This window comes from Salvia miltiorrhiza, chromosome 4, assembly GCF_028751815.1.
Source record: "Salvia miltiorrhiza cultivar Shanhuang (shh) chromosome 4, IMPLAD_Smil_shh, whole genome shotgun sequence".
NCBI lineage: Eukaryota > Viridiplantae > Streptophyta > Magnoliopsida > Lamiales > Lamiaceae > Salvia > Salvia miltiorrhiza.
In genome coordinates, this window is record NC_080390.1 from 14,785,243 (window position 1) to 14,857,331 (window position 72,089).

General features: G+C 41.0%; 2 protein-coding genes and 2 long non-coding RNA genes across 4 annotated transcripts; 2 read left to right on the forward strand and 2 right to left on the reverse strand.

The window, feature by feature from the left end:
* Positions 1-26,117: 26,117 nt before the first annotated feature.
* Positions 26,118-27,376, reverse strand: LOC131019780 (uncharacterized). The gene is made up of 2 exons (XR_009100453.1): positions 26,852-27,376; positions 26,118-26,344 (listed from the first exon to the last, which is right to left on the reverse strand). It is a non-coding gene; the product is annotated as an uncharacterized LOC131019780 (long non-coding RNA).
* An 8,751-nt stretch (positions 27,377-36,127) lies between these two features.
* On the reverse strand, positions 36,128-39,203 carry LOC131019775 (uncharacterized). The gene is made up of 3 exons (XR_009100448.1): positions 37,941-39,203; positions 36,631-37,433; positions 36,128-36,555 (listed from the first exon to the last, which is right to left on the reverse strand). It is a non-coding gene; the product is annotated as an uncharacterized LOC131019775 (long non-coding RNA).
* Positions 39,204-56,276: 17,073 nt separating this feature from the next.
* LOC131023047 (uncharacterized) lies at positions 56,277-57,376 on the forward strand. Its single transcript, XM_057952589.1, has 2 exons — positions 56,277-57,212; positions 57,317-57,376. The coding sequence occupies exons 1-2, from the start codon at positions 56,277-56,279 to the stop codon at positions 57,374-57,376; spliced, it is 996 nt and encodes a 331-aa protein (XP_057808572.1).
* Positions 57,377-57,864: 488 nt separating this feature from the next.
* LOC131019752 (non-specific lipid-transfer protein 2-like) lies at positions 57,865-58,591 on the forward strand. The gene is made up of 2 exons (XM_057948338.1): positions 57,865-58,322; positions 58,410-58,591. Exons 1-2 carry the CDS (start codon positions 57,976-57,978, stop codon positions 58,417-58,419), a joined length of 357 nt encoding a protein of 118 aa, XP_057804321.1. The 5' UTR covers positions 57,865-57,975; the 3' UTR covers positions 58,420-58,591.
* Positions 58,592-72,089: the final 13,498 nt, after the last annotated feature.

The window sequence follows — 72,089 nt, forward strand, 5'->3', positions numbered from 1 at the left end:
TAATAAGAAGCCTGTTATTTCTAACTCTTCTATGCATATTTGTTCCCTTGTTGAGATTTCTGACCATAAGGAAGAAGTGGAAATTGTCAGTGCTAACAGTCTTTTGCCAGCTTTGCCTAGCACTCCAGCTCTGACCTTCGCACCAGCTTTGCAAAGCGCAATGCTGCTTAGTTCAGCCCTGACCCATCCGCCAGCTCTGAACAGCATATGCCAAGATTTTACTAAGGAGAAATTGATGAGCACCGGCCCGGAAGAAGAAAAGAAGACGCCGGTTCTCAGATCAGCAGAGCTGTCTCGGGAGAAAGAGGGTGTGTTGCTAAAGGATGTGTTTGACCCTGGTGAGAATGCTAAGAAGAATTCAAAAGTAGACGGTCACCGCATGAAACCCTTCTATGGGCATTTGAATACTTCGAAGGTGGTGGAGCTTCCAGCTCTGCACGATCCTCACTGATGATTCAAATCTGAAGTCGGGCTGGAGACTTTAACTCTAGCGCTTGGTGGGAGGCAACCCACCGTTGGTTTGTTTGTGTTTTTCTTATTTTCGTTTTTCTTGTTCTTTCCTTGATTTTAGTTGATTGCTTTGTGTTTGTCCTAAGTTCGGTTGCTATGCGGATACTATGATTCTGGAGGTGTTCATGTTTCTGTAGCTCTCTCATCTGCCTTGCCAGCGCCGCCACTCTCTCCTCTGCCCTGCCAGCGCCACCACTCTCTACTCTGCACAGACCACACACCCCACTCTTCACCGCCTCTCACGATGCTTCAGTTTTTCATTGCCAATACTCAGGATGTTTTCTAAACTCTCCTTATTTCTTTTATGCCCTGAGGACATGGCATGCTCTAAGTGTGGGGGGGGTGTTTTGTTGGGCTTATATTTTCAAGTGGGCGAGATCGGTCTTTCTATGCTTAGTTTTGGTATTTGTCTCGTGCAAATTTTCATATGAATCGGTGGAAGAAGAGATGGTTTTCGATGTGACTTTCGGGTATGTGAATGAATGGTAGTTATTCTTGTTTTACCTTCGATATATGTTTCTTGATTGTGCAAAGAATTATGAGTTTTGTTGCAACATTTTTGTAAGTTACTAAAACGTGATTTGTCCGGTAGATGCTAGAAGGAGTGTTGTCATTGTGATTGTCTACGATCGTATCTTAATTGTGAAAATGTTGGACGAATTGCCAACTTTGAAATTTCCAGCTCTGAAACATCTGGCCTGTTCTGAAAATATGATAGCTCTGAGTCTCTGCTCCTCTAGTCTAACTATGAGCATGGGAAACCACGTGAAAAGACTTTGGATTACATCCAAATGGTTTTATTTCATGAATTATGGCTCAACTGTCGAAAATCTTAAGCACAAAAAGTGTGAAAAATGGTTATATTGATTATAAAGGCGATCACATTAGGGAATTCACTTCTAGCGAAGAATTGGGTCTGATCGAATTACTTGCATTACTCTTTTGTTGCTTCTTAAACTTTGTGTTACTTGCATGATCGAGAGATGTGTGTTGATTGTAAAATCTTGAATTGACTTGTGAATGGGATTGGAAATTAGCATTGTTGAAATCAATCTCTTCCTAGGATTCATCTGGATTTTTGCTTGAGGACAAACAAAAGGCTAAGTGTGGGGGGGTTGATTTATGCTTAATTGTGCTAAATTTTGGGGTTTATATGAGCTTTATTTTAAGAGAATCTTCTAGAAAATGGTGCATTTTATGGCTTGTTTGATGCTTTGCAGGAGATTTAGGTTTTTAGATGGAAGAATACAATTTTGGAGATTTCGGGGCTAAAGAGGTGTTTTTAGCATAACTCTGTAGCCAGAGCAGAGCAGCATAGCTCTATCGCCAAAGCCCGTGCTCCAGACCAGACCAGAGAAGTCAGCCGAAGCCCCGAGTCAGAGAAACCAATCTCCAGAGCAGCGAAGCCCGCGCTGAAAGCGCCAGAGGAATCGAAGCGCCAGAGGAATCGAAGCGCCAGAGGAATCGAAACGCCAGAGGAATCAAAGTCCCAGCGGAATCAAAGTCCAGTGCAGCGGAACCGAAGTCCATTACAGCGGAATCGAGAAGCCAAAGAAATCACCATTCCTCTGGCGATAGCAGAGAAATTGACTCAACCTAGAACACCTCTAGTTTGACTTGCAATAGAACAAGGACATCCTAGTGATGGTAAGTTGACCCAGTGTCATCTCTCAAGGAAAGTCTTAAAGGGCTTTTAATTGTATCGCAGGAAAAACAGTAAAAGAAAGCAGTAAAGGTTTTGATTTAAAAACGTAACTTAAACTTAAATGTAAATTGAACTTAAACTTAACCTAGGCAATAATTTAAACAACTCGAATTAAACCTAACTTAAGAAATTAAATACTTGTAAATTTAAAGACTTCTAATCTAGGCATGAAACTAAAGTGCATAATTGAAATTGCATAATTGAAAAGAAAACATAAACAATAACGAAAAGCATAAACATGATTAAACGAAAATAACTTGAATTGAAATATGAAATACCGTAATTGTCTTGAACGTGTAATTGTGTCACTCAATCACAATCCAAGAAACTAAACTAAAACGAAATTGAAATCTAACTTAGAACAATAAAAACTCAAAACTATGAACAACTATGAAAGCAAGTAAATCCTAAGCTTCGGACGCCAACAGATTGCAAAGATGGCGTCTAAAACTAGGGCAAGAATTTGGATGATTTTTACAATGAAAACTATAGCCCTATTTATAGACTTCAACTCCTTCTGGATCACCATGGAAATTACCATGCAAAGCCGGACTCTAAAAGGAATAGAATCGTAGATGATAAGGTAACTCCAGCTATGACGCGCGCAACAAGTATTCTCCTCTCGGCGGAAATCGCAGCTCTCGCCAGAGGAATGGTTATCGCCAGAGGAACGGATGACTTCTCTGATATTGTCAGCGGAATGGGTTCCGCTCTGGTATTGATTCCTCTAGCGCTTTTCTCTCCTCTGGCGCTTTTCTCTCCTCTGGCGCCTTTCTCCTCTGGCTAAGCGAGTTTTCTGACTTAGCGAGTTCTCTGGCGGACTTCTCTGGCTTAGCGAGTTCTCTGACTTAGCGAGTTCTCTGGCGCTACTTCTCTGGCTTAGCGAGTTCTCTAGCGGACTTGTCTGCTTCGAGTCCTCTGCTCTGACTGCTAGGATTTCGCTTCTCTGGCGAATGACTTCTCTGGATCCGGAGCGCTTGGTTCCGCTGCTCTGGAGACTTGATTTCTCTGGTGGTTGATTTCTCTGGCCTATGATTCCTCTGGTCTGGTCTGGCGTAAAAACGCCATTTTTAGCCAAAAATCCCCAAAATTATACTCTTCCACCATTAAAACCTAAATCTCCTGAAAAGCATCAAATACACCATAAAACGCACCAATTTCCAGAAGATTTAACTTACAATGAGCACATTCAAACCCCTAAAATTAGAACAATTAAGCATAAATCAACCCCCCCACACTTAGCCTTTTGCTTGTCCTCAAGCAAAATCCATATGAATCTTAGGAAGAGATTGATTTCAACAATGCTAATTTCCATCCAATCATTCTCAAAGTCAATTCAAAATTTTACAATCAATATACCTCTCTCGATCATGCAATTAACTCAAAGTTTAAGAAGCAACAAAACAGTAATGTAAGCAATTCGATCAGACCCAATTCTCCGCTAGAAGTGAATTCCCTAATGTGATCGCCTTTATAATCAATATCACCATTTTTCACACTTTGTGTGCTTGAGATTTTCGACAGTTGAGCCATAATTCGCAAAATAAAAACCATTTGGATGTAATCCAAAGTCTTTTCACGTGGTTTCCCATGCTCATAGTTAGACTAGAGGAGCAGAGACTCAGAGCTGTCACGTTTTAGAACAGGCCAGATGTTTCAGAGCTGGCAATTTTGAGGTTGGCAATTCGTCCAACATTTTTCACATTTCACAGATAAGATACGATCGTAGGCAATCACAATGACAACACTCCTTCTAGCATCTACCGGACAAATCACGTTTTACTTACTTACAATCATGTTGCAACAAAACTCAAATTCTTTGCACAATCAAGAAACATATATCAAGAGTAAAACAAGAATAACCACCATTCATTCACAAACCCGAAACTCGCATCGAAAACCATCTACTCTTCCACAAATTCATATAAATTAGCAAGATTCGAGACCAACAACTAAGCATAGAAAAATCAATTTTTTGCCCAATTGACAATATAAACACAATAAAACACCCCCCCACACTTAAAGCATGCCATGTCCTCAGGGCACAAAAGAAATAAGAATAGAGGATACGTCCCTGATTATCGGCATGGAGACATTGAAGCAACGTGCGAGGTGGTGACGAGGGGAATTCACTGGCTATGGCAGAGTGGAGAAGGGCAGCGTGGAGAAGTGCATCGGTGGTGGCAGCAGCGCTGGCGGCTGTATGAGAGTTTCAGCGCTGAAAATAAGACATGCTCACCAAGCATCAAAGTGTCCGCAAAGCATCCAAAACTTAGGAAAGACACGAAACACACAACTAAAAAAAAACTAAGAAAAACAGAAACTAAAAACAAACCAACGGTGGGTTGCCTCCCACCAAGCGCTAGATTTAGAGTCTCCAGCCCGACTTCAGAGCTGAACTTCAGCTAGGGTTGTGCAGAGCTTGAGACTCCACCTCCAACGGCGAGCTCTGGTGCTCGTAGTACGGCTTCACTCGATGGCCATTCACTCGGAAACTCTCCTTTGTGTGCTCGTTCAATAGCTCGACCGCACCATGCTCGAACACTTCTTTGAGTAAAAATGGACCACTCCACCTAGATTTCAGCTTTCCCGGAAATAACTTAAGTCGAGAGTTGAACAAGAGCACCTTCATTCCAGGGCAAAGCTTCTTGTGACAAATGCGGCGATCGTGGAGTCGCTTCACTTTGTCATTGTAAATTCTTGCATTCTCATACGCCTCATTGCGTAGCTCATCTAACTCCTCCATTTGCAACATGCGCTGCTTCACGGCAGAGCCCAGGTCATAGTTGGCAGCCTTGATCGCCCAATAAGCTTTGTGCTCTATCTCCACCGGCAGATGACAAGCCTTGCCATATACTAGACGGTATGGACTCATCCCAAGCACTCCCTTGAAGGCAGTTCGGTATGCCCAGAGAGCGTCATTCAACTTTGCGGACCAGTCTTTGCGCGAGGGCTGCACCGTTTTCTCCAAAATTCCTTTGATCTGCCGATTGCTCGTCTCAGCTTGTCCAGAAGTCTGTGGATGGTATGGTGTTGCAACCTTGTGCGTGATCCCATTCTTCTTCATGAGCTTTGCAAACAACTTATTGCAGAAGTGCTTGCCTCCATCGCTAATGATAGCTCTAGGAAATCCGAATCTAGAAAGAATGTTTTCTTGCACAAACTTAAGCACCACATTAGCATCACATGTCCGCGTGGGAATAGCCTCAACCCATTTGGACACGTAATCTACAGCAAGTAAAATATATTGAAATCCATGCGAAGTAGGAAATGGTCCCATGAAATCAATGCCCCACACATCGAAGATCTCGACAATTAAAATGCTTTGGAGGGGCATCTCATTTCTGCGGCCAATATTTCCTACTCTCTGACACCGATCGCAAGCAAGAGTGAAAGTGTGTGCATCTTTGAAAATGGAAGGCCAAAACAAACCTGATTGAAGAATTTTGTGAGCTGTTTTCTGTCCCCCAAAGTGTCCACCACAATGATCCTCATGGCACATTTTCAACACTTGTTGTTGCTCCTCTGCCGGCACACACCGTCGAATGACATCATCCTTTCCAAGCTTGAAAAGGTGAGGAATCTCCCAATAATAGTGTCTGCATTGAGCTAAAAATCTCTTTCTTTCCTGCGATGTCAGCTCAGGCCGTAGAATACCACAAACTAAGTAATTGACAATATCTGCATACCAGGGCTCGGCACTCGCAGGGCTGCTCTGAACAGCGCTGAGTTCGGCAAGGCTGGTAGAGGTGATATCGGCAGAGCTGGTCAGAGCAGAGCTGGCTTCGATTCTGCGCTGGAGATGTCGGCTCCTCTGCTCTGGTACCGACTCCTTTGCTCTGGTATTCGACTCCTCTGCTCTGCTCGGGTAGTTCTCTGCTCTGGCATTCGACTCCTCTGCTCTGGCTTGGGCAGAGTGGATCTCGGCAGTGCTGCTCTTAGCAAGGGTTAATGCATATGTATGCTCAAAAGGAAAAGATTCAGGGATGCAATTGAAATTCGATTCTATCCGATTTTTATCCAATCGGGAAAGGTGGTCAGCTACGTGATTCTCGCTCCCTTTCCTATCCCTGATTTCTACATCAAACTCTTGCAACAGTAAGACCCAACGGATGAGACGAGCTTTAGCCTGAGGTTTAGTCATCAAGTATCGAAGTGCAGCATGGTCACTATGGACAATGACCTTAGACCCAATGATGTATGCTCGAAATTTATCTAAGGCAAAGACCACAGCAAGCATCTCTTTTTCAGTAGTGGTGTAATTTACTTGTGCACTATTCAGAGTTAAACTAGCATAGTAAATCACACGTAACATCTTATCCACACGCTGACCTAGCACCGCTCCTACAGCAGAGTTAGACGCATCACACATAATCTCAAAGGGCAATGACCAATCAGGCGCAATTACAACCGGGGCAGAGCTCAACTTAAGTTTCAATGTTTCAAAGGCATGCATGCAAGAGTCATCGAAATTAAAAGGAACATCCTGAGCAAGCAGTTTGCATAGAGGTTGGCTAATTTTAGAGAAATCTTTAATGAAACGTCGATAAAAACCGGCGTGACCTAAGAAACTCCTAATCCCTTTGACATCAATAGGGGGTGGCAACTTTTGGATTACCTCCACCTTAGCTCTGTCGACCTCTAGTCCATGCTTAGACACCACATGACCCAAGACAATCCCACGAGTAACCATGAAATGACTCTTTTCCCAACTCAAAGTTAGGCCACTTTCAATACACCTTTTCAACACAACATCAATCTTAGTTAAACAATCATGAAAAGACTTCCCAAAAACCGAAAAATCATCCATAAAAACCTCCACGCATTTACCAATCATATCAGAGAATATGGACATCATGCATCGTTGAAACGTCCCGGGCGCATTGCACAATCCGAACGGCATCCTCTTCCATGCAAATGTCCCAAAAGGCGTGGTGAATGCAGTCTTGACTTGATCTTCCGGTGCGATTGCGATTTGGTAGTATCCTGACAAACCATCTAGAAAACAATAAAAATCATGTCCTGCTAAACGGTCTAACATTTGATCAACAAAAGGAAGAGGAAAGTGATCCTTTTTGGTGACGGCATTGAGTTTCCTGTAGTCGACGCACATCCGCCATCCCGTGGTAGGACGTGTCGGCACCAACTCCATCTTTTCATTGCGCACAACTGTCATTCCTCCTTTCTTTGGCACGACATGCACCGGGCTCACCCACTCACTATCGGCGACAGAGTAGATAATCCCTTCGGCAAGAAGCTTTAGGATTTCCTTACGCACAACCTCCATTAGCATAGGGTTCAAGCGTCGCTGGGCATCTCGCTTTGGTGCAGCTCCTTCCTCTAAGTTGATCTTGTGCATGCATGTGGCTGGACTAATGCCACGTATGTCACCTAGGCTCCATCCTAGCGCTGCTTTGTTTCTCTTCAAAACTTCAAACAGCGCTGCCTCTTGCTCTATAGTCAGCGTAGATGAGATGATGACTGGCTTCTCCCTTCCTGCTTCTAAAAAGATGTACTTGAGGTTAGCAGGGAGTTCCTTTAGTTCCAGCGCTGGGCTCTTGGTTTCCATCTGATCATCGAGGGATAGTTCGGTATGGTTGGAAAGCACTGAGCTCGGCATGGCTGTCTGAGCAGAACCGCAAGGCAGAGGAATGGGGATTTCTCTGGCGGGTCCAAAGCCAAAGTCTTCAGCTTCCCGAGCTAACTCCTCTATATCGGCTGATCCAGCGCAAACTTCCACACGCTCCTGTTCCTGTATAAATACCTTCTCAACCAGGCCATTAATAGCATCTATATATGAACATTCATTTATGAAATTAGCAGAAGGCATAGCCCGATTTTCATGCACCGAGAAAGACACCGACTCCCCCAACACTGTCATTTTAATAGTTCCATTTTTGACATCAATCAACGTGTTAGTGGTCGCCATAAAGGGTCTTCCTAATAGCAGAGTGTGATCTCTACCATTCTCGTGCACATCCCCAATCTCAAGGACTACGAAGTCAACAGGCACAATCAAATCCCCGACTCGCACCAGAATATCCTCAACTATCCCACGGGGGTACCTAACGGACCTATCAGCGAGTTGTAGACACATGCGAGTGGATTTCAAATTACCTAACTCTAATTGTTTGAAAATAGAGTAAGGCATAAGGTTAATTCCAGCACCCAAATCTAACATTCCCGTAGCTTCCTTACCATTTCCTAAAGCAATATTAATCACAAAGCTACCTGGATCGCGCTGCTTTGGTGGTAAGGATTGCTGCATGATTGAGGTCGCTACTTCTGAGACTAGAATCTTCTCATTGTCCCCGAACTTCCGCTTGTTGGAGACCAATTCCTTGAAAAACTTCACATATGCTGGGACTTTTCTGATCACATCAAGGAGAGGAAGATTCACGTTCACCTTGGCAAGCATGTTGTAGAAGTCGGCGAACTGTTGGTCTTGCTTTCCGTTGCTCAATCTGCCCGGGAAGGGAATCGGTGGTCGATAAGGTGTAGAAGCTTTGTGGAGCTTGACCTCCTTCTCCTTCTCTTCTTCCTTTTGCTGGTCTCCCTTTTCTCCATCAGTCAAGTTGGGCAGATCTGAACTCGGCAGCTCTGGTCTGAACGGAGCAGAGTTCGGCAGCTCTGTTCTGATAAAGCCAGAGGGATCCGTTCTGCTCTGGCGGAACGGTTCCTCTGCTCTGACAAGGTCAGAGGAATCGGTTCTACTCTGACGGGACGGTTCTTCTGCTCTGGTTTGTGTTGGAACCTCCATTTTGTTATCCAGAATCTTACCACTGCGGAGAACAGTTACAGCAAGAGCTTGATGTGGCTGAGCAGGTTGGCCATGAAATTTCCCAGGCTGCTGTTGTTGTTGGATTTGATTCAAGGCACCGGAAAGTTGTCCAACCGTTGTCTCGAGCCTTTTGATTGTAGATGCTTGGGCCTCCATACTTTGTTTGCTGATCTCCATAAAGGTTTGCAGCGTTTCTTCGAGCGTGGATTTTTGTGGTGGAATCGGCTGTGCACTCTGTTGCGGAATGGATTGCTGCTGTTGGTATTGTGATCTGTACGGTTGGAACGAACCCTGCTGTTGTGGGAAATATTGTTGTTGTAGATAGCCCATTTGAGGTGGTCGACGGAATTGATTCCCCCCAAGATTTTGATTTCCCCATCCAGCATTCGGCTGACCTCTCCATCCGCCATTCACATTTTGTTGACCTTGATTCATGTTCTGCCCATAAGGTCTGCTTGGCCCTAGATTGTAGCCTTGAAATCCTTGTGCCGCATAGACCTCAGCTTGTCCTTCCGGAGTAAACTCTCCCATTCTATGGCACTCATTAGCTCCATGGCTGAAATCTCCACAAATACCACAGGGCTCAACGTACTGTAGGGCTGGGTTCGGCGGGGCTGGCGTCGGCAGAGCTGGAATTGGCTGAGTTGTCATCGGCGGTGCTGAGCTCTGAACTGGAGAATTTTCCATCTTTTCCATCTTGAGCTGTTGGACTTCTCGCATGATCGAGGCCAATTGTTGCTGCATCTCGAACTGATTTGTCACGGCACTAGCCTCTACTCTCCGTCCTCGGACTGACTTTTGTTGGGAGCTCTCGGCTAAAGTCTTGAAAATCTCTTTCAGATCTGCTGCAGTTTTCCGAGCTATGTTCCCTCCTGCCGTGCTATCTACCATAAATTGGGCAGTTTGCACTAACCCATCGTAGAAGAACTGCATCAACATAACATTAGTGAATTGATGTTGAGGGCATTGACGGAGGAGTTCTTCATATCTCTCCCAAGCTTCATGCAAAGGCTCGTCCGCTCCTTGGGTGAACTCCATTATTTTCGTTCTCAGCTCCTGTGTCTTGTGACTTGGGTAGTATTTCAGCATGAATTTTTCACAAGCATCTCCCCATGTAGTGATAGAGTTGGGCGGCAGAGATAGCATCCACGTCCTCGCCCGGTCTTTAAGTGCGTAGGGGAAGCACTTGAGCTTGAGTTGATCCTCCGTAAGAGTAAGTAGAGGGATTGTTTGCACTTGTGTGCAAAAATCCCGGATGAATTGCAGCGCATCCTCGCTTGGCATTCCGTGGAACACCGGCAGCAGATTCGAATCATTAGGTTTGAGATTGTAATTTCTCACAGCAGTGGGGAGCACGATTGCCGATGTGTTGGTATCTCCAATTACCGGCCTGGTGAAGTCTCCCATATATTCCGTGTTCTTGGCCATCTCCTTCTTTTCCTTGTTTAAATTCTGCTTGGTGCAAAAATTGGCAGAGCTGGCCTCTTCCTCCTTAGTGTGTTCTGCCGTGGCTGCGGTCTGCTCTGTATTGGTAGTGCTGGTGTCCTCCTTAGTCGCGTTATGCTTAGTACGGAAGTCGACAAAGCTGGCCTCTTCCTCCCTTGTCTCTATGGTATGCTCTGGAACTTCAGAGTCAGATTCAGAACCAGAGTAGAAATCGTCAGTTCTGTCACGTGCGTCTTCGTCCGAACTGGAGTTAGAACCGTCTGCTCCGTCGTCACCGAACACTCCCTTGCAACTATTCTTCCTGAAAATCCCTTCGCTCGTACTATGCAAAGGTGACACCAATTTGCCTTTAAGACTACGGCGTCCCTGCATGCACAACACTGAACAAACGGATTAAACGCACCGAGTGGAAGAAACGTAAAAACAAAAATTAAATAAAGCAAGTAAAAACGACACAACTAAAACGCCTAAAACTCTCCCCGGCAACGGCGCCAAAATTTGACTCAACCTAGAACACCTCTAGTTTGACTTGCAATAGAACAAGGACATCCTAGTGATGGTAAGTTGACCCAGTGTCATCTCTCAAGGAAAGTCTTAAAGGGCTTTTAATTGTATCGCAGGAAAAACAGTAAAAGAAAGCAGTAAAGGTTTTGATTTAAAAACGTAACTTAAACTTAAATGTAAATTGAACTTAAACTTAACCTAGGCAATAATTTAAACAACTCGAATTAAACCTAACTTAAGAAATTAAATACTTGTAAATTTAAAGACTTCTAATCTAGGCATGAAACTAAAGTGCATAATTGAAATTGCATAATTGAAAAGAAAACATAAACAATAACGAAAAGCATAAACATGATTAAACGAAAATAACTTGAATTGAAATATGAAATACCGTAATTGTCTTGAACGTGTAATTGTGTCACTCAATCACAATCCAAGAAACTAAACTAAAACGAAATTGAAATCTAACTTAGAACAATAAAAACTCAAAACTATGAACAACTATGAAAGCAAGTAAATCCTAAGCTTCGGACGCCAACAGATTGCAAAGATGGCGTCTAAAACTAGGGCAAGAATTTGGATGATTTTTACAATGAAAACTATAGCCCTATTTATAGACTTCAACTCCTTCTGGATCACCATGGAAATTACCATGCAAAGCCGGACTCTAAAAGGAATAGAATCGTAGATGATAAGGTAACTCCAGCTATGACGCGCGCAACAAGTATTCTCCTCTCGGCGGAAATCGCAGCTCTCGCCAGAGGAATGGTTATCGCCAGAGGAGCGGATGACTTCTCTGATATTGTCAGCGGAATGGGTTCCGCTCTGGTATTGATTCCTCTAGCGCTTTTCTCTCCTCTGGCGCTTTTCTCTCCTCTGGCGCCTTTCTCCTCTGGCTAAGCGAGTTTTCTGACTTAGCGAGTTCTCTGGCGGACTTCTCTGGCTTAGCGAGTTCTCTGACTTAGCGAGTTCTCTGGCGCTACTTCTCTGGCTTAGCGAGTTCTCTAGCGGACTTGTCTGCTTCGAGTCCTCTGCTCTGACTGCTAGGATTTCGCTTCTCTGGCGAATGACTTCTCTGGATCCGGAGCGCTTGGTTCCGCTGCTCTGGAGACTTGATTTCTCTGGTGGTTGATTTCTCTGGCCTATGATTCCTCTGGTCTGGTCTGGCGTAAAAACGCCATTTTTAGCCAAAAATCCCCAAAATTATACTCTTCCACCATTAAAACCTAAATCTCCTGAAAAGCATCAAATACACCATAAAACGCACCAATTTCCAGAAGATTTAACTTACAATGAGCACATTCAAACCCCTAAAATTAGAACAATTAAGCATAAATCAACCCCCCCACACTTAGCCTTTTGCTTGTCCTCAAGCAAAATCCATATGAATCTTAGGAAGAGATTGATTTCAACAATGCTAATTTCCATCCAATCATTCTCAAAGTCAATTCAAAATTTTACAATCAATATACCTCTCTCGATCATGCAATTAACTCAAAGTTTAAGAAGCAACAAAACAGTAATGTAAGCAATTCGATCAGACCCAATTCTCCGCTAGAAGTGAATTCCCTAATGTGATCGCCTTTATAATCAATATCACCATTTTTCACACTTTGTGTGCTTGAGATTTTCGACAGTTGAGCCATAATTCGCAAAATAAAAACCATTTGGATGTAATCCAAAGTCTTTTCACGTGGTTTCCCATGCTCATAGTTAGACTAGAGGAGCAGAGACTCAGAGCTGTCACGTTTTAGAACAGGCCAGATGTTTCAGAGCTGGCAATTTTGAGGTTGGCAATTCGTCCAACATTTTTCACATTTCACAGATAAGATACGATCGTAGGCAATCACAATGACAACACTCCTTCTAGCATCTACCGGACAAATCACGTTTTACTTACTTACAATCATGTTGCAACAAAACTCAAATTCTTTGCACAATCAAGAAACATATATCAAGAGTAAAACAAGAATAACCACCATTCATTCACAAACCCGAAACTCGCATCGAAAACCATCTACTCTTCCACAAATTCATATAAATTAGCAAGATTCGAGACCAACAACTAAGCATAGAAAAATCAATTTTTTGCCCAATTGACAATATAAACACAATAAAACACCCCCCCACACTTAAAGCATGCCATGTCCTCAGGGCACAAAAGAAATAAGAATAGAGGATACGTCCCTGATTATCGGCATGGAGACATTGAAGCAACGTGCGAGGTGGTGACGAGGGGAATTCACTGGCTATGGCAGAGTGGAGAAGGGCAGCGTGGAGAAGTGCATCGGTGGTGGCAGCAGCGCTGGCGGCTGTATGAGAGTTTCAGCGCTGAAAATAAGACATGCTCACCAAGCATCAAAGTGTCCGCAAAGCATCCAAAACTTAGGAAAGACACGAAACACACAACTAAAAAAAAACTAAGAAAAACAGAAACTAAAAACAAACCAACGGTGGGTTGCCTCCCACCAAGCGCTAGATTTAGAGTCTCCAGCCCGACTTCAGAGCTGAACTTCAGCTAGGGTTGTGCAGAGCTTGAGACTCCACCTCCAACGGCGAGCTCTGGTGCTCGTAGTACGGCTTCACTCGATGGCCATTCACTCGGAAACTCTCCTTTGTGTGCTCGTTCAATAGCTCGACCGCACCATGCTCGAACACTTCTTTGAGTAAAAATGGACCACTCCACCTAGATTTCAGCTTTCCCGGAAATAACTTAAGTCGAGAGTTGAACAAGAGCACCTTCATTCCAGGGCAAAGCTTCTTGTGACAAATGCGGCGATCGTGGAGTCGCTTCACTTTGTCATTGTAAATTCTTGCATTCTCATACGCCTCATTGCGTAGCTCATCTAACTCCTCCATTTGCAACATGCGCTGCTTCACGGCAGAGCCCAGGTCATAGTTGGCAGCCTTGATCGCCCAATAAGCTTTGTGCTCTATCTCCACCGGCAGATGACAAGCCTTGCCATATACTAGACGGTATGGACTCATCCCAAGCACTCCCTTGAAGGCAGTTCGGTATGCCCAGAGAGCGTCATTCAACTTTGCGGACCAGTCTTTGCGCGAGGGCTGCACCGTTTTCTCCAAAATTCCTTTGATCTGCCGATTGCTCGTCTCAGCTTGTCCAGAAGTCTGTGGATGGTATGGTGTTGCAACCTTGTGCGTGATCCCATTCTTCTTCATGAGCTTTGCAAACAACTTATTGCGGAAGTGCTTGCCTCCATCGCTAATGATAGCTCTAGGAAATCCGAATCTAGAAAGAATGTTTTCTTGCACAAACTTAAGCACCACATTAGCATCACATGTCCGCGTGGGAATAGCCTCAACCCATTTGGACACGTAATCTACAGCAAGTAAAATATATTGAAATCCATGCGAAGTAGGAAATGGTCCCATGAAATCAATGCCCCACACATCGAAGATCTCGACAATTAAAATGCTTTGGAGGGGCATCTCATTTCTGCGGCCAATATTTCCTACTCTCTGACACCGATCGCAAGCAAGAGTGAAAGTGTGTGCATCTTTGAAAATGGAAGGCCAAAACAAACCTGATTGAAGAATTTTGTGAGCTGTTTTCTGTCCCCCAAAGTGTCCACCACAATGATCCTCATGGCACATTTTCAACACTTGTTGTTGCTCCTCTGCCGGCACACACCGTCGAATGACATCATCCTTTCCAAGCTTGAAAAGGTGAGGAATCTCCCAATAATAGTGTCTGCATTGAGCTAAAAATCTCTTTCTTTCCTGCGATGTCAGCTCAGGCCGTAGAATACCACAAACTAAGTAATTGACAATATCTGCATACCAGGGCTCGGCACTCGCAGGGCTGCTCTGAACAGCGCTGAGTTCGGCAAGGCTGGTAGAGGTGATATCGGCAGAGCTGGTCAGAGCAGAGCTGGCTTCGATTCTGCGCTGGAGATGTCGGCTCCTCTGCTCTGGTACCGACTCCTTTGCTCTGGTATTCGACTCCTCTGCTCTGCTCGGGTAGTTCTCTGCTCTGGCATTCGACTCCTCTGCTCTGGCTTGGGCAGAGTGGATCTCGGCAGTGCTGCTCTTAGCAAGGGTTAATGCATATGTATGCTCAAAAGGAAAAGATTCAGGGATGCAATTGAAATTCGATTCTATCCGATTTTTATCCAATCGGGAAAGGTGGTCAGCTACGTGATTCTCGCTCCCTTTCCTATCCCTGATTTCTACATCAAACTCTTGCAACAGTAAGACCCAACGGATGAGACGAGCTTTAGCCTGAGGTTTAGTCATCAAGTATCGAAGTGCAGCATGGTCACTATGGACAATGACCTTAGACCCAATGATGTATGCTCGAAATTTATCTAAGGCAAAGACCACAGCAAGCATCTCTTTTTCAGTAGTGGTGTAATTTACTTGTGCACTATTCAGAGTTAAACTAGCATAGTAAATCACACGTAACATCTTATCCACACGCTGACCTAGCACCGCTCCTACAGCAGAGTTAGACGCATCACACATAATCTCAAAGGGCAATGACCAATCAGGCGCAATTACAACCGGGGCAGAGCTCAACTTAAGTTTCAATGTTTCAAAGGCATGCATGCAAGAGTCATCGAAATTAAAAGGAACATCCTGAGCAAGCAGTTTGCATAGAGGTTGGCTAATTTTAGAGAAATCTTTAATGAAACGTCGATAAAAACCGGCGTGACCTAAGAAACTCCTAATCCCTTTGACATCAATAGGGGGTGGCAACTTTTGGATTACCTCCACCTTAGCTCTGTCGACCTCTAGTCCATGCTTAGACACCACATGACCCAAGACAATCCCACGAGTAACCATGAAATGACTCTTTTCCCAACTCAAAGTTAGGCCACTTTCAATACACCTTTTCAACACAACATCAATCTTAGTTAAACAATCATGAAAAGACTTCCCAAAAACCAAAAAATCATCCATAAAAACCTCCACGCATTTACCAATCATATCAGAGAATATGGACATCATGCATCGTTGAAACGTCCCGGGCGCATTGCACAATCCGAACGGCATCCTCTTCCATGCAAATGTCCCAAAAGGCGTGGTGAATGCAGTCTTGACTTGATCTTCCGGTGCGATTGCGATTTGGTAGTATCCTGACAAACCATCTAGAAAACAATAAAAATCATGTCCTGCTAAACGGTCTAACATTTGATCAACAAAAGGAAGAGGAAAGTGATCCTTTTTGGTGACGGCATTGAGTTTCCTGTAGTCGACGCACATCCGCCATCCCGTGGTAGGACGTGTCGGCACCAACTCCATCTTTTCATTGCGCACAACTGTCATTCCTCCTTTCTTTGGCACGACATGCACCGGGCTCACCCACTCACTATCGGCGACAGAGTAGATAATCCCTTCGGCAAGAAGCTTTAGGATTTCCTTACGCACAACCTCCATTAGCATAGGGTTCAAGCGTCGCTGGGCATCTCGCTTTGGTGCAGCTCCTTCCTCTAAGTTGATCTTGTGCATGCATGTGGCTGGACTAATGCCACGTATGTCACCTAGGCTCCATCCTAGCGCTGCTTTGTTTCTCTTCAAAACTTCAAGCAGCGCTGCCTCTTGCTCTATAGTCAGCGTAGATGAGATGATGACTGGCTTCTCCCTTCCTGCTTCTAAAAAGATGTACTTGAGGTTAGCAGGGAGTTCCTTTAGTTCCAGCGCTGGGCTCTTGGTTTCCATCTGATCATCGAGGGATAGTTCGGTATGGTTGGAAAGCACTGAGCTCGGCATGGCTGTCTGAGCAGAACCGCAAGGCAGAGGAATGGGGATTTCTCTGGCGGGTCCAAAGCCAAAGTCTTCAGCTTCCCGAGCTAACTCCTCTATATCGGCTGATCCAGCGCAAACTTCCACACGCTCCTGTTCCTGTATAAATACCTTCTCAACCAGGCCATTAATAGCATCTATATATGAACATTCATTTATGAAATTAGCAGAAGGCATAGCCCGATTTTCATGCACCGAGAAAGACACCGACTCCCCCAACACTGTCATTTTAATAGTTCCATTTTTGACATCAATCAACGTGTTAGTGGTCGCCATAAAGGGTCTTCCTAATAGCAGAGTGTGATCTCTACCATTCTCGTGCACATCCCCAATCTCAAGGACTACGAAGTCAACAGGCACAATCAAATCCCCGACTCGCACCAGAATATCCTCAACTATCCCACGGGGGTACCTAACGGACCTATCAGCGAGTTGTAGACACATGCGAGTGGATTTCAAATTACCTAACTCTAATTGTTTGAAAATAGAGTAAGGCATAAGGTTAATTCCAGCACCCAAATCTAACATTCCCGTAGCTTCCTTACCATTTCCTAAAGCAATATTAATCACAAAGCTACCTGGATCGCGCTGCTTTGGTGGTAAGGATTGCTGCATGATTGAGGTCGCTACTTCTGAGACTAGAATCTTCTCATTGTCCCCGAACTTCCGCTTGTTGGAGACCAATTCCTTGAAAAACTTCACATATGCTGGGACTTTTCTGATCACATCAAGGAGAGGAAGATTCACGTTCACCTTGGCAAGCATGTTGTAGAAGTCGGCGAACTGTTGGTCTTGCTTTCCGTTGCTCAATCTGCCCAGGAAGGGAATCGGTGGTCGATAAGGTGTAGAAGCTTTGTGGAGCTTGACCTCCTTCTCCTTCTCTTCTTCCTTTTGCTGGTCTCCCTTTTCTCCATCAGTCGAGTTGGGCAGATCTGAACTCGGCAGCTCTGGTCTGAACGGAGCAGAGTTCGGCAGCTCTGTTCTGATAAAGCCAGAGGGATCCGTTCTGCTCTGGCGGAACGGTTCCTCTGCTCTGACAAGGTCAGAGGAATCGGTTCTACTCTGACGGGACGGTTCTTCTGCTCTGGTTTGTGTTGGAACCTCCATTTTGTTATCCAGAATCTTACCACTGCGGAGAACAGTTACAGCAAGAGCTTGATGTGGCTGAGCAGGTTGGCCATGAAATTTCCCAGACTGCTGTTGTTGTTGGATTTGATTCAAGGCACCGGAAAGTTGTCCAACCGTTGTCTCGAGCCTTTTGATTGTAGATGCTTGGGCCTCCATACTTTGTTTGCTGATCTCCATAAAGGTTTGCAGCGTTTCTTCGAGCGTGGATTTTTGTGGTGGAATCGGCTGTGCACTCTGTTGCGGAATGGATTGCTGCTGTTGGTATTGTGATCTGTACGGTTGGAACGAACCCTGCTGTTGTGGGAAATATTGTTGTTGTAGATAGCCCATTTGAGGTGGTCGACGGAATTGATTCCCCCCAAGATTTTGATTTCCCCATCCAGCATTCGGCTGACCTCTCCATCCGCCATTCACATTTTGTTGACCTTGATTCATGTTCTGCCCATAAGGTCTGCTTGGCCCTAGATTGTAGCCTTGAAATCCTTGTGCCGCATAGACCTCAGCTTGTCCTTCCGGAGTAAACTCTCCCATTCTATGGCACTCATTAGCTCCATGGCTGAAATCTCCACAAATACCACAGGGCTCAACGTACTGTAGGGCTGGGTTCGGCGGGGCTGGCGTCGGCAGAGCTGGAATTGGCTGAGTTGTCATCGGCGGTGCTGAGCTCTGAACTGGAGAATTTTCCATCTTTTCCATCTTGAGCTGTTGGACTTCTCGCATGATCGAGGCCAATTGTTGCTGCATCTCGAACTGATTTGTCACGGCACTAGCCTCTACTCTCCGTCCTCGGACTGACTTTTGTTGGGAGCTCTCGGCTAAAGTCTTGAAAATCTCTTTCAGATCTGCTGCAGTTTTCCGAGCTATGTTCCCTCCTGCCGTGCTATCTACCATAAATTGGGCAGTTTGCACTAACCCATCGTAGAAGAACTGCATCAACATAACATTAGTGAATTGATGTTGAGGGCATTGACGGAGGAGTTCTTCATATCTCTCCCAAGCTTCATGCAAAGGCTCGTCCGCTCCTTGGGTGAACTCCATTATTTTCGTTCTCAGCTCCTGTGTCTTGTGACTTGGGTAGTATTTCAGCATGAATTTTTCACAAGCATCTCCCCATGTAGTGATAGAGTTGGGCGGCAGAGATAGCATCCACGTCCTCGCCCGGTCTTTAAGTGCGTAGGGGAAGCACTTGAGCTTGAGTTGATCCTCCGTAAGAGTAAGTAGAGGGATTGTTTGCACTTGTGTGCAAAAATCCCGGATGAATTGCAGCGCATCCTCGCTTGGCATTCCGTGGAACACCGGCAGCAGATTCGAATCATTAGGTTTGAGATTGTAATTTCTCACAGCAGTGGGGAGCACGATTGCCGACGTGTTGGTATCTCCAATTACCGGCCTGGTGAAGTCTCCCATATATTCCGTGTTCTTGGCCATCTCCTTCTTTTCCTTGTTTAAATTCTGCTTGGTGCAAAAATTGGCAGAGCTGGCCTCTTCCTCCTTAGTGTGTTCTGCCGTGGCTGCGGTCTGCTCTGTATTGGTAGCGCTGGTGTCCTCCTTAGTCGCGTTATGCTTAGTACGGAAGTCGACAAAGCTGGCCTCTTCCTCCCTTGTCTCTATGGTATGCTCTGGAACTTCAGAGTCAGATTCAGAACCAGAGTAGAAATCGTCAGTTCTGTCACGTGCGTCTTCGTCCGAACTGGAGTTAGAACCGTCTGCTCCGTCGTCACCGAACACTCCCTTGCAACTATTCTTCCTGAAAATCCCTTCGCTCGTACTATGCAAAGGTGACACCAATTTGCCTTTAAGACTACGGCGTCCCTGCATGCACAACACTGAACAAACGGATTAAACGCACCGAGTGGAAGAAACATAAAAACAAAAATTAAATAAAGCAAGTAAAAACGACACAACTAAAACGCCTAAAACTCTCCCCGGCAACGGCGCCAAAATTTGACTCAACCTAGAACACCTCTAGTTTGACTTGCAATAGAACAAGGACATCCTAGTGATGGTAAGTTGACCCAGTGTCATCTCTCAAGGAAAGTCTTAAAGGGCTTTTAATTGTATCGCAGGAAAAACAGTAAAAGAAAGCAGTAAAGGTTTTGATTTAAAAACGTAACTTAAACTTAAATGTAAATTGAACTTAAACTTAACCTAGGCAATAATTTAAACAACTCGAATTAAACCTAACTTAAGAAATTAAATACTTGTAAATTTAAAGACTTCTAATCTAGGCATGAAACTAAAGTGCATAATTGAAATTGCATAATTGAAAAGAAAACATAAACAATAACGAAAAGCATAAACATGATTAAACGAAAATAACTTGAATTGAAATATGAAATACCGTAATTGTCTTGAACGTGTAATTGTGTCACTCAATCACAATCCAAGAAACTAAACTAAAACGAAATTGAAATCTAACTTAGAACAATAAAAACTCAAAACTATGAACAACTATGAAAGCAAGTAAATCCTAAGCTTCGGACGCCAACAGATTGCAAAGATGGCGTCTAAAACTAGGGCAAGAATTTGGATGATTTTTACAATGAAAACTATAGCCCTATTTATAGACTTCAACTCCTTCTGGATCACCATGGAAATTACCATGCAAAGCCGGACTCTAAAAGGAATAGAATCGTAGATGATAAGGTAACTCCAGCTATGACGCGCGCAACAAGTATTCTCCTCTCGGCGGAAATCGCAGCTCTCGCCAGAGGAATGGTTATCGCCAGAGGAACGGATGACTTCTCTGATATTGTCAGCGGAATGGGTTCCGCTCTGGTATTGATTCCTCTAGCGCTTTTCTCTCCTCTGGCGCTTTTCTCTCCTCTGGCGCCTTTCTCCTCTGGCTAAGCGAGTTTTCTGACTTAGCGAGTTCTCTGGCGGACTTCTCTGGCTTAGCGAGTTCTCTGACTTAGCGAGTTCTCTGGCGCTACTTCTCTGGCTTAGCGAGTTCTCTAGCGGACTTGTCTGCTTCGAGTCCTCTGCTCTGACTGCTAGGATTTCGCTTCTCTGGCGAATGACTTCTCTGGATCCGGAGCGCTTGGTTCCGCTGCTCTGGAGACTTGATTTCTCTGGTGGTTGATTTCTCTGGCCTATGATTCCTCTGGTCTGGTCTGGCGTAAAAACGCCATTTTTAGCCAAAAATCCCCAAAATTATACACTTCCACCATTATCTCCTGAAAAGCATCAAATACACCATAAAACGCACCAATTTCCAGAAGATTTAACTTACAATGAGCACATTCAAACCCCTAAAATTAGAACAATTAAGCATAAATCAGAAATCACCATGCCGCTGGCAACCCATCCCGCTGGCGAGAGCCAGAGCGGAAGCTGTTCTGCTGGCGAGAGCCGCAATTTCCGCCATAGTGGAGATTATTTCCAGAGCGCGCGTCACAGCTGGACTTACCTTCCTTTGCACGATTCTATTCCTTTTAGAGTCCGGCTTTGCATGGCAACTTCCATAGTGATCAAGAAGGATTTGAAGTCTATAAATAGGGCCTAGTTTTTCTTTCAGATACAATTCCTTGCCCTAATTTTCGTCTTTTGGAGATCATCTTTCCCTTGGCAGCCGCAAACTTTAGATTTAAACAACTCAAATTAAACCTAACTTAAGAAATTAAATACTTGTAAATAAAAAACCAACTAATCTAGGCGTGAAACTAAAGTGCATAATTTAAATTGCATAATTAAAAAGAAAGCATAAATATGAACGAAAAGCATAAACATGATTAAACAAAATAAATTGAATTGAAATACGAAATACCGTAAACGTCTTGAACGTGTAATTGTGTCACTCAATCACAATCCAAGAATAAAAACTAAATAAAACTAAATTGAAACTAACTAAAAACAATGAAAATCGACAACTATGAAAGCACTAAGAAAACAAGTAAATCCTAAGCTTCGGATGCCATCGATGGCGTCTAAAACTAGGGCAAGGGATGATATTACAATGAAAAGTATGACCCTATTTATAGACTTCAAATCCCTATGGATCACCATGGAAGTTGCCATGCAAAGTAGAACTCTAAAGGCAATAAAATCGTGCAAGATAAGGCAACTTCTAGCTGTGACGCGCGTTGCAAGTCATCTCCACTCTGGCCGAATTCGCAGCTCTCGCCAGAGAAATGGCTTCCGCTCTGGCTTCTTGATTTCTCTGCTCTGGCATTCGGTTCCTCTGGCTTCTTGATTTCTCTGGCTTTGATTTCTCTAGCTTTGATTCCTCTGGCTTTGATTTCTCTGGCTTTGAATTCTCTGGCTTTGATTTCTCTGGCTTTGATTTCGCTGCGATGACTTTCTCCCCTCTGACTATTGATTTCGCTGCTCTGGCGTTCATTCCTCTGCTCTGATTCCTCTGGCAATTGGTTTCTCTGTTCTGGAGATGTCGGCTCTGCTTTGTCGAGCACCTCTGCTCTGCAGCGCGGGGCTTCTCAGCTCTGGCACACCAGAGTATGCACATAAACACGATTCTTAGCCCAAACTCTCCAAAATTTGCACTCTTTATCTCGAAAACCTAAATCTCCTGCAAAGCATAAAATACACCATAAAACGCACCAATTTCCAGAAGATTATCTTAAAATAAAGCTCATGCAAACCCCAAAATTTAGAACAATTAAGCATAAATCAGGTCTCATGAAAGAAGAACAATCTTTCGAGGAAGACGTCGAGAATGCTCGTAGACAATTTTATGGCGACAAGATAAGGCGAGGTGCAGCAAGGGATCATAAGGATATCGAGTTGAACAATATTTCATCAAGCCAAAAGAAACATAATCGTAACTCGTATCTCGAAGGGGAGTGGGATGATTGGAGCTATGAGAATCAGGGCAATTGGAAGCAGTATCAACCATTTTCTAGTGGTTCCTCGTTCAAAAGGAATCAATGGAAAAATGAGGCGCCGCTAAGTGATGACAAGAAGAAGTTCTTTAGGTCTCGAACAAAGGGTGTGAGTTCAGCAAATTGGGGCACTCTGATAGTTTCCGATGGTTGCAATCGAGATAAAAAGTGTTTCACGTATCAGGGATTCGGGCATAGTATGAGTGGGAGTTCGAACACACAAGTTATGATCATGAGATATGATCGGGAGGTGGTGCCTACTAGTGAAGAGACTGATCCCGACATGCCAACATTGACGAACAAGTGGCAGTTGTGGTGGATATCAACGATGAGGCATGTCTGAATTCAAATGAGAAGAAGGTTGAAGTGGAAGTCGTGATGGATATCAAGGATGAGGCATGTCTGCATCCAAAAGAATTGGTGGCAGTTGATGGAGAGGTTAATATTGACGTTGATGAGTCTAATCTTAAATTGCTAGAAATAAAGGATTCACGTGAGGAAGTGGTGCGTGAGGACTCTACTCCATCTATTTTGGAAGCAAGGCCTTTGACGCAAGCTAAGGGTGTTGAAAAGAAGCAGCACTGTGATGGTGCAAATAAGCTCGAAGTGATCTTGTTCAAGCAACCTAAGCTGCCATGGAAGATTGATATCGGAGATACCAAGCTGATGAAGTTGGTAAGGGTTCTGTTCCACATCGGCAAGTATGAAAGGGAAATCTTTTGTGATAAAGCGCCAATGCAAGAGCCGATGTAATTCGGAAGAGACGTGAAGCATGGCGGTACGCTGTTCGGAAGTGAAGTGCAGCATGGCGATCTTTTCAACAACAACTTCTTCCTGTTCAAAGTTCACGAAAAATCAGGGTTAGAGCCGAAGCATCTGGTTTTTGATCCCGGCAAGACGAATGATGGACACGAGAGAAAAGCTATGGTCCAGCTATCGTTTTTTGCAACAAACGAAGATTTGGTTTTTGATCCAGGCATCTGCATTGACGACTTAGATTTGAGGACAAATCCTCTTCAAGAAGAGGGGAATGATGCAGCCCGAACAGAGCCAAACTCGCACCAAAACAGAGCTAAACTCACCAGAGCTGAACGCGCCAGAACAGAGCTAATCTCGCCAGAGCTGAAGTCGTTGTGCCAGAGCAAAGCAAACAGGCCAGAGCAGAGCACACATGCCAAAGCAGAGCAGAGCCAACTTCCAGACTGCCAGAGCAGAGCAAACGGTCCAGAGCAGAGTGGACGTTCAGAGCAGAGCGTACTTACAGAGCAGAGCGGTGGTTCAGAGCAGAGCGGACTTACAGAGCAGAGCGTATTTCCATAGCAGAGCAGAGCTAAGTGTCAGAGCTGACTAAAGTCCAGAGCAGACCATGTTCCAGAGCTGGCGTTCCAGAGCATAGTTGACATTTTCCAGAGCTGGTGTTCTCGCCAAAGTTGTCAAAGCTTGCTGAACAAGTTTTCTTTTGTTTCCTTGTTTTTACGTTTATTTCCTTCATTAGATTAGGGTTTAGTTTGCCTATATATATAGCTGCATGCGAACGAACAACACATCTTATAACTTATCTTTTATCAATCAAATTTGTGAGTTTATTCTCTCTTGGGATCTTCGAATTCCTCTTGATTTCGCTAAAGGCAAATTTAACTTATCGATGTAACGGCGAGTTCACCAACCCTCGTCGCGTGTCATTCATTGTCCCCGAGTTGCTGCGTCAATCATACGTTGGGGTTTAGGGATTCTTTCGCCCAGATTACTTCGTAGATTAGATTCAGAGGTTTTGGGATTTCCATCTTTTACCTTTGTTACTTTGTTTATTTATCCAGTTCGTTGTTCATATCAAGCCTTCCGCGTGTGTTTGTTTGATCGGACCGGCAAATTCATATCCTTACCGGCGAGGATCACATCACCAGAAGAGATCAAGAAGTATCGAAGATGGTTTGAACTCCACTCAAAGGAGAACTTCATCGGAGAACCATCAGACGATGTGAAGACTCGAAGATCAATGTGCAACCTCGTCTTCGACATCAACCAGAACTGCATCAACGAAGATAAGAACTTCAGCTGTTTTTTATCAACTACAGAGCCCAAGGACATTGAAGAAGCTCTGAATTCCACACAATGGGTCATAGCAATGCAAGAAGAACTCAATGAATTCAACCGGAATTCATGTTGGGAACTTGTGGATCGACCAGACGATGCAAAAGTTATTAGTTTGAAATGGATTTTTAAAAACAAGAAAGACGAAGAAGGTCACGTGCTGAGAAACAAAGAAAGGCTAGTTGCAAAAGGGTACAGTCAAGAAGAAGGAATTGACTACGATGAAACCTTTGCCCCAATTTCCAGATTGGAAGTAGTCAGGCTCTTCTTTGCCTTTGCCGCTCACAAAGGATTCAAAGTACACCAAATGGATGTGAAGTGTGTGTTTCTCAATGGAGTGCTCACTGATGAAGTCTACGTGGAACAACCTCCAGGCTTTGAGGTTGCAGGACCAGAAAAGGTGTACAAGCTGAAGAAAGCGCTCTATGGATTGAAACAAGCTCCAAGGGCATGGTATGATACTCTTTCTGAGTATCTGGTTGAACAAGGGTTCAAGAAAGGATCAGTTGACAGAACCTTGTTCACTCTGAAAGAAGGAGACGATCTCCTACTTGTTCATATTTATGTCGATGACATAATTTTCGGATCCAAATCCGAACGCATGTGCAAGAAGTTTGCTGATATCATGACTAATAAGTTTCAGATGTCCATGATGGGAGAAATGAATTTCTTTCTTGGATTACTGGTCAAGCAAACCAGCGAAGGAATACTGATCAATCAGTCGAAGTATGCTAAGGAACTGATCGCCAAATTCGATATTCAGCACATGAAATCAGTCAAGATTCCAATGAACACAAACTAGAAGGTAGATCCAGGATCGGAAGGAAAATCTGTATCTACAACTAAATACAGAGAAATCATTGAGTTATTACTGTATTTGACTACCAGCAGACCAGATATAGCGTATGCAGTTGGGGTTTGTGCAAGATATCAGTCAGATCCAAAGGAAGCTAGCTCATATGGATGCAGCAAAACGAATTTTGTGATATCTCAAAGGCACACCCAATTTAGGGTTGTGGTACCCAGCTGACGATGATTTCAAGCTCACCAAATTTTCAGACTCAGATTTTGCAGGATGCAAAATTGATCGTAAATCAACTTTGGGAACTTGTCAATTCCTAGGCAACAAACTTATTGTCGCAGCCCGAAATCCCGACACTAGTAATAGTGGGGTACGAGTATCGATACGACTATTTTTAAAGAATAAAGGAATAGAAGAGTAGGTCGAACATCAAGCGGAAGCTCACATCAAAGCATGCTAAGGAAAATATCATTAATTGAACCCAAGGGTAAAATCGTCAACGTCGTTGTAACTTTTCAATTATCAGGAATTTCACGAACAAAAACAAAACAGGTATAGCTTATTTTTCATAAGGAAACATAATATGCAGAGTATCGCAGCAAAAGGCGAACCAGTTACATGTATGGAGACACATAACCGTGAGTATATTACTTGATTCATATTTAAAGTAACTTCACATCAAGACTTTATCGATAAAAAGGAAATACGATAAAGTAAATACGTCATCTAACGATCCCCCACCAGCACCAGACCAATCTCACTCCTTGCTTAGCCTGCACATTTAGAAATACATGCAGGGCGTGAGTACATAATACTCAGTGGGCAAATGCCAAAAAACAAGAAAGGTGCTCTTAGAGCTATAAGTTTGAAGCTTGCCACATCTCAGCAATACACAGAAATAAGTTAGTATCAATGAATCTGTGCATGCAGTTTTTATAATCAACTTCATAAATAAGTAACTGCGCAGTTTAAACATTCATCATGTATGTACCACATCCACTACTCATCATCAAAGGTACTGAGAAGTAGGCCTCCCTCTCAAGTACCGTGACCGGCCGACCCGAAGACGGCTCACAGTCACCTCTGTGCACAAAATCCCGCTTGTGGCAGGACCGAATTCGTCTCATCAGTAGAGGGTAACACACAAGCTCAACATCAAAAATTGGCAAGTCAAACAGTTCTCAAACATCATTTATCTCAAAACATTTGATAAGCTCATAACATCATGACATCATTTTAGAAAGCTCATATGATAAACATATACTCAAAATATTGCCCACCTGAAGACCTTACTCAAAAACTCCCGTCAAAGTGGAGTTACTTACTTCCTTGCTCTGCTCGTGTCTTCAGGGATCATCGTCATCATCGAAGGTTCATGTCATAAAATGAATCCCGATTAGAAACTCAACGACAAAAACTCATGCCTCAACTCATGCTCTATATTATATTCTATCTCTTAATCAACTCTACATAAACTCTTCACTCATTTCAAATCCTTAAGTCCAAGGATAGGGTTCAAGAAAATCATGGTTCTAAGTCTCGATTTATCTCTCATATAAGACTCGTCTAATCTCATTCAAACACTTAGGCAACATAAACACATAAGGCACATAAGAAAATACAAGCAAACATCAACAAAACATGCTCTGTTTTCCCACTGACTCAACTTCAAAATTTAACACGTTCTGACTCCGACATCTCCTGGACTCCAGACTCATACCAAACGAAAGGTATTTGAGTCTAGTTTCATTTAAAAAAAAGTAGAGTCAGAAACTCCAAGTGGTTTGGGAGATATGGCGTTTTTACCACGGTCTACCATATTCGGCAGTTTTGAGCAATCGAAAACATTGATTTTTGAAAAATAGTAAACGTTGTCAAACTGCACTCAAATTTGGTGGATATCTAGCCCATACAGTAAGGTTGATACCATAAACATTTGGAAATCTAATTCACACAGGAAGTCACTGAAATGAATGACTTTGTCCCCTGTTCTCTGAAATTCCCGGCAGAAATGTGCAGATTTGGTTTTGCATTTTATAAAAATAGTAAATCAAGTCCAAATGACTTGCAAATTTACAGAGGTGCTCAAGACTCATGTAGGGACATTCTGTAAAATTTTCAAAGCTTTTTGATATCGACAAACCGTCGATCACAGTAGGTCAGTAGCCTACGAAAAATCACCAAAAATTCATTCCCAACTCTTAAATGCTCAAATTAACATTCCTTCAAAGAAAGCCAATCAAAGTTCATTTTAAACATATATAACACTCAAAAACATTCAAAAACATTAAAATACTCATCATACTCAAATTAACTCTCCTCTTTTACATCTTAACTCAAATCTCAAGGAAAACGTTTCTACAACGTATCAAGTAAATCCTCTTCTCAATTTCATGCTTAAAACACTCAATCATTCAAAATGACCTCATACTTCATATAACTCATTTTTCACATATATTTCCCTTTTTATCATGTAAACTAACTCTAGTGAGAAACTCATATATCAACATAAAATTCTCAGCAAAAGCATGACATCTTTCACATAATGGTCATAGATCAAAATAGACCACATTTAAACAATCATCGACTTCTTAAAATATGAAAACTCAAAAATTCTCATAAACTAACTCAAGTCAAATTTTTACTTAGTTAACAATAGACTTAATCATACATAATTATACACTAACATCATGCTCAATTACACATATCTTAAGCTAAATCACTTAATAGACACATAGACAAGAAGATCCTAATTTTTATTAAACTAAACTCTAAGAAATTTTATAAACTCACATGGATCTTTAATCTCATCATATACCTATTAATCTTAACCCAATTAACTCACATATAAACCATCAATTCACCAATAAGGGCATATATACACATATCCCTAATTCTAGTAAACTAACTCACATCAAAACTCCAATTGACATCATATACTCAAATTACTCCATCAATCATCATCATATACACCTCATAGACTCATTTTCATCATCAATTCATCACCTTGATCATCAACTCAAAAATTCCCAAATTGGGGTAAACTAACTCAACCAAATTTTTACATCACAAAGCATAGCTTTTCAAAACACACACAAATCATTACCAAACATCACATAGATCATTTTTCTCACCTCAATTCAAGGAAAGAAAAAGAAAAATTTTTGAAGGGTAGAACACCCAAATTTTCGAAAATTATGAAGAAAAAGGGAGGGGGTGATTTCTTGCTCCAATCTTTCAAATATACTCATATATATCATCATACAAGTCTAATCTATAAATATAGAATTCACTTACCCAAGTTCTTCACCAAAACTCAAACTTTCTCTCACTATTCTTGAAACCACTCTTCAAGAATTCTCTTGAATTCAAGCTAATAGGATGTGTTTATGGGGGATTTAAGTAGTGATTTATGCGTTTGGCATACTTGGGTGAAGCTTCGAAGGTTTCATCAATGGCTAACAATGGAGGAAAGTAGAGAGATGAAGGGGGGGAGAGAGAGCTCGAAAATAGGTGGAGGGAGAGAGAGAATTATCTTGCAAGATTTGTGAGGATTTTGCCAATCTTGTAAAGATTTGTGAATCTTTAAAGGAGATTTTGATATCTTAGGGGATATTTGGCATTAATGGATGATCTCTCTCTCACTCTAATCTCTCTCTAATCTCTACACTCTCCCTCTCATACTCTCAATTCTCTACTCTCTCAATTCTATACTTAGCAAAATTTAGGCATATAACATATGGTATGGGTAATTAAATAAAGTGTGTGAAAGGTGATCAAATAAAATCACAAACTATGGTAAAGTCACTCATTAATAAAATACCACATCATAAATATTCATGTGACCAAAATAAATAATTATAGCACCTTAGATTAGTGCACTCACTCAATTATAATATTCCTCTTCGTAGGAAAAAATCATTTAAAAAAAATATTATGCTTGGAAAAAATTTTCCATAAACCGGCATCATTTGATTTCCCGGTAAAAATAAACCATACTTGCTTTGGAAACTTAAACAAAATTCCAAATGCTAAGGTCTCAAATAAAAATCATAATAATATGGTCATATTGACACACGTCACAAAATCACATAATTACTCAGTCACGTAAATTCACATAACATCCCATCAAAACAGTCGGCAGACTCAGATAAGCTAGACGTCTCTCTGACCGACTCTATTTATCAAGGTTTCTCACTCTTTCTTCCTCGACTCTATTTCCAACTCATTATTCCTATTTTTCTTAATAGGACAGTCAATCTCTAATAATTCGGTATCCGGTAATCTCTATTCCCGGTGGTTGGAAATAAAATAAAATCTCAGCTCAATTCAATCAGCATCTCTATCTCAACTCATTTCTCAAATCTCATCACTCTAATTCCATCATCGGTTTATTCACTCGTATCTCTATTTAAAAAACAATCTGTCTTATCTGCTCATAAAAAAAAGTAGTCTCGTAATTTGACATCTCAGTACTCTCAATAGTGTTTAGACACTTTCTCACAACATGAGGAAAAGTACGGGGTGTTACATCCTACCCCCCTTAAAAAAAATTTCGTCCCGAAATTTGAGTTATTCTTCTTCGGGAAAAAGCTCTGGGTACTTCTCTTTCATCTTCTCTTCAACTTCCCATGTTGATTCTTCTTGACTATAATATCTCCACTGGATTTTCATCAAAGGAATCGATTCGTCCCTCAATTATTGGATCTTCCAGTCCAGTATAGCATCAGGTCTATCTCTTCGTAGCTCAAAACTGGTTCCAGGGACACCTCTTCTTGATAGATGACGTGTTTTGGATTAAACACGAACTTTCTCAATTGAGAAACATGGAAAACGTCATGGACGTTCGCGAAGCTCAGAGGCAACGCTAGTTTATAGGCTACATGGCCTATTTACTCTAATACATATCATAAGGTCCTATATATCTCGGTTTGAGTTCTTGTTAACTCGAAAATAACATGCTCCCCGAGATAGGGAAAAACTCACATAATCATCGTTTCTATCATCAACAGAATCTATTCACAATTACTCAATTGTTGAGTTTTCTTTTCTCGATTTTGCTAATCGATGCCATAATTCATGGCTAAGTGGTCTCACTTCTATTGTGGAAGTCTCTAATAGGTATAATTGTATAAGGTTGCCAAAGTGGCGCCTTCACGTGTTAACACGTTAAACATCCTTCTACGAAAGATGCCCTTTCTCGCTTCTTATTCTCCTATCAAAGCGTCGTTTCAGTCTCGGCATATCTTTATACTGCCCACATGTGTGGTGTAAGGGTGTCATGAGCTTCGCTCATAATCTCATTCCTCAACTCTTCTTTATCGGGTATACACACTCTCTTTTTAAACAAAAAGGCATTATCTGACATCTCTCCATAATTCTCTACTTTTTCGGTTCGAAACTTTATTCGCAATCTTTCCATCTTCTCATCCACTCTCTATGCTGTGACCAGTCTCGATCGTAGGTCAGGGGTAACGTTCAGCGCAGAAATTATTATTTCTGTCGTTTGTGGTGGTATTACTACCTCCAAATTCATCTTCTCGAATTCCTCGACTAGGTTCTCTTCACGAGTAAGGAGAAATCCTAACTCTCCCTGATTCTTTCTGCTCAACGCGTCAATTACTACGTTAGCCTTCCCAGGGTGATAATTTATTCCACAATCGTAGTCCTTCATCAACTCTAGCCATCTTCTTCGTCGTATGTTCAGATCTTTTTGCTGAAAGAAATATTTGAGACTTTCATGATCGGTGTACATCTCACACCGTGCTCCATAGGAATGGTGTCTCCAGATCTTCAAAGCATGCACTACGGCTGCTAATTCTAAATCATGCGTCGGATAACTCATCTCGTGTGATCTCAGTTGTTGCTAAGCATACGCTATAACTCTTCACTCTTGCATCAGTGCACATCTTGGACCATTTCTCGATGCATCAATATAAACTGCATACTCTTGATCCCCTTCTGGAATAGCTAACACTGGGGCTATAGTGAGCCTCTTTTTCAGCTCTTGAAAACTTCTCTCACATTCGTCCGTCTGACGGACTTGACTTCTTTCTTTAGCAGGTGCGTCAATGGCTTGGCGATTTCTGAAAAGCCCTCAATAAAACGTTGATAATACCCTGCTAATCCCAGAAAACTGTGAATCTCGTGCGGTGTGGTTGGCGATCTCCGCTCCTGTACCGCTTGAACTTTTGCTAGGTCTACTTCAATTCCTCTCGCAGAAACAATATGGCCGAGAAAATTGACTTCTTCAGGCCCGAACTTTCATTTGCTAACCTCGCTTAAAGCTTTTCAGCTCGTAATTTTTGCAACACGATTCTCAAATGCTCTTCGTGTTCTCGTTTACTCTTCGAGTAAATCAGGATATCGTCAATAAAGACTATCACGAACTTGTCTAGGTATTTGCGAAAAATAAAAAAAAATGCAGTTCATGTGATTCATGAACACAGTTGGTGCATTTGTCAAACCGAAAGGCATCTCTTCCAAACATCTTTGAGTTTATAGTAACGCCATATTGCACACGCGATGCCATCTTCGGAAATATCTTCCGACCGTATTTTCAGCTGATAGTATCCCATCCTCAAGTCAATCTATAAAAAGGTGCTTGCTCTTCGTAGTTGATCGAACAGATCATCGATCCGGGGTAACGGATATTGATTCTTCAACGTTACTTTATTCAGCTCTCGATAATCGATACACAGTCTCAAGTTTCCATTCTTCTTTTTAACAAAAAGAACTGGTGCTCCCCATAGTGAAACACTGGGTCGAAAAGAAACCCATATCTAGAAGTTCTTATAGTTGCAGCTTTAACTCTTGCAACTCTGTGGGGGTCATTCTGTACGGCGCTTTTGACGTCGGTACGGCGCTAGGTTCTAACTCGATCGTAAACTCAAGCTGTCGATCTGGGGAAAACCCGGTAAAGTCTCAGGAAAACGTCTTTATACTCTCGCACATCTGGTACGTCGTCAACGTTTGCCTCAAATTCGTCTCTCTGGTTCAGATATACAACATACGCGGTTGTATCTTTTCTTTGCAAGGGATTTCTTGTTTACAGTGCCGAGATAATCAGCGTCTTCTTCCATTTTCTCTCAATACCAATGAAGGAAATTGGTTCTCGGCCAAATGGCTGAAAATATATTCATCTCTCCGTGCATTGTATCTTCGCACGATTTTCTTCTAACCAGTCCATTCCTCACATTTATATCCAAGTACCACATATGCATCAGTCTCAGATTTCTAATCTCGAGCTTAATCGATTCTAACTTAAATTCTAAGTTAGGGCATACGGATAAAACCGTAGTAATTCTGCCTATGGGTATGGCTACTCTTTAGAGGTTGTGGAGCAAGCTCTACGTTCAGTGTCGAACAAACATACTATGGGCACATCTTTCAACTCGCCTATATCTAACGAATTTCCTCTATTCTTGTCCGGTGCTTCCTACTCAAGCGCGAACAGTTTCTGGCGATGCGGTTGATACGCCCACGACGATGCAGTCGATTCGCCTGCGGGGCTGGTAGTTGCCTTCCTGACTGACGCGGTCGATAGGCTGGCTGTTGTTGCTGTGGTGGAAATAGCGGCAGATTCCCTCCATTGCTTTGAGTTGCGGTCGAAACTGAATCGGTCGTCTTTCGTTTTCACTTTGCTGACGATTCGGACACTGGTTCGAGTAGTGCCCGATCTTTCCGCAGGTGTAACAGCTATTCTGTCTCATCTTGCGTTATCTCCGACGTAATTTATTGCTCTTCGACAAAGCGATAACCCTCGCGGTCCTTGAAAAACTGCTGCTGGGGCAGCTAGGCCAATTAAAAGCCGTTCGTCTCGGTTCTGATATTGTGGTGGCGCATCATGACTCTGCCACGGCTTCTTGGGGTATTGACTTCGGTCGTCCCATTTTCTCTTTTCTTCTTGCCCGCATCCAGGAAAGGATGGATTGCACGTCTGAGTGCTCTAACTCGTTTGGGTGCTGAAGCTTAAATCACGTTCTCTGGCTGCATTGCCAGTCTTATATCAAATGCTCTATTTAATGCTTCAGTACACATAACCGCATTCTGACTCGTTAAATCGTCTCGTACTTCTTATCTCAAACCTGATCGAAACAATCCTGACATCTTCTCGTTCATATCTTCTTGATATGTGGCATACCGAACCAAGTCGTGAAACTGACGTTCGTATTCAGCTACGGTTTTATTGCCTTATCTCATATCATCAACTCTATTTCTTGCTTCGGTCGGTTTCTCTTTCTCGGTAAAAGTCTAAGGGAACATATATCAACCTTAGAACTAATTCTCATAACTCACGAATCATAAGACTCTTACTCAACATCATACTATTTTCTCAATTCTCATAACTCATCGTCAAAGACATATTTCATGTCTATCTATGCAACATCAGCTCAAAATTCTACTCAAGCATAGAGACTCTCTGGTCATCGTCATATAGACATATAAGAAAATTTTCTCTTTCGAGAACTCTTACTAATTGCGGGGCATAACGAAAATAAACATCCCCTAATACTACGACGATGCTACATCTATATTAGTCGTCATCTCAGTCTACTATCGTGGAAAACATTATCTGCTCTAACCCATCATCTCGATCTTCTTGAACCTGCTATTGCCTATTCTGGCTTAGCATCACTTCTTCTCGTCCTCGAATTTGTTAGCTTGTTGCATACTTGGCTAATATAAGAAAATCCATAATCGAAAAGTTGTGCTCGTCCCGTAATAATTATATTCTATGGCTGCTCCCATATATCGTGTTTCTTCCAAACACTCTTATTGTTATACCATCCTAGTTACCTAGACATTCCTAACTCTTGTCGGATGTGGTAGGAAATAGGATGTGATGAATAAAAATTCTTGATTTTGAACAAGACGAGCTCAAGTAATGGAATGATTCCATAATAGCCAGTGCTATTTCAAGGATAATGAAGAAGTTACAATCAAGGCAAGATCAAAAGCTAGAACAAAATCTAGAACAAAAACTGAGATATGATATGATAGAAATAAATCAATACTGGAGGTAGAAACAATCCACTAAGTGGAAAAATGAATAAATTGTCCACTGTTAAAGCAAGGGGTAAGGATTTCCAACACAAACGGGTCAGGCTCAAATACAGTGGATCTGGAAAAATTTTCTCAATAGTAAATAGTTCTTCTCCTGTGGGAGTTCAAATGGATGCAGAAAAAAATTTAAATACGACCAAGCGGGATAGGGACTCAATAAGTCTACTCTCATGACTACTCTAGCGATGAAACGCGCGGTCCCGGTGAAAGTACTTCTATTTCAAAGTACTATTGGTCAATAATATCTATGCATCCCATGAAGTCTCCATAACACGTTCGTCCTATTAGGGTCGTGTCCCTAAATCGCGATGAAAACTCTAACTCTCGTGGTATTATCTCAACGGTTGGTTTCTCTGTTCCTTTTCTTCATCTTCTTCATCTTCTTCTCGGTTTATGCTTGGTTCCCTCTTCTTTTCGGAGGTATACTACAAAAGGAAAAAGAGTTATATAACTATCGATCTCTAAACTAACCGTTCGTCTTTACAAAATACAAATCCTCGTTTCTCATTTCACTTCTATATCTCATTTGTGATCTCAAAGTTCTCAAAACTCTCATCCAGTCTATTTCTCGTCTATCATCGTTCGAAATTCTCATCAATCTCTATTTCTCATTTTTCATCATGCATCAGCATCATCATCATTCTCAAAGCTCTGCTAAAGATAGTGAAACTCACTAATCATAAACATCTCTTGTATATATATCTATATGGAAAATTGCCTCTTTCTCGAGGTCTTTTACAAAAGTAAAGTCTTATGCACAAAAGTCCTAACTCCAAAATGATGCTCTGGCTATACAAGCATCATACATACTAAGCATATATAGATCTAGGCTATACACACATACACACTATACTATGCTTCTCTACCTATATATATATATAACAACTATGCACCTATACATATATACGCGTCTACAAGACATACGTAATCACTAGGCATCATCTCTCGAGATCCAGCTCGTCGCCTCAATCAATACGGGCTGTCATAATCTGACTCATCCACTACCGGAGTATAGACAGGTGTCTCAGGAATAGGTATCCACGTATCAACTCCATCGGCCGTAGTCTGTCGCTGTAGTGGCTGGGTCCAACCATAGCCGACCGTCATCTCGGGAGTCTCCTCCTCGGGGTCCTCCTCATCACTATCGGAGCGTGCCGGCCGAGATCCTCCCTCCTGAGCGTCTCGGTACGGTGAATATAGAATCGGGTGCATGTACGTCTGGAAGGCCAAAGTGCCAAGCTCAGGCAGCGGGGCAACCCTCGGATATGGATCGGAAGGAACATGCTGCGTCTCAGACTCAGTAGAATCAATCGGCTATGTCGACTCAACAGGTGGCAATGGCAACGGTGTCGTCGCCGGTGTCAAATCCCAAGGCGGGAAATCAGCACTGGGAGAAGGAATAAGTGATACAAACGCAAACGGATCGCGCTCAATCCCAGGTGAGTACGGCTCGAAAACCATCGGCTCTAGATCATCAGACTCGAGAGAAACTGAAATCGGATCAGCTGGGGGTAGAGGTGCCATCAGAATCGGCTCCTCGAGAGGTGGAGGCACAACAACTAGCTCCCTTCCCTGGACTGGTCCCTCAAGCTCTCCATACGGCGGTGAAGGCGGATCGCCATAAGCAAAATAACGGTGGCTCAGCGTCGCGATGAAGCCACTAAGGTCTCCGTACCTGATGCCCTCCAACCAGGTAGTATCTACGTACTGGGGCACTAAAGATGTCGCCCAGTCTCGCCACAAAGGTGGCAGTAGTGGAATCAAAAGCGTAATGGCCTCCGCGCCATCGATCCCATAGGGAATAGCCCTCCTCCATCGTCGGTGATAGTGTGCTAGAAGTTCACCCAAGGTGTCATCCTCGTCCGGGATATACTCCCTGAACCATCGCTGCATCGCTGTCTCGATATGACTCGGCATCCTGTAATATGAAACACCATATCCATTAGAAAATGGATGACGAAACTTACTTGGTACATCTCAATCAACAACATACTCGTCCTTGTTTGGTACGGTGGGGCATCGGCTATACTAGCCTCAACATTCCTCCTCATATTCCACATCAACTGCCTCATATCAGATTCCATCATCTCAAATAATTCCGTCATCAAAACAATTCATAACTCATTAGTAACCCAAACTCAGCTTTTAACAGAAAAGCAATAAGAAACAACATCAACCTCTTACCTCGTTAAGCCGGAGGAGATGGGGTGCTGGGGTTTCGTTTCAAACTGACTCTCTCAAACTAGCCTAAGAATTCAAATTAGACTAGTACTCAATTTAAAAAGATACCAGTAATCAAAGATTCAACTCAGTCAAGCAATAGACTCAGAGCAGATGACCTGCTCTGATACCACCCTGTCGCAGCCCGAAATCCCGACACTAGTAATAGTGGGGTACGAGTATCGATACGACTATTTTTAAAGAATAAAGGAATAGAAGAGTAGGTCGAACATCAAGCGGAAGCTCACATCAAAGCATGCTAAGGAAAATATCATTAATTGAACCCAAGGGTAAAATCGTCAACGTCGTTGTAACTTTTCAATTATCAGGAATTTCACGAACAAAAACAAAACAGGTATAGCTTATTTTTCATAAGGAAACATAATATGCAGAGTATCGCAGCAAAAGGCGAACCAGTTACATGTATGGAGACACATAACCGTGAGTATATTACTTGATTCATATTTAAAGTAACTTCACATCAAGACTTTATCGATAAAAAGGAAATACGATAAAGTAAATACGTCATCTAACGATCCCCCACCAGCACCAGACCAATCTCACTCCTTGCTTAGCCTGCACATTTAGAAATACATGCAGGGCGTGAGTACATAATACTCAGTGGGCAAATGCCAAAAAACAAGAAAGGTGCTCTTAGAGCTATAAGTTTGAAGCTTGCCACATCTCAGCAATACACAGAAATAAGTTAGTATCAATGAATCTGTGCATGCAGTTTTTATAATCAACTTCATAAATAAGTAACTGCGCAGTTTAAACATTCATCATGTATGTACCACATCCACTACTCATCATCAAAGGTACTGAGAAGTAGGCCTCCCTCTCAAGTACCGTGACCGGCCGACCCGAAGACGGCTCACAGTCACCTCTGTGCACAAAATCCCGCTTGTGGCAGGACCGAATTCGTCTCATCAGTAGAGGGTAACACACAAGCTCAACATCAAAAATTGGCAAGTCAAACAGTTCTCAAACATCATTTATCTCAAAACATTTGATAAGCTCATAACATCATGACATCATTTTAGAAAGCTCATATGATAAACATATACTCAAAATATTGCCCACCTGAAGACCTTACTCAAAAACTCCCGTCAAAGTGGAGTTACTTACTTCCTTGCTCTGCTCGTGTCTTCAGGGATCATCGTCATCATCGAAGGTTCATGTCATAAAATGAATCCCGATTAGAAACTCAACGACAAAAACTCATGCCTCAACTCATGCTCTATATTATATTCTATCTCTTAATCAACTCTACATAAACTCTTCACTCATTTCAAATCCTTAAGTCCAAGGATAGGGTTCAAGAAAATCATGGTTCTAAGTCTCGATTTATCTCTCATATAAGACTCGTCTAATCTCATTCAAACACTTAGGCAACATAAACACATAAGGCACATAAGAAAATACAAGCAAACATCAACAAAACATGCTCTGTTTTCCCACTGACTCAACTTCAAAATTTAACACGTTCTGACTCCGACATCCCCTGGACTCCAGACTCATACCAAACGAAAGGTATTTGAGTCTAGTTTCATTTAAAAAAAAGTAGAGTCAGAAACTCCAAGTGGTTTGGGAGATATGGCGTTTTTACCACGGTCTACCATATTCGGCAGTTTTGAGCAATCGAAAACATTGATTTTTGAAAAATAGTAAACGTTGTCAAACTGCGCTCAAATTTGGTGGATATCTAGCCCATACAGTAAGGTTGATACCATAAACATTTGGAAATCTAATTCACACAGGAAGTCACTGAAATGAATGACTTTGTCCCCTGTTCTCTGAAATTCCCGGCAGAAATGTGCAGATTTGGTTTTGCATTTTATAAAAATAGTAAATCAAGTCCAAATGACTTGCAAATTTACAGAGGTGCTCAAGACTCATGTAGGGACATTCTGTAAAATTTTCAAAGCTTTTTGATATCGACAAACCGTCGATCACAGTAGGTCAGTAGCCTACGAAAAATCACCAAAAATTCATTCCCAACTCTTAAATGCTCAAATTAACATTCCTTCAAAGAAAGCCAATCAAAGTTCATTTTAAACATATATAACACTCAAAAACATTCAAAAACATTAAAATACTCATCATACTCAAATTAACTCTCCTCTTTTACATCTTAACTCAAATCTCAAGGAAAACGTTTCTACAACGTATCAAGTAAATCCTCTTCTCAATTTCATGCTTAAAACACTCAATCATTCAAAATGACCTCATACTTCATATAACTCATTTTTCACATATATTTCCCTTTTTATCATGTAAACTAACTCTAGTGAGAAACTCATATATCAACATAAAATTCTCAGCAAAAGCATGACATCTTTCACATAATGGTCATAGATCAAAATAGACCACATTTAAACAATCATCGACTTCTTAAAATATGAAAACTCAAAAATTCTCATAAACTAACTCAAGTCAAATTTTTACTTAGTTAACAATAGACTTAATCATACATAATTATACACTAACATCATGCTCAATTACACATATCTTAAGCTAAATCACTTAATAGACACATAGACAAGAAGATCCTAATTTTTATTAAACTAAACTCTAAGAAATTTTATAAACTCACATGGATCTTTAATCTCATCATATACCTATTAATCTTAACCCAATTAACTCACATATAAACCATCAATTCACCAATAAGGGCATATATACACATATCCCTAATTCTAGTAAACTAACTCACATCAAAACTCCAATTGACATCATATACTCAAATTACTCCATCAATCATCATCATATACACCTCATAGACTCATTTTCATCATCAATTCATCACCTTGATCATCAACTCAAAAATTCCCAAATTGGGGTAAACTAACTCAACCAAATTTTTACATCACAAAGCATAGCTTTTCAAAACACACACAAATCATTACCAAACATCACATAGATCATTTTTCTCACCTCAATTCAAGGAAAGAAAAAGAAAAATTTTTGAAGGGTAGAACACCCAAATTTTCGAAAATTATGAAGAAAAAGGGAGGGGGTGATTTCTTGCTCCAATCTTTCAAATATACTCATATATATCATCATACAAGTCTAATCTATAAATATAGAATTCACTTACCCAAGTTCTTCACCAAAACTCAAACTTTCTCTCACTATTCTTGAAACCACTCTTCAAGAATTCTCTTGAATTCAAGCTAATAGGATGTGTTTATGGGGGATTTAAGTAGTGATTTATGCGTTTGGCATACTTGGGTGAAGCTTCGAAGGTTTCATCAATGGCTAACAATGGAGGAAAGTAGAGAGATGAAGGGGGGGAGAGAGAGCTCGAAAATAGGTGGAGGGAGAGAGAGAATTATCTTGCAAGATTTGTGAGGATTTTGCCAATCTTGTAAAGATTTGTGAATCTTTAAAGGAGATTTTGATATCTTAGGGGATATTTGGCATTAATGGATGATCTCTCTCTCACTCTAATCTCTCTCTAATCTCTACACTCTCCCTCTCATACTCTCAATTCTCTACTCTCTCAATTCTATACTTAGCAAAATTTAGGCATATAACATATGGTATGGGTAATTAAATAAAGTGTGTGAAAGGTGATCAAATAAAATCACAAACTATGGTAAAGTCACTCATTAATAAAATACCACATCATAAATATTCATGTGACCAAAATAAATAATTATAGCACCTTAGATTAGTGCACTCACTCAATTATAATATTCCTCTTCGTAGGAAAAAATCATTTAAAAAAAATATTATGCTTGGAAAAAATTTTCCATAAACCGGCATCATTTGATTTCCCGGTAAAAATAAACCATACTTGCTTTGGAAACTTAAACAAAATTCCAAATGCTAAGGTCTCAAATAAAAATCATAATAATATGGTCATATTGACACACGTCACAAAATCACATAATTACTCAGTCACGTAAATTCACATAACATCCCATCAAAACAGTCGGCAGACTCAGATAAGCTAGACGTCTCTCTGACCGACTCTATTTATCAAGGTTTCTCACTCTTTCTTCCTCGACTCTATTTCCAACTCATTATTCCTATTTTTCTTAATAGGACAGTCAATCTCTAATAATTCGGTATCCGGTAATCTCTATTCCCGGTGGTTGGAAATAAAATAAAATCTCAGCTCAATTCAATCAGCATCTCTATCTCAACTCATTTCTCAAATCTCATCACTCTAATTCCATCATCGGTTTATTCACTCGTATCTCTATTTAAAAGACAATCTGTCTTATCTGCTCATAAAAAAAAGTAGTCTCGTAATTTGACATCTCAGTACTCTCAATAGTGTTTAGACACTTTCTCACAACATGAGGAAAAGTACGGGGTGTTACACTTATCTCGTGGTTTTCAAAGAGGCAGACTTCAGTCGCCACTTCCACAACTAAAGCTGAATATGTTGCTGCGGGAAGTTGTTGTTCACAACTCCTATGGCTAGTCCAACAACTGAAGGACTATGGGATCGAAGAAAAGGAAGTTCCAATCTATTGCGACAGCTCCAGTGCTATTGCAATCTCACAGAATCCAGTTCATCACACCAGAGTCAAGCATATTGCAATCAGACATCACTTCATACGTGATCACGTTGAAAAGAATAATATCTCTGTTGAATGGATTCCGACCACAGTTCAGAGAGTAGACTTGCTGATCAAAGCTCTTCCTAAAGAAAGGTTCAACAATCTTTGTGGAAGGATCGGCTTCATCAACCCAGAAGAGTGATGTTGTGTTTGAAGATCTCAATAACAGTCACGATGACTGTTGCTCAGCCAACTGGTGCTCTTCAACTGCTGACGTGGAAATCAATGAAGATGTGTCTTCATCTTAAGAGAACTTATTCTTATAAGTCAACCAGAAACAGTGGTATCGGCTGACTGCAATGAACAGTCGATCAGTAAGTATCTTCAACTTACCCTCTAAAATCAGTTATTTCAGTTATGAGTTTTTGTTTATCTTCAAAAATCATTTCTCTAACTGATCAGTTTGTTTCAAAATCTTTAACTGATTGTTGGAAAATGAAATATCCGTGAAGGACAAGTACTTTTAAGCAGATTTGAAATTTTGATTTAACTTGTCCTGATCTTTACTCAAAATATTTCCAACCTTTTGCCTCTGAAATGAAAATCTTGAGAATCTCATTGATTTGACAAAATGCAATGATCTTTCTCCCCTTTTGAAGCTTCCGTCCTCTGCAGTGACGGCGGACGTGAAATTTTTCTTCAAAAAGATTTTAGGCATAGTTTTCGAAAAACTTTTTCATCTTCTTTCTTGGTAATATGGTCTATATATGCCTCGATGTCTTCATTTATTTTCTGCATCAACTAACATCTCTCCACAGCCTTCTCTGTGAGAAACTCTCAATCTTTCAAAAGTTGCATAAAAAAAATTTGTTCCGACAAAGGAGAATTCAATGACTACGAAGTCATGGAGTGAGAGAATAACGCTGACACACTTGGTCTTCACCGGACCCTTCCACTAGATCTCAACATCTCTCCGACATCAAGCTTGTTTCTACCCTCAGTTATATCCAGCAATGCGAGTGTCTTCCATCCGCATGCCCGACGCCAAGAAGCCTTTTCGCTTCTCAAGGATAAGGTTTGAAGTACCTCTCTCCCAAGAGGACTTCACCTGGCCTTCAGGCTTCTCTCACAGCTTTTGTGAGCTTCCATGGCGTGCAACAGCAATGAGCAGTAGCTTGTTGTCAGCCGGTGCAACCCACTGCACATGGTCATCTCTTGATGAACCCAGTGCTGGGATATCGACAGTGCTAGTCTCACGACTATCCCTAATTCGATTTTTCCTTCTCACATCCCTTTCCCGTATGTATGACGAGCCCTCTTTTGCACTACTTCTTTCACCAAAGGCTCATCATGCATTTCTTTCATTTCCCTCATCACCTCAATCACTCCTCTTCCTTACCACTTCTTCTCTCTCCCCTTCTCCCTTTAAGGTCCGTGTGCATAGCCGCATCTCTTGAATTTCTCCAAGATGTTATGCATACTTTCCTTTCCTTCACACTGCTCTTCTCCATCTCTCCGTCTTCTTCACTTCTCCGTGTCCCTCATCATCTCCCTCTTCCCACTGGCGTCTTCCTCTTCTGCATCTCTAGACTCATCCTCTTCTCAAATCCTCTCACGAGCTTTTGAGACTAGGAGTTGGGTACCGTCTGATCATAGCTTCCATCATCAGCTCTCTTTTTGATATTGCCAAAAAGGGGGAAAGAAGAAGTCAAAGAAAAACCTTCTCGAAGGTAGTTCCCTGCATCTTCTCGAAAGACTGAAGATGGTAAAGCAAAAGGATCACCAGAAGTGTTAAGGATGACGTTTCAGTAAAGACCTCAAGTCAATGGAAAATAAGTGTGAAAGGAACAAGCTTAGGAATATGAAGACTGAAGATGAAGATCAAAAAGTTCAAGGCGCAGACAAGCAGACTGCTGGAGTCCATGGGTTTCCCATGTGTTTCCTTTTATGTTTTTGCTCCCTTGTATGTCTTGCTTTGTACCTCGACTGATTTCTTACCAGTTGTTTTAGATGAAAAGAACTTCTCTTTGATCTCAACCTGAAGACAATGACTTTTTGTCCAGGCACTAATTAATGTTTTTCAGTTTTGTCTTCGTTCAGTTTTGTTGAACTGTTTTGTTCCTTCTTTGAAGTACAAGTTTTAGGTTCTATTGTTATGGGGGAATAGTATTCACCCTGTTTAATAACTTGTGCTTTGAGTTCAGTCTCTTTCTTGCTTAGAACTGTTGTGTGGTTTTGGCATCATCAAAAAGGGGGAAATTGTTGGGAACTTAGTGAAATATCCTAACCCTTATTTTGATGATACCAAAATCAATAGGTTTCATTTATAATAGACTAGAACTGCTTGAACTCAAGTGTTAAAGTTCTTTTTCTAGTTTTGTTGTTGTTCTGAAGACCGAAGACTAAAGAACGAAGGACCAAAGACTGAAGACTGAAGTTGTCGACTAAAGCATCAGTCGAAGAATCAGTTTTGACTGATTACTTAATACGTGCCACGTGGAATCAGCGGACTGATACTAAAGTCAAGTATCAGTTTAACATTCTTCCTCGGACTGAACCTCCAACGTTCAAAAGAAGCCACGCACTCCAGGAGTGCAGCCGCATTAAATGCAGAGATCTCAGGATCGTCCTTTCTCTGCAGAGGCCATTCCTTTTTGGTGATTACCTTTTCAGAGATGTCGCATCTTCTGCTCTTCAAAGTAGCCGTTCTCACCAAACAAGGAACCTCGAAGATTGAAGCCTCAGCACAAGTTCAAATTACTCTCTAACGGAAGAAATCTTGAAGACCTTCTCCGCCAACGGATCTATTCAAGACGTCTCCTATAAATAGTGCTCGAGGATCACTTCAATCTTCACCAATTCAACAACATAAGCTGAAACGCTGCCAAAATCATTACTCAGCTCAGAGCCAAACCTCTCCAAAGTTTGAATCGAAGAAGAAAATCCCAAAGCCAAAAATCAGTCACTGCTGATTACACATATTCTCTTAGACCTTAGGCAAACCTTGTTTATCCAAAGCCTAGGTTAAACTGACTGCAAAGAACTTGTTCTTTGTAGTTTAGTTGGCAAGTTTTCAAACCTCCCTTCAACCTACTGAATTGAGTGTTTGTGTCGAAAAGGAGTTCAGAAAGGTGTTCTGTCTCCGTGAGGTCCTAGTGCCCAGTGTGTGTGCTAGGAGTGAGAAATCCAACAAGGAGTGTTGGTACTGAAGATTGGATCTTCAGTTGTTTCGGTTGTGTGCACCCGCAAGCATACGTTCAGTTTTGATGTGCATCCGTAAGCACGAGCATCGGTTTGCAGTGCACCCGTAAGCACTTGCCCAGTGAAGTTGTTGGTCTGATCAACCGACCGTGGATGTAGGAAGTGTCTTCCGAACCACGTAAAAATCTCTGAGTTATTTACAGCTTTCAGTATTTACTTTCTCACTTGTGTTATTCCCTTCTTAAACTGAAAACTAATTAATAGCAAAGAGAAACCTAAAGACTGACAACGTGCTTAACTCACAGGCTATTTCGAAATAAAAGTTTTTCGCTGCGTGTGTTATCAGTCTAACTGATCTATCCTCTGATAGTCAGTAAAATTCATAACATCTCTGTTTATCAAACTCGACTGAAGCCTTACGTGTATCAGTTAAGGTCTTTGACTTAACTGATAACTCCTTACTGAAGAGTATTCATTATCAGTCGTCAATCCTGTTTTGGTCAGAACTCGTTTCAGTAAACAGGTTGTGTGAGTTTATGTTTGAAGTTTCGTTTTGGTTCATTTGAAGCAAAAATAGCCTATAGGTGTATTCTCCCCCATACACCTATTCGAGACCCTCCGAACCTAACAAATTTTGATGGATCGTAATGAATTTCAATCTAAATCAATATTAATCTTGATATGGCCTACTTATCTAGGGCGATCTCCCCACTAGTTTTAGCCCCCTCCCGGACGACTAAAATAGTAGATTACGGGTCATAATTGTCGTCCCCGGTCAATTTTTAACCTATAACTCCTAAGAGCACAAAAGATCAACAAGCCCTCACCCAACTCTCAACCTCCCGGTTTATTGAGATGATATGTATCAAAATCCTAATATATTGTAATTATCCTCTCCCGATTCAAATCAAAAATTAGAAATGCACAAAAGGTGGCCAACCAATCATACAAGAGATATTCTAGGGCTTGAAAATATAACAATAAGCACAATCAAGATATATATTAAACAAAGAAATCAATCCATTACAAATTCATCTAATCTGATCCCTAAGATAAGAGATTTTAGCCAAGCATATTAATAATAAAAATAAATCCTAAGTCATAAGAAAACATAAACAAAGATATAAAGAGATTAGGATTCATAGACAAATCCTCTAATCTTGATCTTCAATCATGTAGTCTTGATGAGCTCCTTTCCAAGTCTTCCCCTTCTTTCTTTGATTTTGGTGTTGTTTTAAGAGAGAAATTGGTAGAAGAAATTGATGGGTTGGAGGAGAAAAATGGAGGCTAGGGTTGGAGAGGTGATTTGTGGTGGATGATGTGAAAAATGAGGGAAGAATAGGGGTTAAGGGCTGAAAATCCCATCTGGACCCCACCAAAAGCATCAATTTCGTGTTTCTCCCGCGGCCACAGTCGTGACCGCGGCGTAGGACCTTGGGGGAGCTATTGGAGAGGCCCGTGGCCGCGGCATGGATCACGGGTGCGTTCGTATGTTCTTGATGATTTTGGAGCAGAGGCCCGCGGTCATTCCCGCGGCCACTACCGGGACTGCGGGGTCCTGGGCTCTGTGCGCAGTCCACTTGTTCAGCTCCGTTCTCCCTCGTCCGAACTCTGATTTGGTCGCCGTTTGCACTCAAGGACATCCCACGCTTCCTTTGCAGTGGCACACATAGATATGAGAGTTAAAACCTCCATAGAGACAGCATTTTGAATAGAGTTTAGCACCTTTTGATTTGCATTTGAAGCCGCCAGTTCTTTGGTCGTCCACTTGGTTCTAGGCTACTCTTTTTCTGCATCATCAACCGGAGAAGTCCAGCCTTCTTCAACAGAAGTCCATGAGTTTTCATCCACCACTCAAATGAATGAGGCCATTCGATGCTTCCAGTACACATAATTTGTTCCATCCAGTAGTGGTGGTCTAACAATTGACCCACCTTCTTTCTGCGAGGCCATCGAGCACGGCAACGGGATAGATTACGGAAAACACCAGGATTAACACTGATAAATTGGGTGACCCGCTCTGGTACCAATTGAAAAGTTACCTATCCAATTGCATATACCTTGCACACACAAAGTAGCAGAAAACGTGCAACACAAAGTAATTGTAAAGTATCGCAGAAAGTAACAACACTGAACACAAGAATTATTCACTCAATTCGGTTAAACAACCTATGTCTGGGGGGCCACGCCCAGGGGTAAATCATCCACTAGTGAAGATAAGTTATACAAAGGACTTACACGACAAACTCTCAAGCTTTCTAGCCTCTATAACTTCCCAAACCCTCACAACCGTGAATAATTGAGAGAAGAACAATAATCAACTATCTAAGTGTGAATGAACCTCACTCACCACCAACATCCTCGAAAATAAGCTTTACCAACAGTCTGGTAAAGGAAGAACAAAAGAATTCGAACACCAACAACCTTGCTTGATATAACAACAGCAAGATAACACATTGGTTTATTCTCACACGAACTGAACAAACTAAGAACTCAATAAACACAAACTAGTTCGTCTACCCACATAAAAAACGAACTAAGCACTCAACAAAACACTCTTTATGAACTGAAGAAGAGTAATAAAACGCAGCAACCTTCATGTGATGATCTCTTCAATCTTTTATAGATGTAGGCAGTAGAAAACCCTAGAAGAGATAAGTTGAACCAAGGACTCTTGTAGATAACTCATTATCTTCGAATAACCAAGGAGATGTGCATGCTCTGAACTCAGGAAGCAAGTATATCTAAAACCCATGAGATATACTTCAAAAACGAATATATAGCTCTAAACCCGTTTTGGACTGTACCAGTCAAAGTATCAGACACTGACAGATACTATGAGAGCAAAACTAGCAAATTTGTCTATGTAATGACAACAACCAAACTTGAGTATCAATACTCAACAATGATAATTATAGTTATAAAATAATTTTAAATTGTTTAATAATGAAAATTAGTATACACATTATTATTATAGAGTATTCCACATAATAAATAAATAAATATTCTCATACACAGACTTAAAAAAAAAATTGTAAAATTTTAACCAAGAGAAAGAACATAAAATATTTTAAAATTTTAATAATAACCTATACGTTTTAAATTTATTTTTGATGATTTTTATACCATATTAAAGATCATGTTACGAACTTAAACTTAATATGCATATTGAATATTTCTTTATAAATCAAATTTGACAATATTTAGAAAATAATTAAAATTATAAAAAAAGAAAAAATAGTGGAAAAAAATTGATTAGAGAAGACAGAGAGAAAAAATAGAGGGAGAAAATTCCGCTTTTATATATTATATAGATTTTGATGAGTCGCACGCTAATCAATCTATATATTAAAGCAAAATAAAATCCTATCCTAGGTGGCATTCTATAATCACTTCATTCTAATTTTCCTCAATTCTCATTCATTCTTATTTTTTTTAATTTTAATCAATTTCTATATCTAAAAAATCATTATATAAATATTCCAACAAAATAAAATCTATTTCCTCAATCTATATATATATATATATATATATATATATATATATATATATTAAAGCAAAATAAATCCTACCATACGTGGCATCCTATAATCACTCCATTCTAATTTTCTTATTTATTAAAGCAAAATAAATCCTATCGTAGGTGGCATTCTATAACCACTCCATTCTAATTTTTCTCAATTCTCATTCATTCTTTTTTTTTTCTAAATTTTAATCAATTTCTATATCTAAAAATCATTAAAAATCTAAAAATCATGATATATTTAAAAACTAAATATCTAAAAAATCATTATATAAATATTCCAACAAAATAAATTCTATCCTACGTAGTGCTGCCAAGGGCCGCCCGGAACCGGCGGTTCGACCCTGAACCGGCCCGCCGGTCAACGGTTTCGGCCCGGACCGTTGACCGACGGGCCGGTTCAGGGCCGAACCGCCAGTTATCCGGGCCGGTTAAGGTTCACATTTCCCCCAACCCTGAACCGCCGGTCCGGCCCGCCGGTTCCGGCGCGGGGGCCGAGGAGAGCAGGGGCAGCTGGGGGGCAGGGGGGCTAGGCGCCTGGGGAAAGTCACATTTTCCCCACAATTTTCAAATTTTCAACATTATAATTATACTTTTCCCCACACAATTTTATCTAATTCACATTTTCCCCCACCCAATTTTATCTATAAATACCCCCTTCTTCCACCTTCAAAATCACTCCATTGTATTAACAATTCTACACTCTCCTCTCTTCTACTTCTAATTCTCCTCCATTCTTTATGTGCTATTGCTCTTGCTCTATAATTCTTTAGCTATTCTCTTGCTTATTCAATTGCTTTACTTTATTGTTCTTGCTTTACATTATATTACTACTAGTACTACTATTAAGTACTAAATACTATACTATACTATATATTTCAATTACACTATCACTACACTCACTTGCTCCTTTAATTTATTGTTCTTGCTTTACATTATATTATTACTAGTACTACTATTAAGTACTAAATACTATACTATATATTTCAATTACACTATCACTACACTCACTTGCTCCTTTAATTTATTGTTCTTGCTTTACATTATATTACTACTAGTACTACTATTAAGTACTAAATACTATACTATACTATACTATATTATATATTTCAATTACACTATCACTACACTCACTTGCTCATTTACTTTATTGTTCTTGCTTATTATTCTCTAACCTCTATTATCTATATTCTCTTCTCTACTTGTTTATTTGTTATCATGTCTCATGGTCGTGGTAACCGTGGCAAGTCTATCAATGTCGACCACGAAGAAGATATTGATAGCACTCCCACTTCTTACAAGTTTACTCAAAATGTTCAAGTTCCATCATCATCCTCTAGGAGAAGGGTGAAAATTTCAGTTGAACGAGGACCATTCGGCGCACGCCGGGAGGCTGCCGATGAAGCATATGCTAGACAACTTCAAGAAGCGGAGGATGAAGAATATGCACGTAGAATTCGACAACAAGAGGCGGAGGAGGAAGCCGAGCAAGCACGTCACAACGTTGAGGAGGAAATCCCTCCCACTAGAGGTAAGGGTAAGGGTAAGAGTAAAACACTTTTTTCTAACATTTTCATAAAACATTTTAGGAAGGAACCCGCTCCACCACAGCCAAATGATGCTCCAAATGCTCCCGAGAGGTTAATTGCCTATTGCAACTATTGCAACGCTACTTATCAATGGAAAGCGGGAGGGGGTTATGGAACCCTCATAAGGCACATGGAGAAGCAACACACTGTCGAGTTTGGAATCCATACAACTCAAACTCAACTACATCCCGAAGCTTTCGAACGACAAGGTAATGAACAAGGTAATGTTTTATGGAAATATGACCAACAAAATGCTCGAGAGTACATGGCTCGTTATGTTTCAATGGAGCATTTGCCTTTTATGCATGCCGATAAATTTACTTTTGAACATACTATGAAAAATGCTTATAATCCGGCCGCCAAAAAAATTGGTCGAACTTCTATGTGCAAAAATATTAGGCGACAAGCCGAAGAAAGAAAACGTGATTTACGAAAACATTTTAAGAATTTAAATCAAAATTTTTCTATATGTTCCGACATATGGAGTGATTCTTTCCAAAGATATTCTTATATGGGTATTACTTGTCATTGGGTTGACGAATGTTGGTTAATTCAAAAACGTTTAATTGCATTTAGAGATTTCAATGAAACACATAATGCTACTAATATTGCTCAATTGATTGTTTCTGTGTTAAATGAGTATCGCATTTTAAACAAGATATTTTCGGTTGGATTTGATAATGCATCCGCCAACACCGCCTCCATTCCCGAGTTAGTTGTCGCGTGCGCACCCTCTTTTTAAGGTAGGTATTTTCATGCTCGTTGTATTTGTCATATTTTAAATAGATGTGTACAAGATGCTTATACTCTTATTAATAATGTTGTTGATCCCATTAGACAAGCCGTTAATATGTTGCATAGAAAAGCCGCTATTGGCAAAAAATGGCAAAAATATTGTCGTCACAAAAAAATTCGATATACAAATTTTGTTAAAGATATTTCTACACGTTGGAATTCAACATTTGGCATGCTTGCATCTACCATGGAACATGTTGAGCATTTATGTGATTTTTTTAGAGCAACTCCCGAGGCTAACTTGCTTTTATTGCCCTCTTATTGGAAACAATGTGGTAGTTTATTTCAACTTTTAAAGGTTTTTCAAAATGCTACCACGGATTTATCCGATGTTTATTATTGTACTAGTATTAAAGTTTTAGAACATTGCATGTTTATTGGTATTGCTTTAAATGATTGTTATAAAAAAATGATTTGAAGGATGTATCATATCAAATGATCATTAAGTGGCTTAAATATTTTCTTGAAATTCCCGATGTTTTTTTAATTGCTAAGATTTTAGATCCTTCAATGAAAATTGGTGGTGTTTATCGTTTATTAGAAATTTATTATGGTACCTTTAGAGAAATCTATGAGTCAAGATTAGGAAACAATGAAATGCTAGAATGATACCTTCCCAACTTAGATGATATTAAACATAGAATAGATAACACACTTAGAACTTTGTTTAATGACTACGAACAAAAATATATGCTTGCAAACCCCTCATACTCTTCAAGTGGCACTGCTAGTTCACAAGGTCAATATGGCTCCTCCACCTTAGGAAGTAGTTTTGATCAAAACGAATGGGCTCAAGCCGCTTATTCATTTATGAATACACAAAGGAGCTATACTACTAACGAGCTAGATATATATTTGTCTAGTACATTTGCTTTCAAAAGTGTAGGTGGTATACAATTTGACGTCTTGAGATGGTGGTCCACGCACGAGAGGGAATATCCCATATTCGCCACCATGGCCAAGGAGTTATTCGCGGTCCCGGCCTCCACGGTCTCCGTCGAGCAAGCATTTAGCGTTGGTGGGCTTGTCTTGGACGAAAGAAGAAGCACCATGGATCCTCGAAACATGGAGGCCACCATGTTGCTTGATGATTGGTCCAAAGCCGAGTTGCGACAACAAGAGAATGAATGGGATCAAGCCGACGAGAGCCCAAACGATGAATTCATCGAGTCCGAACGATCCGAGCCCGGCGAGGACTACGATTAGGTAAGTTAAGGTAAAAGAACTACGTGGGCTTTGATTCTTCATTATTCAATTAAGATACGTAGGCCACTCAATTTTAATATTTATATTAAAATTGAGCTCAAGCCCTTTATTTTTTTATTTTTTTCCCCCCTGTTAGACAATTCTCTTTCGGAATTTATTGTGAACTTGTAATGAATTAGTTATTTAGTTAGTGTTAGTTTGTTTACTTATTCAATTTTGAAGATTGTAATTTGTATCCATATAATATTTTTTGTATACATAGAATAAATTCAATTTTTATGCATTATTTTGATTGTCAATGTGTTAGAATTATTGTACTTTTATTGTATTTCAATTTTCAACACAAGTCATTTAATAATTAAAAAAAAAAAAGCACAAGCATTACTTAAGAATTAAGATGACATAACAAAATATTATGTTAAAAATATATTAATTGTCATGTTTATAAAATATAAATTTTCAACAAGTCATTTAATTTAAAAATATGACATAAAAGATATTACATGTTTATATTTTCGATTTCAACACATGTTTATATTTTATATTGTAAGTTGAATTAAAATTTTGAAATTTCATCACAAATCATTTAATTTCATAAAATATACATTTTCAACACAAGTCATTTAATTTAAAAATATGACATAAAAACTATTACTCCATGTTTATATTTTCGATTTCAACACATGTTTATAATTTATATTTAAAGTTGAATTAAAATTTGGAAATTTCATCACAAATTCACAATCATTTAATTTCATAAAATATAAATTTTCAACACAAGTCATTTAATTTTAAAATATGACATAAATCATTATATTGCATAAAAGGAAAAAAAATATGACATAAATCATTTAATTTCATCACAATTCACAATCATTAGATTTTCTACACAGGTAATTTATATTATATATTTTAAGATTTAAGTTGAATTAGAATTTTGAAATTTCATCACATCACAAATCATTTAATTTCATAAAAAAGAATACAAAAAAAATTGAAAACAAAAAAGGAAAAAGCCCGGAACCGCCGGTTTTCGGCCCGGACTGGAACCGCCGGTTCAGGGTCAGAAAACCGGCCCTTGTGCTTTCATCCGGGCCGGTTCAGGTTCGCCGGATTCCCGACCCTGAACCGCCGGTTCGGGCCCGGAACCAGCGGCAGCCCTAATCCTACGTGGCGTCATACAATCACTCCATTCTAATTTTTCTCAATTCTCATTCATTTTTATTTTTTATTTTTAATCAATTTCCATATCCGAAAACTATTAAGTATCTAAAAATCATTATATATCTAAAAACTATTAAATATCTAAAAATCGTTATATTAGTATTCCATTGATCAATAAAAATCTTTATATTAGTATTCCAATGATCAATAAATTTTTATTTATATCCATACACGAAAAATAGAAAATACATATATTTGTAATTTTGAGGTTGTAATGATTATTGTAATATTATACTTCATAATATCCAACTTTCCAAATCCAATTTAAAAACGTACTTGATTTACTTTTTAATATATATAACTTTGATGTTATTAATTCTATTTATATTCCCTAAAAAATTATCTTCAACCTCATGGGCAGACCAATTCAGGTTCCAACGTATATATTTTAATTGGGTTAAAATAAAAATCACTCTTAAGATAAGAATGTAGAAATAATCTATACCCTTAATCAATAATACTTTAATGGACATGATTTAAAATTTATTATATCTTAATTTGCCTCTAATACCTACTGTATATTAGGAATAAAAAAAACTAATATAGAAAAAGACTACAGATCCCTTAAAAATCACAACAAAGTTGGATTGAAACTCTGCTTACATATAAATTCATAAGATATTTAAATTAGGTCGGTCAATTTCAAATAAATATTATAATTTTCTACTTAAAAACAATTTCATTAAATTCTTTATTTTAGTGAAAAATTTCATGAACAAAAAAATACATTAATAATTTCATAAATTTATATTTAATAGACCCCGTCGAATTTCGACGGGTCACTTACTAGTTTGATTTAAGTGTTAATAGGGGAATCTACCCACTTCCATAATATGTCTATGAAAAATACCCACCCCCTTGTAGAAAAACCGAAAAGTGTACTTGATGGTGATGGCTTGCTTGATTTTTTGTGTAAAAGTTGATGATGATGGAAATTGTGTAAGAGTTGTGTAAGATGGGTAGTTAAAATTGGTACAAAATGTGAGAAAGACACAATAAATGTCAACTCACGTCACTTTCATGCATTATAAGATTAAATAGATTTGAAAATTTTGAATAAATTAGGGGACGTTTGTGTGTTACAAACATTAATACGAAGGCCAAAAAATACACGATTATGTCAATTCTTAAGCAAAAATTTTTTTTGAAACGAATGAACCACGTACCCGCCAGTAATTCGTATCCGGCAGCAGTAGCCGCTCACTTTTGTGACCGGCGGGTACTTGGGTTATTCGCTTCAAAAAAAAAATTGTTCATAATTGACATGATCGTGAATTTTTATCCTTCGTGAATTTTTATTGTTACATATGTACCGTTATTTTTAGATTTTTATTTAATTTTACAAGGGGAAATATGAGAGATAGTGAAATATTTACAGTACAAGAAGTACACATGGATGGGAAATATGAGAGATAGTGAATCTGCCAAAATTTGGATTATAGTGGGGGGTAATAACACTCACTTTATGCATGATTTGATTGCACATAAAATAATAGACTTGCACATAAAATAATAAGAAATTATATACCAATTATCTGGAAATTCATATATTCGGAAATGAAATAATATTCTACAGCCAAAAAGTAAAGTACCCGCCATAAAATTATTTTTCGGCATCAGTAGCCGCGTAAAAAAAAAGAGGGCGGCTACTGGCTCCGTTGAACGCTTTTCTGGCGGGTATTGGGTCTGTTAGGCAGAAAATATTGTTTTGTGTCAAAATATGTATAATGTTTTAATTTTTCGGCTTGTTATGAATGTTTCAATATAACATACGCATTCCTCTTTTGTATTTGTTATTTTTTTTTGTTAATTTTTTAGTAAAAAATTAGAAGTACATACTGAGAAGGTGACTCTGCAAAAATTTTGGTTATAGTGGGGCATTAATGCTCATTTTATGCATGCGTGAGGTGACATGCAATAATAGATTGAATTGTACTGAATAAACACTACACTTCACGTGAACTTGTACTAAGGAATCAAGTTTAGTCCTTATAAAGCTGCATTTGTGAATGAGCAAAACACAAATTGAAATACTCACCCTGAATTTCGGAAAAAAAAATTAAGAATATATACCATAAAGATTTGAGTGGTTTTGTACGAGAGCATGCAATTTGTGTTGAATTTCAGCCTGAAAAGGTGATTCTCCTGTATTGTTTGTATAAATTATAGTTTGCATGTTTAATCGTATGTTGTTTTTAACGTTGACAGCATGTTTTACGTTATTTTAATGAATTTATTTATTATCTGAAATTTACAAGCATTTTAGGGAAATATTAAACTTTTTTCTAATATAATTGTATGTTTTGAACGCGAAAAATGAAGTAGCCGCCAGAATCTCATTATTCGACGACAATAGCCGCCGACCCCACAAGGTCAGCGGCTACTGGCGACGGCTAACAAGATTCTGGCGGCTACTTCATTTTTTGTGCTTATTGTGATGTTTTTAACTTTTTAAGCGTATTTTAATACTATATTTTATGTGGTTTTATAGATGGAATTCGTGAGATACATATATGTGAGATACAACGGAGTCGTCGATGGTATATACTATGTAGGCGGGGCTACGGAGGTCCCTCCCCTCTTAAATGAAACTGTTGCGAGCCTGATATACAGCATCAACAATATAATGACAACGCATTCGTTGAGCCCGAACTATCAATTGTATTATTTGGCGACCAATCGATTTGGAAGGGAGACGAAATGTGGCTTGACTGACGACGATGATGTGCAAGGCTTGTTGGCAACTGCCGAATATCCCGTGGTGTACGTTGAGCACAACAACGACCCGGTCGAAGAAGCGTACATCCCTACTTTTGATTTTGCCCAGGCTTCGGGATACGGAGATGATGAAGCACAATCTAGTCAGTATGAGACGTTGTATCATGGTTGCGAGAGTGCGCCTCCAACACAATACTTTTCATGGGATGGGCAACCGTTGGACGAATCCGCATGGAATCTGAATGAAATATGCGGGAGATTCAACCAGGTGCGGACGGATAAAGCCGTACAACCTGAAGACGAAGCCGAAGAACCTGATGACGATTCTGATGAAGAAGACGAAGAATACGATCCAACGAACGAGTCGGGCACAGATTCTGCCGCCTCTGAGGATTTATTAGACGATGATCTGATAGAGTTTACGACGACCGAACGAGCAGGTTGGATCCGACAAAGTAGAACCCGTCACGGAAATCCGACGGACTCGACTGGTGATCTATCTAGTTGGATAGTTCCGTTGATTCCAGTGGACGCCACGACTTCGCTCGTTGCTCGCGAGAGTGACCTGTCCAGAGTTGCTGATTTGGGGAAGAACTCTTTTTACAACAGTAAAGAAGAATTGGTCCTTGCTGTTGGCTTCTGGAATATGAAGCAAGGGGCTGAGGCAAAAGTTGGACGCTCAGATCAGGGACGCCTCTATTACAAGTGCAAGCAATCTGATAAGTGCAAGTTCGATGTGCGTGCATCTTGTCACGGCGGAGGGATGTGGGGAGTGCATAAGTTTAAAGAGCACTCTTGCCAAGGGGAATTGGGCATTTTGAAACGAATAAAGGTACACTCGAATGTGGTTGCAGCTTATGTGGAAAAAAGAATACGTGATGATGGAGAGGTCATTAAGCCGAAATCTATTATGGCGGAGTTGTTACATGAATTTGGAGTCAGAATCAAATATGATGTCGCGCTGCGTGCAAGAAATCTTAGCTTAGAGAAGATATACGGTCGAATTGATGATTCGTTCCTTCTTCTGCCAAAATATTTGTATGCCCTAAGGCAAGCGAATCCAGGCACCTTGACGGGTTTGGAAGTAGACGAAAACAACTGGTTCAAACATCTGTTTGTTGCTCTTGCGGCTTCCACCTCACCTTTCTTCTTTTCTCTTCGACCAGTGATTGTGCTCGACGGTACACACTTGAAGGGGAAGAACAATGGTATTTTGTTCGTCGCCGTGACAAAAGACGGAAACGAGCAAGTTTTTCCGTTGGCATTCGGTGTCGGGCCGATCGAGAATGATGAGTCATGGAAGTGGTTCCTGTCACATGTGAGACAAACTTTCGGGCAGCCCGACAACTTACTAGTTGTCTCTGATGCGCATGTCTCCATTGCAAATGCTGTGAAGAGCGAGTTACCAAATGCTACTCATGGTCTTTGTTACTACTACTTGCAGAACAAAATTAAGGGCTACGGGCAAGCTGTTGTTGAGCTTTTCCGCCAGGCTGCATACGCCTACGAGGACTCTGAATTTTCACGTGCAATGTCGGCTATGGCTCAATTGAAGCCAGCGGCGTACGGGAAGTTGATGCGCGTAGGCCCTGAAAAATGGGCACGATCACAATGTCCGGTGACCCGTTATAGTTTTCTTACATCTAATGCTGCCGAGGCTTTTAATGCCCGTTTGTTGTGGGCCAGACGCCTGCCTATATGCTCCATGTTGCGAGCGGCTATGGTTTACTGGCGGGTATTGTATGAATTTGGTTCAGAATTTTTTTTTTTATTTCCAAATATACTTAAATTACAATTTTTTACGTCCTCGTATTACTGTTTTATTATACACAAACTTATCTTCATTATTTTCAAACTTAGGGCATTTTAGGTCACGTGGCTTTACAATAATTGTACATTTATCTGATTTTGTGCATTTTTAACTACCTATCTTACACATTTTCTTACACAATTGTACTTGTGTAAGAAAAGTGTAAGAACTTTTACAAAAAATCAAGCAAGTCATCACATCAAGTACACTTTTCGGTACTTTTACAAGGGGGTGGGTATTTTTCATAGACATATTATGCATGTGGGTACTTTTAATTCCCACCCTTGATTTAATGTGTGAGGCCGTTAGGGCCTCAAAATTGGACTATTATTCATCAATTTGTACCCCCGATTATAAGCAGCATATATTAATTCCACCCAACTACCTTATGTATTTATTTCCCTCAAATAATTTAATTATTAACCATATAAACCCCATCACCACACACCCAAAATCATCTAAGGACTCATCACCATTTTCATTTACTTAAAAAAAAAAAAAAAAAAAAAAAAAAAAAAAACACATCATATCGATCATGGCTGCAATGACCAAGGCAATGTGCGTGGCCCTCATCGCCGTCGTGATGGTGGTGGCAGCCGCACCGCCTGCCGAGGCGGCGATAAACTGCGACATGGTGATCTCATTCTTGAGACCGTACCACCCATGGGTGAGCAACAAAGGCCCACTTGGGCGCTGCTGCGGCGGAGTCAAGGGACTGAACGGCGCCGCCAAGTCCACCCCCGACCGCCAAAGGGCATGCAGCTGCCTGAAATCCATCGCCGCCAGATACCACGACATCATCCTCAGCAGAGCCGCCATACTTCCTCAGCAATGCGGTGTTAACATTCCCTACAAGATTAGCCTTTCCACTGACTGCTCTAAGTAAGTGCATGTTTTTATTAATTGAGTATGTTTTTTTAGACAATTTTGGAATTTAGTGACTTAATTGGCGCAGTTGTTGTGGTGCAGGGTGAGGTGAATTTGAATTTGGAGGAGGCCATTTTGCAGGAGGAGTCTGTGTGGGCCTACACTACAGCCCCCACTTTTTTTTAATTTGGTTAATGCTGGGTAATGATGATGCAATGTAATTTTAGTTAAATAATATTGGTTGAGACTTTTCCTAAAAATGTTAATACTATCTAATTGCTTTATTCGAGCGCGTTCAATAGTTATATTTAAAATATTATATAAAATAGACAATAATAGTATCTGATTGTGAATCTAATCTATCATGCCGAAAATGGACAAGTGGGATAAATTTGCACCATAGTCATAGGTATCACGCCAAAATATAGTACTTGGCTCCACAAATATTACAAAATATAATAAAATTAAAATGCTTCAAGAAAATAATTAGACTTGGTAATTTCAGGGGGTGTCATGTAAATTTGTCATTCTAATTGGTTTTGATACTTAATTTTCCAATATATTACATGTTACAAATGGTATTTTATTTTATTTTTTTATTTTGCAAAAATAGGATATGGTCCTCCGATCCAGACCAATTGAAATTAATATACACTGGCACGCTGATAAATGAAGCGAGAGAAATTGTGTACTGATTATTTCGACGTTTGATTTATTTGTTGCAATTATACATAATGTGTAACAAATTATTCCAATAATGTTACTTTTTTTTGGAAGCATTCCAATAATGTTACTTATTAACAAAAATTTCAATCTATTAATTATATAAAATAAAACATATTAAAGGCACCACATTCATCCTCAATCTTAGGTGACATCTTCTCCATTCACTATTTTTAGTTATCTTAAATATTTTTCTATCCCACATTAAAAATATTTTTTTCTTTTTTGACTTACATTGAAAACATAGCAATTTATAACTTAAATAAAAACTCATTCGTTATTCCTACATATTAGACATTCATTATTCTCATATTGATCTTCTATTAAACTTTAGGATTAATTGCACCAAATATCATTAATTTTGCCCGAATTTTATTTTTCCCATAATTTTAAAAAATTCCATTTTTTATCATAAATTGAATTAGTCGTTCATTTTTCCCACGATTTTTCCCCCCTCAGATCGGAGTTGACGTGGCGCTGATGTGGCTCGCCGGCACACGCTATTATTGCACTAAATATCACGAACTTTGCTCGAATTCCATTTTTTCCACAATTTTCCATTTTTTTTATTCTTCACCCACGCTGCCCAGAGCTTCGGCGATTTGAATTGTGGCTTACGATGATTTGCGGGGATAATCCGATTATGTATTTTCGATCTTGGGGGCGGAGGACGGTGGAGCTTCGGCTATTTCAGCTGATGGAAGATACATGATTGATGAGTGGCGCCCGACGCGATGGAAAACAGGCGGAGCTTCGACTGGCGGGGCGATGCGCAATGGAAGACAGGAGGCGGTGGGTGCCGACGTCCCACAGCGCCCCGACGGCGAGATGGGTGGTGGTCGGCGAGATTGGGATGGAGGAGAAGAAGACAACCGATTTTTAGGGATTTTTTTCTAATTTAAGTGATATTAGGCCTTTTTGTGTGATTTTGTTATTTGAGTAATTTTAAATTAATATATATTCCACATCAATGTTATGTGTAAATTTAAATCCACATCAGCGCCACGTCAACTTTCCGATCACCGGAGCTAAAAATTATGGAAAAAATGAACGACTAATTCAATTTATGATAAAAAAATTATTTTTTTTAAATTATGGGAAAAATAAAATTCCGACAAAGTTGGTGATATTTGGTGCAATTAACCCTAAATTTAAATTCACATCAGCGCCACGTCAACTTTCCGGTTAACAGAGCTAAAAATCGTGGGAAAAATAACAACTAATTCAATCTACGATAAAAAATGGAATTTTTTAAAAGGGTAAAGGTGCAGATTAGTCCCTAAAGTAGACCCCCCCTAGAGCGTTTAGCCCCCCACACTCGACTTTGGTGCAAATACCTCCCCTATAGTACATAAAAAATATGCAACTTAACCTACGAAGAAAACGGACTTCTAACACCGTTTCCTTGAATTTTTATTTTATTTTTTTCATTTATTTTGTAGTGGGTCCCACCTTAAACAAATCAACTTCTCTCTTCTAGTCCCTTTCCTCTTCCTCCTCCTCCGACCAGCACCACCACCACCACCTCCATTCCTCCGCCTTCTACGGCAGCGGCGCCACCTGGGATAAGCAGGTCCGCCGCTCCTCCATCCCCCGCCGCCCAAATAGTTTCTCCGTCATGCTCCTCCACCCCCCGCCGCCCCAACAGATTCTTCGTCCTGCTCCTCCACCCCCTGCCGCCCCAACAGCTTCTCCGTCCAAGAAGCGCGGAGACGCGAAAATTCAACTTTAAAATGAAACAATACTAGATCAAATGTGAAATCAGATTCCAACACCACCACAACATACATCAACATTCATTTCACAATCTCCAGATTCTCAAATCACAGAAACGAAATTCATGAAATAAATCCATCAGATCGGAATGGTGTTCCAGATCCACACGATGTCGCTGGCGCACGACGACCTCCCCTGCAAGGACAACGACGACCTCTGCCACGGAAAGCCGACGAACCACAAGGTGTTCGGCGAAGACGTTGCAGTCCTAGCCGGCGTCGCGCTCCTGTCGTTGGCGTTCGAGCACGTGGCGGTGGCGAGGAGGGGATCACCGCCAGAGAGGATCTTAAGGGCTTTGGGGGAGCTGGCAAAGTCGATCGGGGCGTAGGGGCTGGTGCGGGGGCAGGTGGTGGATATCTACTCGGAGATGATGGCGGATGTAGGGCTGGATCACCTGGAGTTCGTCCACCTCCACAAGACGACGGCTTTGTTGTAGGGGTCGGTGGTAGAGGACAGACAAGAAAATGGTGGGACCCACTTCAAAATTAAAAAAAAAATTAAAGGTAACGGCGTTAAACAACCGTTTTCTTCATGGGTTTAAATGCACCCTTATTCTAGACTATGAGGGAGGTTTTTGCACCAAGGTCGAGAATGGGGGGCTAAACGCTCTAGGGGGGTCTAGTTCAGGGGTGGATGTGCACCTTAACCCTTTTTAAAATTATGAGAAAAATGACATTCGGGCGAAATTGGTGATATTTGGTGCAATTAACCCTAAACTTTATCATGTGAAAATTTAAATTAACAAAAATATAAAATTTTATATTCACCAATTGAGTTAAAATTGTATGTTTGCCACATAATTTTGACCTTCATTATTAATACATCTAGAACATTAAATATGAGAAAATAAATTGAATTACTGCAAAATATTTTATTCGTCCCAACTTTTAGTATCCATATTTCTATTTTTGGATGTCCCACATTTTTGTATCCAAATTTTTATTTTAGTAAAAATAGGTAGGACACTTACTCCACTTTAATTATTTTAACAATCACATAAAAAGTGAAACCGTTATTCCACTCGCAATACTGTCCCCATCATGAGCACATGGTGTTTTAGATTTCACTCTGTCTTGCTTTAGAAGAGCGGTAACCTGCAAGCGCATTGTATATGTGATAAGGCCCATAAAGAGCCATAATCTCCGTGACTGGGCCATTGACTCTCTGATGGGTATGTGATATTGCCTAGCTAATAGATAAAACAAAATAAACTCACTCCAGTTTCAAGTTCTAAGCCGAAACATTCACTGCTATATACATCCCCAATGTGAAAGTAGTTTTCTTTTATCATCTTCATTGGAAGTATTTTCCTCACATCTTTCTAGGATCTTTTTTACTCCAGTGTATCTGGCCGTCACATATGATAAATTATTTCTAAGATATCCGGTAAATCTCGCCGCCGCCCAAGTTTCCTGTAGGCAACAAATGATAAATTATTTCTAAGATATTTAATTAATTTGAGGGTATGAATCATAGGATAAAATAATAAATTTATAATTATTTTTTTATTAATATTTTAAATAAGAGACTATAATGAGTATAATGGAGGCTATGAATATTCGTAAAACTAAGCATGCCCATAATTCATGGGTTACATCATACATTCACCTCGCATCTCGTAATAACCCTGCAATTTATAGATTGATTTATTTCATTTGATATTTTGGATATAATGAAGTTTTACAATATTGTAAACTCTATTTCTTTATTTTTTTTTTAGCATACAACAAAAACAATAATGAAAGAATAGAAAACAAAGAAATCTCAAGACTCTCAAGACTTTTTCCTCTCTGTTTTTCACCACTACTCTCTTCACACTTCTCTCACTTGTAAAAACTAATTAACTATCGCTGGAATCAGAAATTGCTACATAAAAAATTGCCACAATTAAACTAAACACTAAGGATGAATCTAGACACAAAAATGAGCTTCTGGAACAAGCAATTGAGCTTTTGGTTGAGCTGTTAAATCCCTTTAACAACTTTAGCAACATATTGACTCCATGGACCAATATCTTCTTTTATTATATGGTCAATACCTATCCACTTTAGCAGATCATATGGATGTAGAAAAAGCTTCACATTTTGATGAATTGGAAACATCTCTTTTCTATTTCTATTTACCCAGTTCATATCTTTCTTTCGTGTGTTCCTGGGAGGAATTCGATCTCTTCAATCTCGGAATACCACCTAAATAACTGCGGCCAGAGAGTCAAATAGGTCGGGTTGAACTACATACATCTTGGCTTGGTTGGTCCCACCATCACTAGAGATTGGACATATATAACTCATCCTGAATGAAGTAGTATTTGTTATTGAGTCCTTCAGCTTTAATTATTATTTGCATGTAGGCACCTCCAAATAACAATTCTTCATCTTGACAAATGCAAATAAAAATTTACCTTTCTTTTACCTTTACACTTACTGAACTTCAGTTTAACTCTTCATTAGAAGAGCTCATTCCAATCAGTGTGCAACACTTTCTGAACTTAGTTACTGGCAGAGCTTTGGTGAGCATGTTAGATGCATTCTCATCTGTAGATATCTTAATTACCTTCGCAGTTCTCTGCTCAACAATGTCTCTCACAAAGTGAAGCCTAACATCTATATGTTTGGATCTTTCATGAAAGACTTGGTGCTTCACAAGATGGATAGCACTTTGACTGTCACAAAAAATTGTAACAACTTCAATTCTTGATTTATCCCTAGCTCCTGCAACATGCCTTTCATCCAAATACTCTCTTTCATAGCTTCAGTAATGGCCATATATTCTGCTTCTGTTGTTGAAAGAGCTACAACAAATTGCAAAGTAGATTTCCAGCTTACAGCTGATCCATAAAGAGTAAATACAAAGCCTGATTGAGACTTTCTAGTGTCAAGGTTTCCTGCATAATCAGAATCAGTAAAACCTACAAGAGTATTGTTAGTATCAGAAACTCCACCTTCAAATAAAATACCCAATTCTGAAGTAGCTTTATGGTATCTTAACACATGTTTCAGAGCATGCTAATAACTTCTTCCAGGATTTGACATGAATCTACTTACCACACTCACAGCATGAGCAAGGTTAGGCCTAGTACACAACATAGCATACATGATACTACCAACTACATTAGCATAATGAACATCACTCATATCCTTAACTTCATCATCAGTTTTAGGACATTGTTCACTTGAGAGTTTAATATGTTGAGCTATAGGTGTAGAGACAAGCTTAGCTTCATTCATATTAAATCTAGCAAGAACTTTCCTAATGTAGTCAGTCTGAACTAGTCTTAGTTCCTTTTTCTTCCTGTCACGTTTGATATCCATGCCAAGGATTCTAGAAGCACACCCTAAATCCTTCATATCAAACTTAGAACTAAGAGATTGCTTCACTTTTCAATATCAGAACTAGTCTTACCAGCAATAAACATATCATCAACATAAGGAAGTAAGAACATTAAGTCATTATTGCTGGTTTTCTTCAGATATACACATTTGTCATGTAAGGTTCTAGTGAAACCTATACTGCACATGAAATCATCAAAGCATTTATTCCACTGCCTAGGGCTTTGCTTAAGGCCATATAAAGATTTCTTTAGCAGATATACAAGATTAACACCTTTTTCAAAACCCTCTGGCTGACACATGTAAATGATTTATTCTAGTTTACCATTGAGGAAGGCAGTCTTAACATCCATTTGCTATAGTTCTAGATCCATATAAGCAGTAATGGCTAGAATAAGTCTAATGGAACAGTGCTTAACAACAAGAGAAAATATTTCATTGAAATCAATTCCCTCTTGTTAAGAAAAACCTCTAGCTACAAATCTAGCTTTATACCTAATCACCTTAGACCCATGTATGACCTCCACCTTCTTTTTATACAACCATTTACAGCTAACATATTTCTTACCCTTAGGTAACTTAACAAGAGTCCATGTATCATTCTTTCTTAAAGACTCTATCTCTTTCTCCATAGCTTTTATCTAGTGTTTACTGTCAGAGAAACTAATGGCTTCCTTATAGTTTTTAGGTTCTTTGTAGTTAATTTCTTCAGCTACAGAGAAATCAAAGCTTATCTGGTCTGCCTTAGAGTATCTAGCAGGAGGTTTAATAACTCTTCTAGCTCTATCTCTAGCAAGATGATACTCACTTAAGTCACCAATATTTCTAACACTAATATCCTCTTCTTCTTCTTTTAGAGAAGTTTTGTCTACAGGTTGAATCTTTGTATCTGAGTTACTACATCCCTCCTCAGTTTCTACTTTAATCTCAATACTCTTATTAGTGCTAGTGTTGTCTGGTTTTAATGGCATAATGTGTTCTTTAAACACAACATCTCTACTTATTAGAGCCTTCCCTCTACCAGGTTCTATACACCAAAGTTTATAACCCTTAACACCTGTGGGATAACCTATCATAACACATTTAAGAGCTCTAGGTTCCAACTTATCCTACCTAGTATGCATGTAGGCTAAGCAACCAAAACTCCTAAGATTTGAATAGTTAGCAGGTCTCCCGTACCATTTTTCTTCAGGTGTTTTAAAATCTATAGCTGCAGAGGGACATCTATTTATTAAGTAGGCAGCAGTAGTCACTGTTTCACCCCAGAATTTAGCAGATAAACCTGAGCTAGAAAGCATACATCTCACTCTCTCAAGTAAAGTCCTATTCATTCTTTTTACCACTCCATTCTGTTCAGAAACAGATTTATGCCTTTTAATACCTTTGTCTCTGCAATATTCTTGAAACTTTTCTGATGTAAACTCCAAGCCATTGTCTGTCCTTAAGCACTTGAGCTTACACCCTTTTTCATTCTCAACTTCACTGCACCACTCAACAAACTTGTTAAAAGCATCAGATTTATGTTTCAAAATATAAACCCATACCTTTCTTGAAAAATCATCAATTAAAGACATAAAGTATGAACCTCCACCTACAGTAGTAGTTTTAGATGTGGTGAAACGTAATCGAGTGGGTATAGATTTTATCGGTGAATTGCGATAGAATGATGAGAAATACCTAGTGTTGCTTGGAAATTGAGAGAGAAGAGTAAGATTGAAAGCTTGAGAGGAAAAATGTTGTAGTATTAAGAGTGAAGATAGCGTAAGGTTACAAGGAGCACGTAAGCAACTATTTATAGATTACACGTAAAGGGTAAAATGGTACATTCATCGCTGGAGCATGCGCCTTGCGTGGTTAAGGGCATAATAGTAAAATTGCCCTCTTGCGGGAGATCTTCCCGCATTTCTGGTGATTCCTCTGGCGAAAACCGTTCCTCTGGCGAGAGCGTCTTCTCTGGCGCAGGTCGTTCCTTTGATGAGGTCCATTCCTCTGACTTCTCCGCGAGAACCCGTTTCTCTGGTAAAGGTGGTTCCTCTGACAAAGGTGGTTGCTCTGGCAAAGGCGGTTCCTCTGGCAAAGGCGATTCCTCTGGCATAGTCCATTTCTTTGATGTATCCATTCCACTGGTGAGGCCCGTTTCTCTGATAAAGCCTGCTCCTCTGATTTATATCATTTCTCTGCTCTGCACATATTACTCCTCATCAACTACTCCCCCCTCTAGTCTGACTAGTGCGCTCTGGAGCAGAGTAACCTAGTCAGAGTGTTCGCCCGCGTGGTTGACGTCACCCGCATTAAATGCCCCCCTTTTACAGTGTCCTTTTCCATTTTTCGAGGTTACTTTTTAACCTTTGCGTCTTTTCGTCTCTCCGTAGGAATTCTCGGCCCTCGATTATTTCCCTGATGCCACGTGTCGTTCATCCCGTATGTTAGTAGTTGCCCGCGTACGGTTTACTTAGTCGTTTCAAATTTTTACTTTCTACTATTCATCTTCTCCAGTTTTTCCGAATCCCTTCGACTGTGATTTCCGGCGATCCTCTCCCTGTTCCGGCGTATTTCCTGCGACCTCCCCGTTCCAGTCTTTACCGTCGATCTTTCTTTGATCTTAGGTAACTCGCGTATCCTCCTCTCCCTGTTTAGTGTAGAGTGATTTTGGGATTTTTTTGGTGCTCTGATTGAGCGTGAACCCTAGGTTTTTAATTTTTTACGATAATGGCTTCCTCTTCCGCCCCTGTTGTCCAGCCTGATTTTTCCTCCTCCACTTCTCCCTCTCCCGTAACTTCTCCGGTTGATTCTCCCCCTCCTTCGAACCCTAGTTCTCCCCAGGCTTCTCCGTCGGCCTCTGGATCCTCCCTCCCTTCTTCCGGAACCCCTAAAACCTCTAAGGGAAAGAGGAAAGCCCCTAGGTCACCCAAATCCATACCCAAATCCCGATTGAGTGTGGCGAGCATGCACAAGATGTGTGACCTATGTAGGCGGCCTGAGGGTTTGGAATTCGAATCCCAATCTAAGGCTTTGATGCCTGCCTTTGATAAACTGAACATGAACATGGCGGTTATCTGGCGAGCCCAGATAGATGCCGGTTTGAGGCTTCCCCCTCCTCCGCTTATAATAAATGTGGCCAATCACTTCAAAATCCTCTTCTACCAAATAGCTCCCTCCGCCATTCGGAGGTTGTATTGTTTTCATATTCTCTGCACCGCTCATGGTGTTAAGGATACTTTTAAATTATTTGTCCAGACCCATACCTTAAGATTGCAGGGGGGTCCCCTGTATAGTTTTGCTGCGCGTAAGAAATATCCCGCCCTTTTCCTGAATTCCCTGAGTTCTTATGATAAGGACTTTCTCCACTCTTACTGCTATGTGAAGACTACCTCCGGTACTTGGCACCAGTATGGCACCCAAGAGCTGCGATGGCACACTTCCCGTACCAAATACCAGCCGGCCTCCCAAGGAATCCCCTGTGATTATGACCTGGGGTGCTGAGCAACCTTAATGCCCTCCACAACCGAGAGCCATTCCCCTGCAAGGAATTCACTGAAAATCCCTCGGCTTTGGCAGCCAATGGCCTGTTTCCCCTGTACCCTCCTGGATCTATAGGCAAAATAGGCATTAGTAGCATATGTGAAAGTTATTTGTTACCTTGCTTTTGTTGATAAAACCCCATTTTGTTTGCAGGGATGTCGTGGAGAAAAAAGTGCAGGTCTGAACTCTCCGTCGACCGTCCCTCTGGCGAAGGGGGACAGGGCTCTGGGCAGCCCATTGACCCCGGGGTGAATATCTCCGGATTGATACCCCCCGCGCCCGCAGAGACCACTCCCACGCAACACTTCCCACCGGGCAAGGAGAAGGACATGGACGTGCTGCTTACTTTCAGCCCGGACAGCCAGAGGGCGAGGGGCTCTGGCTCGGGCCAGAGTGGAGGGCAGTCCACCATTCCTGTGGTGGATGTTGAGGATGTCGAGGATGAGATGCCCCTCTCCCGCTCACTCCGCAACATTCCCACTCCGGAATCCCGCCTAGTCCAAAGAAAGAGGAAAGCTGCTGCTCTGGACCTTGTAGAGAAGCGGCGCAAGGAGAAACTGCAGAAGGGCAGCAGGCATGTAGATCCCGAGGCCGGGACGGCAGGTGAAATGGAGGCAGCAGACCCCATGGATGCTGAGAGGGGTAAGGCATTGGCCCTGCCCGAGGAGGAATCGGAGACCCCTGGCCCCAAGCCAGTCTCGTCCCTAAAGGGGCGTGATTTTGTCAACACTCTACTCTCCCGCATCCATCCCAAGGACAGAGAGGCCACGCAGAAGGTGAAGAAGTCTGTGTTGGCAAATTCCCTCAGCCGCCTGGTGCTTCAGGTACCCTGCATTATTTAACATATTTAAAAGATTTTATTACTGACCTTCCCATTTCTCTGCCCTGATGTTTACCCCTTCTTTTTCTGCAGCTGGAGTCCCAGGTCGGGGGGGTGATCCAGTGCATTGATGATTACGGTGCACTGGAGAATGACTTGGAAGCGGAGAGGAAAATGATGGCGGAGCGCGACGAGCAAGTTGCTGGTACTGTGCAACGATTCAGCCAAGCAGAGGCAGACGTGGCCGAGCTGAAGGCCAAGCTGGCACATGCAGAGGTGGAGAAGGCCTCCTTGGCCTCTGAGCTGGCAAGGGTCACGAAGGAGAGTCATGCGAGCCTCGCCAAATTCAAGGCGAGGTATGACGAGGAATACAAGGAGGCCAAACGTGGCTGGAGGAAGATCTGCACGGAGGCTCAGAACCGCGGTTATGTCATGGGGGCTCGGGACCAGCGTCTGGAGTACTTCTTGTCTCCCCAAGGCCAGCATTTCCTGGGCATGATGTTGGAGGGCACCTTGGCGGCCTTCAAGCAGACTCCGGATTACCTGGAAGGCTTTGGGTCCATCTTCGCCTACGTGATAAAACAGACCGCAACAAAGGCGTTGGAGATGGCGGGGGTGGCCCCGGAGCAGATTGCTACTCTGGATCTGCCGGCCTTGATGGAGAACATCAAGGACGAGGACTTGAATGAGCTGTTGGGGATCACTGTCGATTCCCCCCCAGAAGCCGGAGTAGTGGTATCCGGTTCTGGAGAAGGCCCTCCCCTACTTTACTTTTGGGGTCGGTTCTTCATTGGTGCCTGCTGCTCCGGTGTACACGCCCGCTTTCTGCGCTTCCCTGGTGAGCTTCGTGAATCGGCTGCGAGGTCCAGCTGCCAGCAACACCCGGGGATTTTCACAGTATAGCATGGAGTCTCCTCTGCCCTCCGGTTTCAAGGCCTCAGCCTTCGAGGATCCTGTTTCTTCTCCCGCCGCGGTGGATCAGCTTTTTGCCATGTACAAAGATGAAACAGCCTATGTGCAAGAAGCTTTGAAGCTGCTGAATGTGGAAGCCCGTCTCCCCAAGGTGAAGGACACTGGCACGCTGCCGGTGTTGGAGGTGGGAGGATCCTCTAGCCAAGCCCCTGCAGCTGTCGTCTCTGCCCCGGTTTCCTTTGTCCCTGCTCCGGACTCCTCCGTTCCTCCCTCTTGATGGCCCTGATCTCCCTTTTTCTGATTTGCCCACTATTTTTTGTAATCTCAGTCTTGTAAATTATTTTAGTGCCTGTTTTGACTTTTGATGTATAGTTCCACCGTTTTGGTCGTATTAATGAAATTTTTTCATTACTCGACTCGCTTTTAAATTTCTATGCTGGTTCTGCCTTTCTTCGTGCTTTATGTTGTTCTGTTATTTGCTGGTATTGAGCTTGCATTCCTGGACCTCGGGCTATGATGTATGTTTTTGTGAAGTAGGATAAGATTTTCATTTTTTGTTGAAGTGTTTGTGATTCCTCTGGTTGACTTTTCCTTTGACTAGCTTCCCCGACTGTGCTTTATGCTTGATGCTTCTGAATGATCCTTCTTAATGATTCTTCTGAATGGCTCTTCCGATTTCCTCTGCCGGGAACGTCTTGGATCCGGCCCTCTGCGACTACCCTGAGCATTTCTCTTCTGGGATTTCTCTGACTTCTTCTTTGGGGATTTCTCTGACTTCTTCTTTGGGAATTTTTCTGACTCCTTCTTTGAGGGTTTCTCTGACTCCTGCTTTGAGGATTTCTCTGACTCCTTCTGGGCCATCCCCTCGCTGCTTCCCTTGTTGCTTCCCCTCGCTGCTTTCCTTCATTGTTGTTTTCCCTCTCTGCGCGGAGCATGGAAGACCCAGAGGGTGCAACCACCTTTCGCAGCTTACGATTGAACAGTAACCCCTTGCACGGAGCATGGAAGACCCTGGGGGTGCAACCAACTTTCGTGGCTTACGGTTAAACAGTAACCCCCTGCACGGAGCATGGAAGACCCTGGGGGTGCAACCAACTTTCGTGGCTTACGGTTAAACAGTAACCCCCTGCACGGAGCATGGAAGACCCTGGGGGTGCAACCAACTTTCGTGGCTTACGGTTAAACAGTAACCCTCTGCGCGGAGCATGGAAGACCCGGGGGGTGCAACCAACTTTCGCGGCTTATGATTGAACAATGATACCCTGCACAGAGCATGGAAGACCCTGGGGGTGCAACCAACTTTCGTGGCTTACGGTTGAACAGTAACCCTCTGCGCGGAGCATGGAAGACCCGGGGGGTGCAACCAACTTTCGCGGCTTACGATTGAACAGTGACACCCTGCACGGAGCATGGAAGACCCTGGGGGTGCAACCAACTTTCGTGGCTTACGGTTGAACAGTAACCCCCTGCACGGAGCATGGAAGACCCTGGGGGTGCAACCAACTTTCGTGGCTTACGGTTAAAATGATTCCTCTGCTCTGCCCTTGACGTTTGCTTTTCCTTTGGTTTGCTGAGAGGCAATTTTGCCTTTGTTTTCCCGCGATTTGCCAAGCAGTAATTTTGAATTTGTAAATTGTGGACTATGGGTATACACCCTACTCCCCCCTCTGGTGACATGTGCAATGCTCTGCATGAACATGTTAAGTAGCATATAGAATTTGAAAAGCGATAAGTAAAATAAATGAGTTAACACCAGGGAATTCCCTAGAACCACGTATCCGATTTTATTGATATCATGGCCCCGAACCTCGTTAAAACCCCTGTGGGGAAAAAGAGTATTCGGTCTACAAGTTGTCGTGTCATCTAAGCAACATTACACATAGAACTTTTTCAAAGTATTGATGTTCCATGGTTTGGAGAGAGCTCTGTCGTCTGGATCTGACAGGGTGTACGCTCCTCCGCCCAGGACCTCGGTGATGATGAAAGGGCCCTCCCAATTGGGCTCAAATTTGCCCACTGGCTTCAACGCATCGGCTCTTTTGAGGACTAAGTCGCCCTTGGCTAGCTTCCTTGCTCTGACCCTCTTGTCATATCCTGCCTTGATGATGCTTTTGTATTTCGCTGCTCTGACTTGAGCTTCTTCCCTCTGTGCCTCAACAAGATCAAGCTCTGTTCTTCGAAGTTCGGAATTGTGCTCTGTGTCGTAAGTAGTTATACGATATGACTCCAATCTGGCCTCCGCTGGTATCACTGCATTGGATCCGTATACCAGGGTGAAAGGCACCTCTCCTGTTGCCGTCTTTGGGCTAGTTCGGTAGGCCCAAAGGACGGTATCCAACTCCTCGACCTATTTCCCTCTGCTCTGATTCAACCGCTTTTTGATGCCTTCGCAAATTGATCTGTTTGCTAGTTCTACTTGCCCATTCACTTGAGGATGAGCTACGGACACGAAACGCTGGGTGATGTCCATCCTGTCACAGAAATCCGCAATTCTCTGCCCTGTAAACTGGGTTCCATTGTCTGACACAATGATCCTTGGGACGCCAAATCTGCAACATATGTTCCGCCAAATGAATCGTTCCACTGTCACCTCGTCGATCTTCCCCACGGCCTCGGCCTCGACCCATTTGGAGAAATAATCCACTGCTACTATGAGGAAACACTTGCCCCCTGGTGCCGTGGGCAACTTCCCAACGATAT

Coding starts and splice junctions, on each gene's coding strand:
- LOC131023047 (XM_057952589.1), top strand. CDS start 56,277: ATGAAGCAAGGGGCTGAGGCAAAAGTTGGACGCTCAGATCAGGGACGC. Junction 57,213..57,316: donor CGTACGGGAAGTTGATGCGC/GTAGGCCCTGAA, acceptor GTTGTGGGCCAG/ACGCCTGCCTATATGCTCCA.
- LOC131019752 (XM_057948338.1), top strand. CDS start 57,976: ATGGCTGCAATGACCAAGGCAATGTGCGTGGCCCTCATCGCCGTCGTG.